Source organism: Thalassophryne amazonica, chromosome 4, assembly GCF_902500255.1.
Source record: "Thalassophryne amazonica chromosome 4, fThaAma1.1, whole genome shotgun sequence".
Lineage (NCBI taxonomy): Eukaryota > Metazoa > Chordata > Actinopteri > Batrachoidiformes > Batrachoididae > Thalassophryne > Thalassophryne amazonica.
Genome location: NC_047106.1, coordinates 30,873,388 through 30,945,476, shown reverse-complemented (window position 1 = coordinate 30,945,476; position 72,089 = coordinate 30,873,388). Strand labels below are relative to the sequence as shown.

The 72,089-nt window shown below is 43.9% G+C and overlaps 1 long non-coding RNA gene across 1 annotated transcript; it reads right to left on the bottom strand.

The window, feature by feature from the left end:
• Positions 1-24,904: 24,904 nt before the first annotated feature.
• LOC117509130 lies at positions 24,905-33,535 on the bottom strand. The gene is made up of 3 exons (XR_004560258.1): positions 33,466-33,535; positions 26,593-26,606; positions 24,905-24,914 (listed from the first exon to the last, which is right to left on the bottom strand). It is a non-coding gene; the product is annotated as an uncharacterized LOC117509130 (long non-coding RNA).
• Between the last annotated feature and the right edge of the window lie 38,554 nt (positions 33,536-72,089).

The window sequence follows — 72,089 nt, the reverse complement described above, 5'->3', positions numbered from 1 at the left end:
ACGGCACTAATGAAGGACACTGAAGCAAAAATTAAACAATAAATCTGGACTTACGTTGACTTTCAGAGACATCATTTAACCGTCGCCCAGCTTCGTACCTGTACAAATCCCGACGACAACTTCGTTATCTGTATTCTGTTTTACTTTCTGTCTTGATGGTTCCTCATCATTTGCTTAATTCCCGTACCGTCATTGTTCCATTTGACTGTGGTCCAACTTCATCCAACCTCCCAAGTTCGACGTCTTGCATGAATATTGTACACATACACAAATGGCTGTTCGCATGCCGTCTTTGGCTGGAGAGGCTGTGCGCCACACACGGCTGTGCACACGTGCGCACAGCCGTTTGTGTATGTGTACAATGTTCCTGCAAGGTGTTGGACTTGAGAGGTTGGACGAAGGTGGATGACAGTCAAACTGAATGCTGATGGTACGGGAATTACGCAAACGATAAGGAACCCTCAAGACAGAAAGCAAAACGGAATACAGATGACTTGAATTTGTTGTCGGGATTTGTACAGGAACGAAGCTGGATGACGGTTAAATGATGTCTCTGAAAGTCAACGTGAGTGCAGATTTATTGTTTCGTTTTGGCTTCAGTGTCCTTCGTTAGTGCTGTGTGACGGGGCTTTAGAACAATATTCACACCACTGTCGCACTCCTTCTCATTCCTTGTGTGTTAACAACAACGACAACAAAATTATTTTCCGATACGGCGTGGAATTCGCCTCCAGTGGCCATTTCACTCCCTGGAAATCTGACAGCTGAGCAGGTGTTTGTAATGACGCCAAATACGCGACCAAGAGGCTCACTAACCGGAAATCTTGGTTTCAAGAGGGCAGCACATCTTGAAAATTGTCCATTGAGCCAGATGCATGCTTTGACATATGGGGAGTGACATAGGGTATTGAGCACTGTAGTATTAGTAGTTAAGGGGAGAGACACTTTTGTGCTGCAGACTTGAGCTCAACTTTGCACACATACTTTGACATACAGGGGGTGAAATGGGCTTTTGAGCACTTTAGTAGTAGTAGTAGTAACTTCTTGAGGCAGTTTTAGTTATGCCCTAACAGTTGTCTGGAATAGGTGAGAGGTTATAGCTTTGTTGGTGAAGATGAACTTTTCATTTCAGCCTCTGAATCAAACCCACCCTGGACGGGTAATCAGCTAGTAAATAAATATTTCTGTGGACTGGCCAGGCAGTGGTTTGCATAATGGTTGCTTGGGTATGGGTATTAATTAAAATTTACGACGACATAGTGGTTCAGGAACAGTGGAGTAACAGTGGAAATAACCTCACCAAGATATTGATACCTGCTAAATAATACTGAAATTTTACTCAGTGGAAATGGCCACACTGTCTCAAATATTTGGAATAAAATGCTGAGAACACAGTTGAGCCCAGCTAGCAGTAGCTTCTGCTAGCTGGGCCCTGGACATGGCTAGCTGGCACACAGCTGTCAAATGGACCATGTCCAAAATGATTGAAAACTTTATTGCTTCAAACAGCTTAAACTGATAACTTATATAAAAAGTTACCCCATGCAGATGTCATGAAATGAGCGGTAGAGACCAGAACTTTTATTTATTTTTTATTTTTTTTGCACCAGGCTGTTCAAATGCTTCTTTCTGCTGTAAAGTTGGCGGTTTTAACGTGGGAGTGTATGGGAAGTGACTCCTTTTTGGAGCTAACCTCAGGCATCATTAAAGAAACTGCAGGTTCGGGCACTTCCGTGTTGGCTTTACTTTTTAGCACTGGGCGTGATGTTTTGTAAATACAAACACAACATACATTGACTGAGTACATTTGAATTAGAGGTTTGGACACTGTCGCTGATGTGTTGTTTCAAGCACAGGTTTTGTAATCATAATGTGCGTGCACTCTGGGGCTGGACCTGGTGCAACTGCAGCATTCTGGTGTTATACAGGAGATAACGGGAAGCTTCCGATCTGCTGGGTGAGCGATAGAAAAGCCCTCCAATTCAGGCAGGAAATTGTGGAGTAAGTGGTTTGGTAGCTGATAGTCAAATGAAGCCAGGGCCGTTGGATGTGTGCTCTCATTAACCAGCTGGCAGCTTTCAGTGATATCAGAAAACCTGCTGCGCAACATTACTTAAACACCTGTCCAAATGGGCAGGGGGTGGAGGGTTGTGTTTACTTAATTAACATGTCAATAAAGTACCAAATAATAAAGACACCAGGGGTGATGCATACCCTGTCTATGCACAAACTACTGCACTGTAAGTATAGTAGTAATTTCAAGATGTAATAGGAGGAATAGTATCGAGATCAACAAGCTAGACAGGAAATTTTCAAGACTATAATAATCCAATTCCATTATGTTTTAGTACTGTCATCATAACCCCACCATAGAATGAAAATGATTAACAGATCTATATGAGTTTTGGATCACTTGTTGGCTGTGGAAATGTCTTGGAAAATGTGATTTTAAACAATTATGACATCATTTCATGAAATCTTTGTGACATCTTCACATCATGCATCATGCATTTCAGTGATGGATATAAGCTCCACATCATCTCTTTTGTCCTTTTGATTGCGGAGATATTCTGTTAAATGTGTTTTTCAGACTATACTGTTGATGACCTTGCCCTTTACCATGACTTTTGACTCATCTGCTTCAAAAGTCAAGCGATATTTTCAGAAAGAGTGATGTGCGGCCAGGGGGCTGTGCCTTCTTGCAATAACTGTCATTCCAACAGTCATCTTGACGGATGTTAAAAGTTTTGCTAAATATTGGCATTTTCTTTACTTTTTCCAAATCCAATGTTGGTGTTAACATCTGTCTCTTATAAGGTTGTACAACCCCTGGCAATAATTATGGAATCACTGGCCTCAGAGGATGTTCATTCAGTTGTTTAATTTTGTAGAAAAACAGACATGACACAAAACTAAAGTCATTTCAAATGGCAACTTTCTGGCTTTAAGAAACACTATAAGAAATCAGGGGAAAAAAAATTGTGGCAGTCAGTAACGGTTACTTTTTTAGACCAAGCTGAGGGAAAAAAATATAGAATCACTCAATTCTGAGGAAAAAATTATGGAATCATGAAAAACAAAAGAACGCTCCAACACATCACTAGTATTTTGTTGCACCACCTCTGGCTTTTATAACAGCTTACAGTTTCTGAGGCATGGACTTAATGAGTGACAAACAGTACTCTTCATCAATCTGGCTCCAACTTTCTCTGATTGCTGTTGCCAGATCAGCTTTGCAGGTTGGAGCCTTGTCATGGACCATTTTCTTCAACTTCCACCAAAGATTTTCAATTGGATTAAGATCCGGACTATATGCAGGCCATGACATTGACCCTATGTGTCTTTTTGCAAGGAATGTTTTCACAGTTTTTGCTCTATGGCAAGATGCATTATTGTCCTGAAAAATGATTTCATCATCCCCAAACATCCTTTCAATTGATGGGATAAGAAAAGTGTCCAAAATATCAACGTAAACTTGTGCATTTATTGATGATGTAATGACAGCCATCTCCCCAGTGCCTTTACCTGACATGCAGCCCCATATCATCAATGACTGTGGAAATTGACATGTTCTCTTCAGGCAGTCATCTTTATAAATCTCATTGGAACGGCACCAAACAAAAGTTCCAGCATCATCACCTTGCCCAATGCAGATTCGAGATTCATCACTGAATATGACTTTCATCCAGTCATCCACAGTCCACGATTGCATTTCCTTAGCCCATTGTAACCTTGTTTTTTTCTGTTTAGGTGTTAATGATGGCTTTCATTTAGCTTTTCTGTATGTAAATCCCATTTCCTTTAGGCGGTTTCTTACAGTTCGGTCACAGACGTTGACTCCAGTTTCCTCCCATTCGTTCCTCATTTATTTTGTTGTGCATTTTCGATTTTTGAGACATATTGCTTTAAGTTTTCTGTCTTGACGCTTTGATGTCTTTCTTGGTCTACCAGTATGTTTGCCTTTAACAACCTTCCCTTATGTTTGTATTTGGTCCAGAGTTTAGACACAGCTGACTGTGAACAATCAACATCTTTTGCAACATTGCGTGATGATATACCCTCTTTTAAGAGTTTGATAATCCTCTCCTTTGTTTCAGTTGACATCTCTCATGTTGGAGCCATGATTCATGTCAGTCCACTTGGTGCAACAGCTCTCCAAGGTGTGATCACTCCTTTTTAGATGCAGACTAACGAGCAGATCTGATTTGATGCAGGTGTTAGTTTTGGGGATGAAAATTTACAGGGTGATTCCATAATTTATTCCTCAGAATTGAGTGAGTCCATATTTTTTTTTCCTTCTGCTTGGTCTAAAAAATAACCATTACTGACTGCCACAATTTTTTTTCCTGATTTCTTACAGTGTTTCTTAAAGCCAGAAAGTTGCCATTTGAAATGATTTTAGTTTTGTGTCATGTCTGTGATCTGATTTTTTTCTACAAAATTAAACAACTGAATGAACATCCTCCGAGGCCAGTGATTCCATAATTTTTGCCAGGGGTTGTAGAACAGCCCTTTTTTTTTCTCTCTCGATTTCTGCGGTCTTGTGTTTGCGGTGTTCTCAGTGTGCTCTTTATTAAGTCTAGTTAATTATGCCCCATTGTAAATATTCTCTGACACTTTGATGTTTGGTTCATGCTCATTTGGTGTAGGTTAATTTCCTGGTTCTGCCCTTCCAGTTTCACATGTTTCCATGCCTCTGGGTCTGATTATTTGCAAGTGTACGTAACCCCATTTAGACTGGTCCCTTTTTGCTAGATTGTATGAGGTGTGTCCTGCTGTCTAGCATTCTTGTTACAGTGATTATTTTGAGTGTTTTGACTTCTTGTTACACATCTTTGCTGCTTTCCAGGATTTCTAATTTTTGTATGCTGTTTTTGGAATGACGGCTTGGTGTGCAAACTTCTTGTTACTGAACTGTGCCCATTTTTGGATAACCTTCTACTAACTCCTTCAGAAAGAGTGCTACTAATTGGACAGATCAACGGTGTGCCTGACCTGATGCCTGTTTATGACCACCTCCATTTTTGTCTACTGTCTTTTTGGGTTACACTTGGGAACCATGACCCTTTTTTTTTTTGCGGGTCATTGAGTTCATATGTGGTGGGGTCCATAGTCCATCCTTTACACCGTCTCATGCATTTCAGTCATGCCATGTGACTCTTTCTGTCCATCATATAACCTATAACTGCAGAAACAGTTTCTATTGCAGTTTTGCAACATATGGCTTTTTCAAATGCCTGAAACACCACTGCACATGAGAGTAAAAACATATTTTCATTAAGTGTATTTTCAATTTGCTATTTGAAATTGCAGGTTTGAGGCTGTGTGTAAAGAGACTTTGATAAAGATCAGCGTCTCCAAATCTGAGACCATGGTTCGCTGACTGAAAAGGTTGGATTCTTCCCTTTGGGCCAGGACAGAGTTACTCCCTCAAGTGTAAGAGTTTAAGAATCTTGGGGTCTTGTTCACAAGTGGTGGTAAAATGGAGTGTGAGATCAACAGAAGGATTGGGGCTTTCACCTGAGGTCCTGTGGATGCTGTACCAGACAGTCATCATGAAGAAAAAGTTGAGACAGAAGACAAGACACTAGATTTACCAGTCAGTTTATGTGCCTATCCTCACTTATAGTAAAGACTGCGGACATTGGAGGGATTATACTTCCCAGCTGGTTTGTGAACGCCTTGGGATCTCCCAGGAAGGATTAGAGGACTTGGCAAAGGAAAGTGAAATGTGGGATGAGCAGCTTGGTCTACTGCCACTGACACTCCAACCCAGAAAAGCAGCAGAAAATGAATGAAAGAATGGATAAATTAATATTTGAGATTGTGCAATTTGTATCTTATGGACTTGTTCACGAGTGGGGCTAAGCTGGAGCGTGAGATCGATGGAGGGATTGGGGTGATGGCTGATGTTTTACTGATGCCATACCAGACCAGCATGGTAAAGAAGGAGATGAGCCAGATTCTCTTAATTTACCAGTCCAGTTATGAATAATAAGAACTTGATTAGTCCCAAAGGAAATTGTTTTGCCAGAGCGCCGAAACAGTAAACTGTAAACATTGCTTTTTTTTTTTTTTTTTTAACGCCCCTCTCCTCACCTACGATCATCAACTTGATCCAATGACCGAAAGAATAAAGTCGTGGATACAAGTGGTGGAAATTTCAATTTTTCAATTTATTTTCATTTATGTAGTGCCAAATCACAACAGAGTTGCCTCAAGGCACTTCACACAAGTAAGGTCTAACCTTACTAACCCCCAGAGCAATAGTAGTAAGGAAAAACTCCCTCTGAGGAAGAAACCTCAAGCAGACCAGACTCAAAGGGGTGACCCTCTGTTTGGGCCATGCTACAGACATAAATTACAGAACAATTCACAAAACGAATATACAGGAAATGCTGTTGGTGGACAGGAGGGTCGCCAGCACAAATACATGAGACTCCTCCATCGAGTATCTGGGCTTACATTGCTGGACAGGGTTACAAGCTCCACTATGTGGGAGGGACTTGCAGTAGACCCACTGCTTCTTTGAATCTAAAGGAGGTGGTTCAGGCATCTGGTGAGGGTGCCTCCTGGTCATCTCCCCCGAGAGGTCTTCCAAGCACATCCAACTGGGAGGATGCCCCGGGGAAGACCAAAGACACACTGGAGGAATTGTGTTCCCCAGCTGGTTTCGATAAGGACATGTGGGATGAGCTGCTTGGTCTGCTGTCACCACGACCCAGACCACAATAAGTGGTGGAAGGTGAATGTATGAAGGGTAATGGAAACCCGCCGAGTGTGAAACAGTGGCTGCTGCACTCTCAGAGTGTCCGTACCAGTTTATTCTTGAATTGAATTTTATTTTCATCAACTTTGGTTTGACCAGAGTTGCTTGAGCAATCAAAGTCTATTGCATTATTGTTAACTTTCCACCCCATGTTTCCAATTGCCCTTTAAATCCCGGCAGTCATGCTGCAGCTCTGCAGGTCCCTGATCTCGCACTGTTGCTGTGAAAAACGGGTAACCTTCAAGTCACAACCCCCTCTGGATACACACACTTTTCTGCACAGTAGCTGTCATACATCACTGTTTATTATCATCATAAATCACTTTCACGTGTCACCGCGCTGACCCAAACATTACAAGACATTTTCCTCCGTCGACGGTTCAAAGCGTGCACAAATGATGTGTATAAGAATAATAGAAGTTGCTGTGAGCTCAGGTAGGTGGATCATAATTACCAATCATCTGTGAGCGCTCGCTGCTGTTCACTCTGGCGCCGAGTTGACTCAATTATGATGCAAAAGGGTGTTTTTGAAAAGCCTGGCTCATTTCTAATTAAGCCACACACTCATAGCTATTTGTAGCTCATGTCCTGACATAATGCAAATGCTATGTAAATTAACTGCACTGATCTCCCTCTAGCGCTGCACCCGCAGCTCCTTGGAGACCAGCAGAGCATTTAGTCATACTTTACACTAGTTTAGTTTCTCATTGGCTGGAACATGGATAAAGTGATGGTTCCGTGTAGAAACAGGCAGCACAGTAGTTTGCAAATATATATTTTTATTTATTGTTCTCCATTTTAAGCATCCTGTCCTCTTTCTCGCTGCTTGTCTATATATTGATTAATGATGAGAGTTGCTTGATCTATCACAATCTGTCACTCTCCGGACGCCTTCACATGCCACACCTCCAATCTGAGAAGGCACCAGAAGGCCCTCAACCAACCTCCGTTTATTACGGCACCCAGCTGAGGCTCTTTAGGCATTTAATGCCGTCAGTCTGCTGTCACTAAACAACCACAGAATGACTGGTTAGGCAGCTAACTGACCGTATCTGAATGTCACGGGGAGGTTGAGGCCCAGACCTGTGACTCTGCTTTTGGCTGATGAGCCTCATTTTGTAGGCTATTGTGGTGCTGCCTACATATTTGCTATTCTGCCAGTTTCTCAGAGTGCGATCCACTGTGCAAGTGCCCCAGCGACTGGAGGAGGTCAAAAGGATGCGCAATACACACAATGCGAAAAAGGTGGAGAACATCTCTACTTGGCCTTCATTGACCTCACCAAGGCCTTTGACACTGTCAACAGCGACCTCCTGTGGAACATTCTGTGCAAGTTTGGCTGTCCTCCCACCTTTCAGGCTGTGCTAAAAGATGTCCACACAGGGATGTCTGCCAGTGTTACTTTCCGTAAGGCACAGTCCTCCAGCTTCACTGTCAATGTCGGTGTCAAGCAAGGCTACATCCTTGCCGCTGTGATCTTCAACCTGTTCTTTGTGTCGGTGACCCTTATTACTCGACACCATCTTCATCCTGCAGACGAGGTCAGTATCAAGTACCAACTGGATGGAAGCTTGTTCAACCTCTGTCGCCTTCAGGCAAAAAGGCTCACATCTTTGGAGCTGATTTTTGATCTACAGTACGCAGATGTTGCAGCCCTCCCAAGCCATTCAGTTGTTGGCTTGGAGAGGTCCCGTTATCACAGAAACTGTGCCTGTTGTGACCTCCAGGAAGACTGAGGTTCTACCGAGTGTCCCTGCAGTAACTGCACTGCACCAAGCTTCTGCATCAGTGATGCCCAGCTCAAGAGTGTTGAGAGCTTCACCTATCAAGGTTCCATCCTTACCTCCACCTGTGATCTCATGGATGAGATTCAGCATCATATTCACCTGGCCTCTTCAGCTTTTGGGTCAGCTTAAGGAGCGTGTTTTATCAAACAAAGCTCTTACTGTTCATACCAAGATCGCTGTGTATAATGCAGTCATCGTTTCCACCCTACTTTATGGCTGCGAGGCCTGGGTGCTGTACCGATGACATGTCAAGATGCTTGAGTCCTTCTACATTTGCTGCCTTCAGCAGATCGTTGGCCTCCGGTGGTGAGACATGGTGCCGCACTCTGTAATCAGGAAAAGGGCTGGTGTAAACCCCCCTCCCCGGAGTCTGTGCTTCTCCACCGGCAGTTAAGATGGGTCGGCCATGTCATCAGGATGTCTGCCAACTGATTGCCTCGGAAAGTTTTGTATGGCCAGCTGACCGAAGGCAGCCGCTCCATGGGTAGCCAGAAAAAGAGATTCAAGGACCATACTAAATCTACATTCAAAAAATCAGCTATTCCCCCTGAGAGTTTAGAGCACCTAGCAGCTGATGGAAACACCTGGCATTCTATATGCAATGCTGCAGCTACACACTTTGATGAGGCCTATGACTGGCGGTCCCATCAACTCCAGCCCCACCTGGTTCTGCTCTCCAGTGCCCTGTGTGTAGCCGGCACTGTCTGTCACACACTGGCACAGCCACATGCGGAGACACCGTCTCAACCTGCCTGACTGAGCCTGCACGGCATCATCGTCATCCACGACAGACTAGAGACACGCAGTGCGCAATCTATCTACAGCAGACAGATGGTTACTTTTCAAGACATGGGGATGGATAGGTTGTCTGCTTGAGGGGTTGCCATCCAGGACCCAAGGCAATTTTGTGGTGGTTTGGATGTGGCAGCACATGGCATAAGTGCGTGCACCCACACCTGACCTGTAAAGCTGCCTACAGATTTATTATCCTGCCAGTCTGGCTACACTGTAGTTATAGTGCTTGCAAACAGTACACCCTCCTGGTCAAGAATACAGCAGTACTGTATTTTCTGGAGTATAAGTTGCACCTGTTAAAAAAAAAATGCATTATGACGAAGGAAAAAAGTGTATAAGTTCCATCTTTTTTTCCATGTCTGGAACTCACTTTGTAGCACAGCCTTTCCCTGGTTGTGAGTTTAACACCAGGCAGGAACCCAGTGCAGCACATATGCACGCCACAGCCTGTACTGTTACTTAACAAAAGGACTTTTAAATTCCAAAAATAAGGAAGGTGGACAAGAAAATGTGTGATAGACAACATGCTGGATGTTATTTGATACAGTTTGGACAAAATAAATCATCAGTTGGACACAGATTTGGAAACACTACAATGTAATTGAGTCCATTTGATTTTTTTTTTTTTTTATCAGGTCTTTAATATGGGATTTTGTGCATTGTTGCAGTGTGCTTTTATTATTGGCATTTATTTTATTACTGGAGTTTATTTTGCTTAATTATTCTTGTTGTTACTATTATTATTTTACAGTCATTCATTTCCAATACCTGCTTATTCCAATTTAGGGTTACTGGGTTTATTATTATTAATAAATGTGATTCCTCCCCATTTATGAGTCATGCTAGAATATACATCATAGAGCCGTTCCTGATGCAAGTCCCTATTACACAAAGAATGAACACAAGTGGTTTTGAACCACGAACCTTCTGCTTTAGAAGCAAGAGCACTAACTAGTTGGCCACTAGGCCACCAGATTATCACATGTACAAAAATTAAACCAGCTGCTTCATAAACTGACTCACTGTTTCAAAATTAATGGTAAATGTAATGAATTATTTACTTCATGAAATGATTGTTAATGTTGATTCATAAGACACACTAAATGGGCAACATTCAAAATACTGAATGAGCCAACTGATTCAGAAAATGTTTGTCACTTTTGAAATGCCTGAAAAACTAAACATTTACGTCACAAAGTGACTCTATAATTAATTATTTTCTTCATAACATTATTCTTAACTGTGAATCATTAGAAACACTACATGGAACAACCGTTTCAGAAAACAGCTCAAATCACTGATTAACCCAAATGATTGAGAAAATGATTTTGTGTTTTGTAAAGCTCAAATAGATATGATGGTGACATCTTTTGGTGAGTTCCATTTGTTTTTGGAGGCCTTAATTTCCTGGTTACGTCCACCAGGAGCTCCTCAATCCAACTTCTTAGCTTACTCAAGCCCCACATACTCTGAATTCACAAACTAAGATGGCTGCTCCAAGCAGCAACAGTTGTAACATCTGTAGTTTTTAACGTTTTCTTTTTTGGGGGGGGGACTTACGTCTTTTCTGTGTCCGGTTTAATAAACCAAGTATGTCGTACTTTCCTGCTGCTGTCTGTGGACATGTTGCTGTAGTATTTTTATGCGTGAAATACCACAGAATGTCTTGTTTATCAACTGGTGCTTTGGCTAACCCTGTAGATGCCTACAAAGTGCTACAAACCGAACAGTAAAATAAAACACTAACGGAACTTCTGCACCATCTCTCCTCCTTTTCCGTAAGGTCTCTTTGGTGGTCCAAATATTTTTCACAGCACTCTCTTTTTCGCAGCCCTTCCTGACGTATCTCCACTTGACATGGTTAATTGGCAGGGGTGGCCTTGACAGGGAAACAAGAACACTTAACCACTTGGCCACCACCACCTACTTTTTTGTAGTACTCGATACTATAAAAAACATTGGCAGCATCCAGCTTATTTTCCAACTTGTAGTGCTGTGGGGACAATGAAACATATTTACCTCAGGTGTGATGTCATTCTCATGTGACTGCAGGATGTTTGTGGCCGGGACAGTGGTGGGATCAAACCCGGACAGCTCACACTAAAGACCATTCCTCTACCAGGTCAGCCAAAGGGGAATTCCCCATTAGCCAAGCTAGTGGGAACGTCTTTTCAATCAGGACCCGAGACCTTCATCCCGCTACATATCTCCCCACCATTTTTGACTTTGTCCCAAAGTCACAGGTGCATTTAAGCATGTTCTGTGACTACCCACATCCTGATCGTGACGCCAGATTGTGACCGCAGGGCCTTTGTGGCCGGTGACGGCGGTGGGATCGAGCCTGGATGGCTCACACGAAAGACCATTCCTCTACCAGGTCAGCCAAAGGGGAATTCCCCATTAGCCAAGCTAGTGGGAACGTCTTTTCAATCAGGACCCGGGACCTTCATCCCACTACACTCAGTTCCAATTTGCTACTGCTGAGGTAAATAGAAAATAGCATAAACCCAACTGTAGTTTGTGACTCTACTTGTAGTACACTGACGGTCTGTCTAATGAAGTATGCCAGTATCTTTCATGGTGGTTTTTCTGCTCTTCGTTTATGCCCCGTTTACACCGGACTGAGACCTACAGCTATGTGGAACAATCTCCCGGCACACATACGACAGTCGGCTACTGTGGAGACTTTTAAATCACGTTTAAAGACTCATTTGTTTTCCTTGTTTTATCATTCATTTTTATTATGTTATGATGTGTTTTTTTTTATTTTTGTGTTCTTTTATGGTTTTGTCTTTTTTTATTGTTTTTAAATTTTTATTCAGTTTTATCTGTTTTTATTATGCTGTGTGAAGCGCCTTGAGGTGATCTCATCGCAAATTGGCACTATTTAAATTTGAAGATCATGACATTTTGTCAACTCTCACAAGTCTTGGCTGGTTTCTGTTGTTTTCTGTTACATGCGTTTACAGCAAACTTGCACTGCGACTGAATTGTGTGTGGGGAAAAATACATTAATGTCCGCGTTCATTGATGCAACCCCACACAGAGTCAATTGAGCGTCTATTACGACCCACAGGATTAAGTTGAGAGTGAGTTGAGACATGTGAGAGCTTATCAAGACTGATTATGAGACCCATGTATCTGTTAACTGGTCGTACAACTTGTGCGAGTGTTTTAAACAGTTCAGCGACCAAAAGGGATCTTTTTTCCCCGACCATGGAGACCTCATTGTGACCAGCCTGCAACCCCAGTGGGAGTCAGTGAGAGCGACAGCGAGCAGATGCTGTTTTACGGTCGTGGACTCGGTGTAAACGGGGTTTAACATTTGCATCCTTGTAGCTCCTTTTGGGTTTCCACCAATATGTACAGTTTTTCAAATTTTCTGATTTTCATTTCAAACTAAAAAGCACAAAATTCACTCAGAGAAATCATTTTATTGAATCTGTCCAGGTTCATGCTTTTCTCTCTCTCTCTCAACTCATCTGTGCTATCAGTCATTTCTTGATATTTTTGTTCTCTGTGGCTACGCGTGGCCCATTAATTGTGCCCGAACAGTGCCACATGCCTCAATGAAAATAAATTGCTTTTAATTTAAGCTTTCCTTTTTGCCACGGCCGGCATCACTTAATTTCATTAGCTCTGAACCTGTAGAGCCCTTTTTCAAAAGCATCACGGACGCTCTTGAAAATGAAAAGCGCCCCCCCACCGCTGCCTTTCTCCTCTCTCTGTGCTCCTCAATTAACAGAATCGTTTCCTTTCAACTAAAATGAATGTTATTGAAACCAATTAGCATGGACTGGAAAATCTCTCGTTAATGAGGGGAGTGTGGGTGAGTAAACAGGAATGAAAAGATGAAATTAGAGAAGAGGGTCTTCTTGTTGGCCTGGAATAATGACATGCTTAGTCGCCTAATTGTCTGGTGAAAAGCACCACTGCGATAGTAACAGATTGCGGTGTTCATTAGGCAGCAATGGGCCACCTGCTGCTGGGGCGGTGAGCCCGCGGTCCCCGTACACGTGTTTATCCCAGGGGGCAATTTTTTTTGGACACAACACTCATTATGAAAAGCAAATGAGCTTGCCAATATGCTGCAATGTTGTGTCCTTATTGCCAAGGCACAGAAGCCTGATATGTCAAATCAAATGAAATGAATAAAACCAAATAATGTGAAGCTGGAGGGGCTTTTTTTTTTTTGTATTTTTTGAAGATGAGGTTGGGAACTGACCTATAAATATACAGGGGTTAGCAAAACTATGTAATTTCATAAATCCCAAAGATAAGCAGTCTATTCATCATTTCTGTTATCATATCTCATCACAGGGCTTTTTATTGCTGCTTTTGAGGCCCAGTTTGTAGCGAATGTGAGGGTTGAGAGAGGGATAATGGGACGCTAATTGCTGTGTGGATCAGGTTGGGAGGAGGCGGCATTCTCCAAGCATTTATCCCCCCTCTATGAAATATTTAACAGCTCGCCAGGAGAAACAAACTCTACACACATTCTCTAATTCATAACCTGGAGATAGTCTTACAGGAACATCCATAGCTCTATCCCTCCTCTGTCTCACATTTCTATTATTCCTGACTACACATATTAAAAAAGTAGTCGCTCCTGCGCGTAATGATAATTAATTCATCATTAATTCTTACATTAGGACTACAATGGAGAGTACATATTCTTAAGCTCAGTGGGGTCCGATCTTGCTTTGAGGCAGACTGTGGATTTTTAAAGAACTGTGACCTCTCGATGCAACAAAATAACAGTCAGCTTCTCTTCAACCATTTCCTGCACTCCTCCCAGGGCCTTTCCATGCAAATATTTCCACTTTGCTAAAAAACGTGTACACATTAGTGCCTTGGCAAGCTTTAGCCGCATGCATACATTTCAACATCATTTGTGTATGAAGCCCCCCCGAGTAATTCCGTCCTGTTGGAGGCTCTGCCAGCATGCTAATAAGTCCCATTGTTGCATGTTGCACCGACTACAGCTGTTGGCTATAATTATCTCGCCGATAACTTAAAGGGTGTCAATTAAAACACTGCTCTTTTTCAATGCCCTCATCTATTGCTTTTGTCCTCCCATACGTCCCTGTCTCCTCCGGTGGTTGTGGCGTAGGTTCAGGGTGAGGAGAGTGAGGGTGATGGGTACACCGCTCGAGGATGAACTGAGAAAGTTGAATTGGGAGGAATTCCTATTTCATATTGATTTGCAAACTCTGGATGGCTTATTTGGACCACGACTTGAAAATGCAAGCTTGCAGCCAGGCCTATCAAAAACGACAACATCAGAAATTTTTGACTACACGTCACTTGTTCATGCTGTTATGTTTCAGACGCGGTCGGAGCACCGACCCAGCGTTTCAAAGGACCCAGCATAACATAAGCAGAGCACGGTTCAAAAGATAACAGAATTTAATAAACATAACAGTGTGCAGTGCTAAACAACGAAAAAGTCCGCGGTCTGGTGAGGTGGAAACATGGCGCGCTCTCAACAGCGCAAACGGTCCGGAGCCACAGCAGTTCGGACCCAGGGACCCTGCCGACACCCCCCAGGTGGCCGCGACAAACCAAGTCTGTGAAGAAAGAAAACATGAGGTGAGTCCAACTCCACACAGAGAGACACAACTCAAAGGTGCACGCAATCAGCAAACACTTCCTGGCTTAAATCTATACATCAGCTTCTTACCCTGCAGGCACGGAACAACTCAGTTCAAATCTCCACTGCAGCAGAAGCTGATTAGACAATTAGCATAACGTGACAGCTCACTAACACAAGGTGTGAGGGACACCAAATCCACTGTCATTACTTCATAAAAGTCACCAAAAACCGAATTACCTCAGGAAGTGTCCTGAAGAGCGTGAGACCTCACCCAGTCCTCCTTCACAGACTGTGGTGTCAAACCTGGAGCGGTCTCTGTGTCCGTGATGGTGAGATTGTTCTCCTGACGTCGATCTCACATGTCTGCTCACAAGGTCGAGTCTCTGGCAATCACACACTGTGCATTCAAGGTTTAAATGCAGCAATCTCTGATTAAGACAAAATACACCACAGCTGTGAGTCCTGATGACCTGCATGTGAAAACAAGCCTCAGGTGTTCGGGGTGAGGTCCTAATGCTCAGCCACTCAGTCCTGAATGCATACCACCTGGTGGGAGAAACAGAAAACAAAACCCAAGCCAGCCAAACACCCCAGCCCACAACAGTACCCCACCCTCACGGGAAGCCTCCCGGCGACCACACGGACCTGGGCCAGAAAAAACAAAGCCCCCCTCCAGGGACCATGGCTGGAATGTTGGCTGGGAACAAAAAACACCTCCTGCAGCTTCAGTTTCGGCTCCTTGTGCTGACGATCCAGCTGGGAAAGGCCCGTCTCCAGGAGCTGTGCGTTACTGTGCTCTGACGACAGCTCCATCATCAGCTGCTCCACCTGCAATGTTAATTTCTTCATGCAGTCATTGATCATCTCAATGTTGAGCCTCTCCAGCTCTTCCCTCAGCTGGATAACGCACACTTCCAGCTGCCTCTTCTCTGTCAACAGGGAACTCCATGCCGAGACCATCACTCTCATCCTGGAGCTCATCCTTTCCCATCCTGAGCCTGTCTGCAGCAGACTGCTCCGCAGCTGACACTCCAGTGCAGAGACATCCTTTGTTGACTTTAATGGTCTTGCCCTCTGTTTCATTTAGCAAACCTGTTAGAGTCTCCACCTTTGCGTTCATTCCTGTCGACTCTTGCTTTAGTTGTTCACTTTGCATAATTTTGGCCAGGAGTTCTTGAACCTGTGCACTCAGCCTTCTTCCGACTGTGTGTTAAAGTCTGTTTAGTCATAAAACAAAAAAAAGACAAACACAAACAACCATACCAACCCCCCCTCCCCAGAGGACCGTCCCATCAAACCCCGCGAAGAGGAGAAAAGAAAAAACACAACCCAAACTTAAGCTTGCAAACAAAACAAAAAAACGCTAACATCCCCCCCCCCCCCCCCCCCCGGACGACATGTAGGGACCAACACCCCCCAGAGGACATCCCGCCAGCTCCAGGAGTAATAACCACAGCCGAGGTCCCTCTGGGATCCAAAACGGTCCTCTGGGACTCCCAGCGCCTCCCAGAGGACCGTTCCATCAAACCCCAGGAGACGCCCCCCCCCATGACTAACAGACCCAGCCCCGGCCGTCTATGGCTAGATGGACCCACAGCCCTTTCTCCCCCAGAGGACACCACAGTCACACCCTGAGGGCGGAAACTGGGGGGGGAAAAAAAAAGCATACAAATAAAACAACAACCCCAACCCCACCCCCTCAGCGCAGTGGAAACTGGAAGTACGTCCAGTGTCACCAACCACGACTATACCCCAAAAGTCAACCGGGAGGAGTGGAACAGCGGTAATGGCGTACGGCACAAGACGGCGCCACCCCTCCGACTTTTAAACCAGCCACCAGCTGCGGGTATATTCCACTGCCCCAAACCTCAGCTATGCCGATGGCGTACGGCTCAAAGGCGCGCTGAAGCCGGAGGTGGAACAGGGAATCAACAAAAAAAAACAACACCCCGAACCCCCCCCCTCCCGGATGCAGAGGTCACCTGGGAAACGCCCAGCACAACCAAACTGCACCACCCCAGCAACGCCGACAACCTACGGCTCACACGGCTGGGGCCAGAGGAGAAGACAGGGAAGTTAAAAAAAAAAAAATACCCCAAACCCCCCCCCCCCCCTCCCGGGTGCAGAGGTTACCTGGGAAATGCCCAGCATAACCAAACTGCACCACTCCAGCAACGCCGACAACGTACGGCTCACACGGCTGGAGCCAGAGGAGAAGAGAGGGCACAACAAAAACAAAAAAAAAAGAAAAGAAGAAACAACCCAATTACCCCCCCCCCCCATCACCCCCCAGAGGACCGTCCCATCAAACCCTGGGAGGTGAAACCAAAAGAAATAAAAAGAAAGACTAACAGACTAACATAAAGTCACCTGGGTCAAACTATGCTCCAGACAGCCTGCATTTTCAACTCCACCAGACCACAGACAGTGCTTTAAAACCCACAAAAACAACAAATTAACCCCTGATAAAAACACCTCATACTAAAACAAGAAACAGATAATAGACCAATAAAAAAAAAACTAACATTGGCCTACGTCGTCAAGTGCAAAGAATGGAAAAACATTGTTTTCCATCCTTTGAACCTGAACGGTAATGTGACTCTGTCACCAACAGAGGGAGCCAAAGTGCCAAATAAGAAAATCCCTGTGGCAACAGAGTAAAAACCAATTCACACTGCTGTAAATGACAGCAGGTTATACCAAACAGCTTAAAGTGCAAACTAAATACCACCGGGGCTGCTACAACAGGCGTCGGAGCCCGCTGCACGGGAGGAGACGGGGCTACAGCCGTAACAGCGGGGTGCGACACGACCCAAGCTGTAAACTCCGCCATGCGCGCACCAACGCGCACAACCCGGGCGGAGAGCACCCGCAACTGATCCTGGATCAACTCCAACATCTGCTGCAGCCTTCCCGGCAAAAATACCGTCTCTGCTTCCGCTGGTCCATTGTTAAATGGCCAGAGACTACTATTATGTTTCAGATGCGGTCGGAGCACCGACCCAGCGTTTCAAAGGACCCAGCATAAAATAAGCAGAGCACGGTTCAAAAGATAACAGAATTTAATAAACATAACAGTGTGCAGTGCTAAACAACGAAAAAGTCCGCGGTCTGGTGAGGTGGAAACACGGCGCGCTGTCAACAGCGCAAACGGTCCGGAGCCACAGCAGTTCGGACCCAGGGACCCCGCCGACACCCCCCAGGTGGCCGCGACAAACCAAGTCTGTGAAGAAAGAAAACATGAGGTGAGTCCAACTCCACACAGAGAGACACAACTCAAAGGTGCACGCAATCAGCAAACACTTCCTGGCAATCTATACATCAGCTTCTCACCCTGCAGGCACGGAACAACTCAGTTCAAATCTCCACTGCAGCAGAAGCTGATTAGACAATTAGCATAACGTGACAGCTCCCTAACACAAGGTGTGAGGGACACCTAATCCACTGTCATTACTTCATAAAAGTCACCAAAAACCGAATTACCTCAGGAAGTGTGCTGAAGAGCGTGAGACCTCACCCAATCCTCCTTCACAGACTGTGGCGTCAAACCTGGAGCGGTCTCTGCGTCCGTGATGGTGAGATTGTTCTCCTGACGTCGATCTCACACGTCTGCTCACAAGGTCGACTCTCTGGCAATCACACACTGTGCATTCAAGGTTTAAATGCAGCAATCTCTGATTAAGACAAAATACACCACAGCTGTGAGTCCTGATGACCTGCATGTGAAAACAAGCCTCAGGTGTTCAGGGTGAGGTGCTAATGCTCAGCCACTCAGTCCTGAATGCATACCACCTGGTGGGAGAAACAGAAAACAAAACCCAAGCCAGCCAAACACCCCAGCCCACAACACATGCAGGATAAAGCTATAGAGGGTTTGCAATAATTGCTAAAGCAGCACATTTTTTAACATTAGAATTTCTGTTAAAGCTTGATCATCATCTGTGTGCAATAGACCAAGCTAACCATGACACCATTATGGTGTGATGTCCCATATTACTTCCAGTTCCAAAAAACATGGTTGATATGTATGGCAGTGATTGCTAAGCACTCTTTGGTTTAAGAAAAACTAATCAAAATGGTGATAATGCACTGAAATGCAGTCACATATAAGTGTTTTTCATCCATCTCCATCATGTCTGACTCCGTTTGAATGGGCTACTTTTGGTTTATACACATACACAACGCCCTCATTAAGGAAATTTTATGAATTGCAGGGATTGGACATGGAGCTTCCCATTATTATTCTGTGCTTATGAATGAATCTGGTGATACATCCATCACTGTTTTGAAAAGTTTATGGGAGAAGAATCTGAATATTAAATTTGAAAAAAACAAAAAACAAATGGGATAAAATTGTCAGAACCGCTAAACAAGTCTCGAGGGACATAAAAATAAGGCTAATTCATTTTTAAATTCTTCATTGATTTTACTGGTGCCCAGGTAGGTTATTTGGGCTAACTGAAGGAAACACCAGACTATTTGGAGGTGCAAGAGGGAGCTGGGAATGCTAATGCATGCATTATGTTCATGTCCAAAGACCCAGACATGCACAAGAGTGAACTATCATTTTTGCCCTCGTCTCTACATATTAGGTACTCCTAAACCTATGGCCCATATTACAAAACCTACAGTGCATCCAGAAAGTATTGACAGTGCTTCACCTTTTCCACATTTTGTTATGTTGGAGTCTAATTTAAAAAATTGAGTAAATTCATTTTGTCTCTCAAAATTCTACTTACAACACCCCATAATGACAACATGAGAAAACATGTTTTGAAAATTTTGCAGATTTTATTAAAAATGAAAAAACTAAGAAATCACATGTACATAAGTATTCGCACTCTTTGCTCAATACTTTGTTGATGCACCTTTGGCAACAGTTACAGCCTCAAGTCTTCTTCAATATGATGCCACAAGCTTGACGCACCTATCTTTGGGCAGTTTTGTCCATTACTCTTTGCAGCACCTCTCAAGCTCCATCAGGTTGGCTGGAGAGCGTCAGTGCACAGCCATTATCAGATCTCTCCAGAGATGTTTAATCAGATTCAGGTCTGATCCCTGGCTGGGCCACTCAAGGACATTCAAAGAGTTGTCCTGAAGCCACTCCTTTGATATTTTGGCTGTGTGCTTAGCGGTCATTTTCCTGCTGAAAGATGAACTGTCATACCAGTCTGAGGTCAAGAGCATTCTGGAGCAGGTTTTCATCCAGGATGTCTCTGCATATTGCTGCATTCATCTTTTCCCCATCCTGACGAGTCTCTCAGTTCCTGCTGCTGAAAAACATCCACACAGCATGATGCTGTCACCACCATGGTTCACTGTAGGGATGGTGCCTGGTTTCCTCCAAACATCACACCAGGCATTCACACCAAAGAGTTCATTCTTTGTCTCATCAGATCAGAGAATTTTGTTTCTCATGGTCTGAGAGTCCTTCAGGTGCCTTTTGGCAAACTCCTTTTATTAAGGAGTAGCTTCCGTCTGGCCACTTTACCAAACAAGTTCTGATTGGTGGATTCCTGCAGAGATTGTTGTCCTTCTGGAAGGTTCTCCTCTCTCTACAGAGGAATGCTGGAGCTCTGACAGAGTGACCATCATGTTCTTGATCACCTCTCTGACTAAGGCCCTTCTTCCCCGCTCACTCACTTTAGCTCTAAGAAGAGTCCTGGTGGATCCGAACTTCTTTCATTTATGGATGATGGAGGAAACTGTGCTCACTGGAACCTTCAAAGCAGCAGAAATGTTTCTGTACCCTTCCCCAGATTTGTGCCTCAAGACGATCCTGTCTCAGAGGTCTGCAGTCCTTTGACTTCATGTTTGGTTTGTGCTCTGACATTCAGTCAACTGTGGGAGCTTATATGTAGACAGGTGTGTGCCTTTCGAAATCATGTCCAGTTAACTGAATTTACTCCAGGTGGACTCCAGTTAAGCTGTAGAAACATCTCAGTGGATGATCAGTGGAAATGGGAGACACCTTAGCTCAATTTTGAGCTTCATGGCAAATGCTGTAAATACTTATGTGCATGTGATTTCTTAGGTTTTTTTTTACATTTTTAATAAATTTGCAAATATCTAAAAAAAATACAAGTTTATTGACATTATGGGGTGCTATGTGTAGAATTTTGATGAAAAAAATACTTTCATTCATTTTGGAATAACTGTAACATAACAAAATGTGAAAAAAGTGAAGTGCTGTGAATACTTTATGGATGCAACGTATAACTCACTGGATTCAGACCAGTATAATGAGTGGCAAACAGATGGTAATGAGAAAGTGGAAGATCCAGAGGGCCCGGTGATTCAGGAATGGCTTACAGAACTGTGCAAAGGTGCAGAATTTGAGAGTATCTTGTAGTACAACAAATGAGACTGAAAAATATAATGAGAAACGGAGCATGATTATTGACTGCAGGGCAGTTGAATTGTATGTGTGTGCACTTGATTTGGTCTAAGTGTCTGGAATGCGACAAAGCCAAGGATGTAGGTGGTCCTGGTACAATATAAGGATCGTTAATTGAAATATTTTCTGTGGACATTGAATCTAACAAGGGATACTGAATGGGCAATCTAATGAGAAATAGTCTGCTGAATAGACTATTCATACACCTGTCCTACTGTCTTATGAGTCAAGGAGCAGTGTACCTTTTTGTTTTTAAAGTTCGATGTTCTGTTTGGGTGTGTGGTATTCATTTTGTCTTGAGAAAAATTTAAAAATCAATAAAGTCTGAGTCACAAAAATTATGTCACAAATTATTCATCTTTATTTTAGACATTTCCTGTTGCACCTCAGATTTGATCAGCAGAGGTTAGAACTGGAAATGTGCTTCCCCCCGCAGAGTGATTTGCATCAGTTCCCAATATTTACTGTGTTAAGCTCACATTGTTCATGAATTTCTAATACACAGAGAGGGGCGGGGACTGTCTCTGAAGACCTGACTCTTAAGGGCAGGATTTAGTTCTACCTCTTGGAGGGGCTAAACACCCCCTATAGATGCTTGCCCCACCCCATACACTCCCCGCCCTCACTCCTCAGGGACAGTTCAACCTTTGAGTCTGGGGTTTTCCATCACATTCTCTCTACAACACAGAAGTGCACCTGATCTCTTAAATAACTGCCTTGGTTACAGTAATTGATTATTAATCTTGGCTGTATAAACAAATAGGATAGTGCATATCCTACCTTCAGTCCCATCATGTAAGCATGCAGCACATCTCAAAGTCTCAAGTGTCTTTGTGCTTAATAACAACCAGATTTGATTAAAGATTTAGCTGATAAAACCACTATAATTGACAGAGAAACATATAATTAAAGCTGATTTTCTGTTTAAAGAGGAACTTGTTTCTTTCACACAACCCCAAATCAGAAAATGTTGGGGACAGTATAGAAAATACAAAAATAAAAATATATAATTTTAATATTTTTAAAAAGCTGTGATTCTTGCATTTACTTTGACTTCTATTTCACTGGAGGTAGTTTTATGTGATCAGCTTCCTTTTATTTGTTAATATACACCCATTCCTGCATTTCAGGCCTGCAACAATCCCGCCCCCCCCGCCAAAAAAAAAAAAAACATGGGATGAGTGCAATTTATGGCTAGTGTTGAGGGGGGGAAATTACGTTATTTCAAACAGGTGATGTTAACAGATAGTCGTAATCATGATTTGGTAGAAAAAAAGAAGCAGTATCCATGAATGGCCGAGTCTTTGAGGAACAACCAATGTGGGAGGAAATTATAGAAATGTTTAAAAATAATGTTTCTCAAAGGAAGGCTGGAAGGAATGTGTATATTTTTCCCTATTCTGTGCATATTATCAGTAAGTGATTCAAGGAATCTGGAAGAATTTCAGTGTGTAAAGGGCAAGGGTGCAAGTTGAAGCTGAACATCCAATCTCCAATCTCTCAGACAGTGCTGCATCATTCATCAATACCTGATATAACACATAGGCAAGGGATAATATTTGGAAGCCTGTGTCAAGCACGACAATATTGAGTTACATTACCAAATGAGATTTAAAACATTCCTGTGCAAGAAAGAAGCTTGTTGTTAACTTTTTCCAGAAGCGGCATTGACTTCTTTGGGCTCAGGGGCATCCAAGTTAGACCATCACACAGTGGAAACATGTATTGTGGTCAGAAAAAAACAGTGTTGCAGCTCTTTTTTGGGGGCAGATCTTAGTTTGCCTGTTCTCAGGGGCAAATACAGGTGCAGATACAGCTTCTTTGTTGTCATTGTAACCAGTACAACAAAAAGTCATACTTTTTATTACGGTTTATAAAACTTCTATGGTGGCCATTTGCATTGAATTGCCACCGATGGAACATACAGTGAGGAAAATAAGTATTTGAACACCCTGCGATTTTGCAAGTTCTCCCACTTAGAAATCATGGAGGGGTCTGAAATTTTCATCTTAGGTGCATGTCCACTGTGAGAGACATAATGTAAAATAAAAAAATCTGGAAATCACAATGTATGTTTTTTTTAATAATTTATTTGTATGTTACTGCTGCAAATAAGTATTTGAACACCTACCAACCAGCAAGAATTTTGGCTCACACAGACCTGTTAATTTTTCTTTAAGAAGCCTCTTATTCTGCACTCTTTACCTGTATTAATTGCACCTGTTTGAACTTGTTACCTGTATTAAAGACACCTGTTCACACACTCAATCAATCACACTCCAACCTGTCCACCATAGCCAAGACCAAAGAGCTGTCTAAGGACACCAGGGACAAAACTGTAGACCTGCACAAGGCTGGGATGGACTACAGGACAACAGGTAAGCAGCTTGGTAGAAGACAACAACTGTTATGATTATTTATTAGAAAGTGGAAGAAACACAAGATGACTGTCAATCTCCCTCGGTCTGGGATTCCATGCAAGATCTCACTTTGTGGGGTAAGGTTGATTCTGAGAACGCTCAGAACTACACAGGAGGACCTGGTCAATGACCTGAAGAGAGCTGGGACCACAGTCACAAAGATTACATTAGTAACACATGATGCTGTCATGGTTTAAAATCCTGCAGGGCAGCAAGGTCCCCCTGCTCAAGCCAGCACATGTCCAGGCCCGTTTGAAGTTCACCAGGGACCATCTGGATGATACAGAGGAGGCATGGGAGAAGGTCATGTGGTCAGATGAGACCAGAATAGAGCTTTTTGGAATCAACTCCACTTACCATGTTTAGAGGATGAGAACAACCCCAAGAAAATCATCCCAACCATGAAGCATGGGGGTGGAAACATCATACTCTGGGGGTGCTCTTCTGCAAAGGGGACAGGTCGACTGCACCGTATTGAAGGGAGGATGGATGGGGTCATGTATTGTGAAATTTTGGCAAACAACCTCCTTCCCTCAGTTAGAGCATTGAAGATGGGTCATGGCTGGGTCTTCCAGCATGACAATGACCCCAAACACACAGCCAGGGCAACTAAGGAGGGGCGCCATAAGAAGCATTTTAAGGTCCTGGAGTGGCCTGGCCAGTCTCCAGACCTGAACTCAATAGAAAATCTTTGGAGAGAGCCGAAACTCCAAACCTGAAAGATTTGGAGAAGATCTGTATGGAGGAGTGGACCAAAATCCCTGCTGCAGTGTGTGAAAACTTGGTGAAAAACTACAGGAAATGTTTGACCTCTGTAATTGCAAACAAAGGCTACTGTACCAAATATTAACATTGATTTTCACAGGTGTTCAAATACTTATTTACAGCAGTAACATACAAATAAATTATTAAAAAATCATTATGTCTCTCACAGTGGACATGCACCTAAGATGAAAATTTCACACCCCTCCTTGATTTCTAAGTGGGAGAACTTGCAAAATCGCAGGGTGTTCAAATACTTATTTTCCTCACTGTAAATGAGAAAAAATGAGCTTGTTAATAAAACATAGGGATGTTCCACTTGTGTTTTTGTTGTTTTGCTTTGTTTTATGCAATACCAATCAAAGAGGCCATAGAACTGTACAAATAGCTGGAACCACAAAAAGACCCTCAACCGCAACATAAAAAAGAAATAAAAAAATAATAATTCAAATCTTTCTAATATGCCCGAAAAACTTGAAACAGTTTGACAACAAAAAGCTGAATTCTTGCTTTTGCCAGGTAAGGTTTCATGTAAATCTGCCTCCTGGTGGATATAGTTTGTCACATGTCGGGTACACACAGGCTACCAGACAGTGATGAAAACAAACATGATCATGGACAGCAAGAAATCAATATATTTTTTCAGTGCTCGAAATTTTACTGATCTTTGTATCTTCACCTGTCCAACTGAGGTTTCATAGTTGAGCATGTGACTACTGTTGACAATTATGCAATGGCTGGGTTCATGAAGAGCAGACATGATGCTAGAGTATTATTACGGGCTTGGTAATGGAAACAGATTATATTGTGAATTATATATATGTGTGTTTTAAGGGTCTTCAGGGAGTTGATGAGAGAAACCAGCATATTGCTCTTTTTCTCCCCACAGATCACCGCTGCTTAAATGGTAAATGGACTACATTTATATAGCGCTTTTCCATCTGCTTAACTGATTTACTTTATGCACAATGACACACCCATTCACACATCCATCTGATTACCAAATGACAGTGGCACACACTTGAGTCTCTCTTTCTCTTAAATGCACGCAAACAGCAAATAAGTCATCGGTTGCCACGCTACTTTGTTTTCAACAGGAGAATTCAAACACACCACCTCTCATTGCCAGTATACAACCCCAATTCCAGTGAAGTTGGGACATTGTGTAAAATGTAAATAAAAACAGAATACAATGATTTGCAAATCCTCTTCAACCTGTATTCAATTGAATACACCACAAATACAAGATATTTAATGTTCACACTGATAAACATTATTGTTTTTGTGCAAATATTTGCTCATTTTGAAATGGATGCCTCCAACACGTTTCAAAAAAGCTGGGACAGTGGTATGTTTACCACTGTGTTACATCACCTTTCCTTCTAACAACACTCAAGAAGCGTTTGGGAACTGAGGACACTAATTGTTGAAGCTTTGTAGATGGAATTCTTTCCCATTCTTGCTTGATCTATGACTTCAGTTGTTCAACAGTTCGGGGTCTCTGTTGTCGTATTTTGCGGCCATAATGCACCACACATTTTCAATGGGTGACAGGTCTGGACTGCAGGCAGGCCAGTCTAGTACCCGCACTCTTTTACTATGAAGCCACACTGTTGTAACACGTGCAGAATGTGACTTGGCATTGTCTTGCTGAAATAAGCAGGGACGTCCCTGAAAAAGACGTTGCTTGGATGACAGTATGTGTTGCTCCAAAACCTGGATGTACCTTTCAGCATTGACGTGCCATCACAGATGTGTAAGTTGCCCATGCCATGGGCACTAACACACCCCCATACCATCACAGATGCTGGCTTTTGAACTTTGCGCTGGTAACAATGGTCTTTTTCCTCTTTTGTCCAGAGGGCACAAGTCCCTGATTTCCAAAACCAGTTTGAAATGTGGACTCATCAGACCACAGCACACTTTTCCACTGTGTTTGTCCATTTCTTAAAATGTTGGACTATTTCTTTCATGCAGTTGTTCACAAAGTGATTATCCTCGCCCCATCTTTGCTTGTGAATAGCTGAGACTTTTGGGGATGCTCCTTTTATACCCAATCATGACACTAACAATTAGTGTCCTCAGTTCCCAAACACTTACTGAGTGCTGTTAGAAGGAAAGGTGATGTAACACAGTGGTAAATATGCCATTGTCCCAGCTTTTTTGAAACATGTTTCAGGCATCCATTTCAAAATGAGCAAATATTTGCACAAAACAATAAAATGTATCAGTTTGAATCTTAAATATCTTGTCTTTGTGGTGTATTCAATTGAATATAGGTTGAAGAGGATTTGCAAATCATTGTATTCTGTTTTTATTTACATTTTACACAATGTCCCAACTTCTTTTGAATTGGGGTTGTAGAACCTCTATATGTGTAGACTTCAGGGTCTACATAGAAACTCTTAATACAACAAAATACAAAAATGATGCTCTAAAATCAGCCAAAAGTTGAAACTTGTACAATTATGTGACAAGTGGAACACACATGGACCAAGTGTCCCAAGTATTGATGAATGAATGAATGAATGAATGAATGAATGAATGAATGAATGAATGAATGAATAAGGACACATTGAGGAGCTCATTGACTGAAAGCCAATTCAGGATTAATGGATGCCAATAGGTTGACTTAGAATCCTTGAATAGTGGATTAGGGTCAGATCAGATGGGACACTCAAACAGTTCTCCACTTTTTCCACCACCTCCTCTTGCTCTGTCAATTCTTTCTGTTGTTACTACATTCATCTGTTTGCAGATGCTAAATGACTGAATAACAGTAGCTCTGTTGTGCATTACAATTTAAGCTTTGGGGCAGGAAAACTCCATTTTTTTGATTCTGCAGTGTGTTATCGTAATTCCTTCTTGTTTATTTGTCCTTCTGGGATGTTCCAGTGTAACTGCTCTGAAAGCAGGTGTTTTTCATTCATTCATCAACCACTTGATGGGAATAGCTCCATTAGGGGACCCCAGACTTCCCTTTACCGGGCCACATTTACCTCCTCTGACTGGGCATTCCCGAGCTGTTCCCAGGCCAGTGTGGAGATATAATCTCTCCACCTAGTCCTGGGTCTTCCCCAGAGTCTCCTCCCAGCTGGACACTCCTGGAACACCTCTCCAGGGAAGCACACAGGAGGCATCCTTACCAAATGCCTGAACCACCTCAGCTGGCTCTTTCAACGTGAAGAAGCAGTGGCTCTACTCTGAGCTCCTCACGTATGACTGAGCTTCTCACCTTAGTTCTGAGGAAGACCCCAGCCACCCTAATGAGGAAACCTATTTTGGCCACTTGTACCCACGGTCTAGTTGTTTCGGTTATGATCCAACCCTCATGACCACAGCTGAGGGTAGGAAAAAAGATCGACCATTAGATCGAGAGCATTGCTGTTTGGCTCAACTCCCTTTTCATCCCAACAGTACGGTAAAGCGAATGCAATTCCATCCCCACTGCGCAGATTTTCCAGCCAATCGCATGCTCCATTGTCCCTTCACTCATGAACAACACCCTGAGGTACTTGAACTCCTTCACTTGGGGCAAGACTTCATTCCCTGTCCAGAGTAGGCAATCCATCGTTTTCCTGCTGAGCACCATGGCCTCAGATTTAGAGGTGCTGATCCTCATCCCAACCGACTCACACTCGGCTGTGAAAATGACCCAGTGAGTGCTGAAGTTCACAGGACGATGATGCTAACAGGACCACATCATCTGCAAAAAGCAGTGATGAGACCCACAGCCCACCAAACTATAGACCCTCCTCCCCCCAACTACGCCTCGATATCCTGTCCGTGAATATCATATCACAAACAGGATTGGTGACAAGGCGCAGCCCTGGCGGAGGCCAATCTCCACCGGAAATGAGTCTGACTTACTGGCAAGGATGTGAACACAGCTCTCACTTTGTGTGTACAGAGATTGGATGGCCCTGAGAAGGGACCCCTTCACTCCATACTCCCACAGCACCTCCCACAGCATCTCCCAAGGTTCCCAATTATATGCCATCTCCAAGTCCACAAACTGCATGTAGACTGGATGGGCATACTCCCAGGCCCCCTCCAGGATCCTTGTGAGAGTGAAGAGCTGGTCAGTTGGCCAGCATGGCCAACAGGGAAGCCGTATTGTTCCTCTTCAATCCGAGGTTCGACTATCAGCCAAATCCTCCTTTCCAGCACCCTGGAGTAGACTTACCAGGAAGGCTGAGTCGTGTGATGGCCCTGTACTTGGCACACACTCTCTGGTCCCCTTTTTTTTTAAATACAGGGACCACCACCCCAGTTTGCCACTCCTTAGGCACTGAACCAGACCTCCATGCAATGTTAAAGAAATGTCTCATCCAAGGCAGTCCCTCCACACCCAGAGACATCAGCATTTCTGGATGGATCTCTTCAACCCCAGGGCTTTGCCACCGCAGAGTTGTTTGACTCAGTGGCTTCCACCAGGAAAATTGCTGACAATCCCCCATCAGCTTCCAGCTCTGCCTCTACTACAGAGGGTGCTTCAGTCTGATGCAGGAGTTCTTCAAGGTTCTCCATCCAGTGCCCAATTACCTCCTTAGTTGAGGTCACTAGAGTCCCATCCTTATTATATACAGCTTGGATGGTTCCCCGTTTTCCTCTCCTGAGGTGCCTCGTGGTCCTCCAGAAGCACCTTGGTGCTGACTGAAAGTCCTTCTCCATGGTTGCTTCGAACTCCTCCCACACCCAATGCTTTGCATCCCTCCCAATAGAGGCAACTGCCCTTCGGGCCTGTCGGTACCTTGCACCTGTCTCCGGAGTCCTCTGAGATAACATATCCCAGAAATACTCCTTCAATCGGATGGCTTCCCTGACCACTGGTGTCTACCATGGTGTTTAAGGATTACTGCCCCTTGAGCCACCTAAGACCTTTGGTCCACAGCTCCCTGCTTCAGCAATGTAAGCTTTGAACATTGCCCATTCTGGTTCAATGCCCCCAACCTCCACAAGGATGCCAGAAAAGCTCCACCGGAGGTGTGAGTTGAAGATCTGTCGGTTAGTGGGCTCCTCCAGACATTCCCAGTTCACCCGCACTATCAGTTTGGGCATTACCAGGTCTGTCCAAAGTCCTCCCAGCCTCTGATCCAACTCATCACAAGACGGTGATCAGTTGATAGCTCTGCCCCTCTCTTCACCCAAGTGTCCAGAACATGCGATCTCAGATCAGATGATACAATCACAAAATCGATCATCAACCTTCGGCCTAGGGTGGTCTGGTACCATGTACACTTATGAACATCCTTATGTGTGAACATGGTGTTTATTATGGACAGTCCATGGCCAGCAAAGAAGTCCAATAACAAACAACTGCTCTGGTTTAGATCCAGGAGGCTGTTCTTCCCAATCACGCCTCTCCAGGTGTTTCTGTCATTGCCCACGTGTGCGTTGAAGTCCCCCAGCAGAACAATGGGGGAGCTAGCTTTTTATTTTTAATTTGTAATTATTAAGAGAAAACATGTAATACACATGGTGATTAATCTGTGATGGACCTGTATCCTGCCTCTCACAAAATAAATGTTGGCTTAGGCCTAAAAAGATGGATGGAAGGAAGCCTGGGAGTATTTACAATAATCTTGTATACACAATAATCATGCTTTGTGGGTATTGTGAGTGCAGGACAAAAACTTTCACTTCCTCTATGACTTGATAATCTAACTCTCTTCCTGGTTTTATAATGTGACATTTCCTGTTTAGATGTGTTTTTCCTCCTTCTGGAGTAAACAGGGCAGAGGGGAGGAAGTTGAACACTGTTGTATTGAACGAGAGTAGAAGGGAATGTGTCTCTGTCTCTGTACACACTGTTGTTGGCCACAGGAAAACAATTATTGTTTCCCTTCAGCCTTCGGCCGCCTGTCACTTTCCTCACCCTCCTCCAACCCCATGTGGAGTTTAGTCAATGTAACAGCTGTTCCAAACTTATTACAGTGTTATCACTTCTTACTGTGCATAGTGTCAATTTAAATGCAAGTTCATTTAAATTTTTTCTTTAACTTTGCTTACTGGCTTAGATGTTAATTTGCCTCGACAAATTACAGCACACTTCCTAGTCGTTGCATTCATAATTGCCTCTGCAGATAACCTTGAAATTTGAGAGCATTTCTGAGGAGTAGAGAAGTGCAGTGGTTCATATTTTTAAGAACAAAGGTGATGTGTAGAGCTGTCGTCATTACAGAAGCATTGGGTTGATCAGCCACAGCATGAAGCTATGGGGAAGAGTAGTGGAAGAAAGTCTTATCTTTGAGCAGTAATATGGTTCTATGCTGAGAAAGAGCACCACAGAAGCAATGTTTGCTCTCAGAGTGCTGATGGAGAAGTACAGAGAAGGCTAGAAGGAGTTTCATTGTGTGTTTGTGGCTTCAGAGAAAGCTTATGACAGGGTGCCAAGAGAAGAATTGTGGTATTGCATGAAGAAGTCTGGAGTGGAAGAGAAGTATGTGAAGGTGGTGCAGTATATCTACAAGGAGAGTGTGACAGCAGTGAGATGCTCAGTAGGAATCACAGTTGCATTCAAAGTGGAGGTGGGATGACATGCATCCCTTTCATTTTCATAATGGTGATGGATGAGATCAGCTAGGAGTCTCCATGGACTACTCGTGCAAACTCATGTTTATGGATGACATTGTGATCTGTAGTGAACGTAAAGAGCAGGTTGAGAGTAGCTTGGAGAGGCAGAGATATGCTCTGGAGAGAAGTGGAATAAAAAAACAGTAGGAGCAAGACAAAGTACAACAGATTACAAGTGTGAACGAGGGGGAGCCTGGCGGAATAGTACACGTACAAGAAGAGCAGGTGGTGACATAGAAGAGTTTAAATACTTGGGGTCAACTGTCCAGAGTATAATGGAGAGTGTGGTAAAGAGGTGAAGAAGAGAGTGCAGGCAGAGTTGAGTGGGTGGAGAAAGGTGGCAAAGTGATGTTTGGCAGAAGTTCCAACTTTACACCTTCAAACTCTTGGTCTTGGCTTTTAGATGGACTTTGCACCATTATGCAGTTTTTTAAATAACTGCTTATAAGTTTGTAACTGTAAGAATGACCTACGTAAGTAGTGGGTCACTCCTCTGAGTCTGGTCTGCTTGAGGTTTCTTCTTCTAAATCACTTTCTCCTACTATTGTCGCCTGTGTGCTTGCTCGGGGGGTGGGGGTGGGGGGCAGTTGGTTAGGTTAGACCTTACCCATGTGAAGCACCTTGGGGCAGCTTTGTTATGATTTGGTGCTACATAAATAAATTGAATTGAATTGAGAGAAGGGTATATGCAGGAATGAAAGGGGAAAGCTTGGCTTAGGACGGCTTAGAGACAAAGTCAGAGAGGTGAGACTGAGATGGTGTGGATGTGTAAAGGAGGGATCAAGAGTATATAGGGAGAAGGATGCTGAGAATGGAGCCACCAGACAGGAGGAGGTGAGAGATGAAGAGGTTCAGGGATCCGTTGATGGAGGACATGTAGATGGTTGGTGTGACAGCTGAAGAAGTAAACAACAGGGTTAGATGGAGGCAGAAGATCTGCTGTGAAGACCGCTAATGAGAGCAACTGGAAGAACAAGGAGAGGATATAATTTCCTTCAGGATAAATAAGGTTGATCTTATCTTACTGGTTGGCTGGTTTGCTGGGTTGCTGTATGTTTGTCTGGCTGGTTGGTTGGATGGTGGTTGTTGGTGGTGGTTTTGTTTTTTACTGAATGATTGATTAGTATAAACTAAATGGAATTAGTTTGGCTGGGCTTGTTTGTTGCACTGGCTGTTTGTTCTGTTGAATGGCTGGTTGGGGTAGTTGGCTGCGTTGGTTGGTTGGTTGCTTGCTTGCTGGCTTGGACTTGTTGGCTTAGCTGGATGGATGGTTGGTTTAGTTTAGTTTTAGTGATTTTCATGAAGCTTATAATAGATTTAGGTGATGTCCTATTGTTAAATTTTGCTGCAGATCTGAATCAAGGGTTGGACCCAGAATTGTTTTTCAGTTTTATCAACACTGAGATCAGACACTTAAGCATATTTATCCTTTTCTCATGAAATAATGCAAACACATCTAAACGAATAAATAAATGTGTTCAAAGGGTTGGAATATCAATTGGTGTTAATATTATTAAATGTATTGTTGCACCTTAGTGGAGGTAGCTACTCTACACTTGTGCTCCATATTAAAACTGTACCAATATGGATCAATTTCCAGTATTATTGAATTGCTGTTCTGTAAGATGTTTTGCCCCTAACACACCTCCCTAATGTATCACAGCACATGACAGTTTATTTGAGACGCTTAAAATCCAGTAGCTGAGCCGTAACCCACTCCAAATACACTTTGATATTCTTTTAACTACAAATAGGATTTAGAAAAATAACATTGTGATTAATGCATGCTAACTACATAAAAGAACTTGGAAATGTAATTAACAGTAACTTCGTACACCTAATTGCTGTGGCTCTGTTATTCATTATCTTCCACTGAGGACAAAATATGGGATATTAGATGCATATTAGAGGCATTACTTTTTGATGTTAGGAACACAGCTTAAAGAGGACCATTTATTATTTATTGTCTCTTTTGTTTTCACTTGGCACTGTTGCAGTGAACACAGTTTTAGCTCAACCATAAGCTGCTGAAAAAAGATGAAACCTTCACATACATGAGAATTAGCACTCTAGTGGGGCGGCATAGCAAAACAATTGTTAATTTTGTGATAAAAGCATGGAATTTGGCACACATATTGTAAATTAACTGTTTATTTTCAGATATGGAGCCATCCTGGAGCTGATCTCCAATGAGCTACTGGGGTCAATAAAGAATTACACAGGGGCCAAAATTTAAAAATCCTCCAATCATGTTGAAAACTACACCACATTATTTGTCTGATCATAACGATTCCAAAAAGGTACCGTATAGTTTGGACGATCTATGACTGAATGTTCTGGAGTTATGGGGTAAAAACGGTGACAAAGATCAGTTTCAGTTTGTACAGGGGTCAAAAGTTGAACTTGCTCCGATTTTGGTCAAAAGTGATGCAATGCATGTAACCATGTATTGCTGCTACCTGCCCACCTAAAACAGGTGAGTGCACTGACTGGCTCATCTGCCTGCCTGAAGAGGGGAACTAATTACAGTCAGTTGGTTAAGTGGAGGATGAAACAAATATGTGGTAGGACTTTTATTTGCTGAAGCTGGGGTTTTGCACCTCTGCAAAGGACATTGTGACATGAAATTGTCAATAAATACATGAATAAAACCTTTTCTGCAGTAACTTCAAAGAAAAGCGAGCTAGAAAGATGATCTCACATGCATATAAAGCGTACGACATTATTACAGTTTGTAGTGACCAATAAGCCTCGTCTGTACGATCACTCTCTTGATTGTGATTTACTGAGATCAACTCAGTGATAATATTCCATCGCTGCTCACACATGTATAAGGAGATGGCTCAGTGTGAGAATTCTCTGATTGATTGTTTATTTGTTTGTATTTGACAGGAATTGAAGCTCTTATGCACAGTCCTCACAACACAGCTCCTGTCTGCGAGTCTGTGTTGAATTACAGTTAAAAGATTAAACACCAAAGATGCTCCTGTTTTTTTAATAAAACATTTACTTGGCCCCACAAATCTTAGAAACATGGTGTCTAACCAGATCCTTACTCTGGATGGCATTACCCTGACCTCTAGTAATACTGTGAGAAATCTTGGAGTCATTTTTGATCAGGATATGTCATTCAAAGCGCATATTAAACAAATATGTAGGACTGCTTTTTTGCATTTACGCAATATCTCTAAAATCAGAAAGGTCTTGTCTCAGAGTGATGCTGAAAAACTAATTCATGCATTTATTTCCTCTAGGCTGGACTATTGTAATTCATTATTATCAGGTTGTCCTAAAAGTTCCCTAAAAAGCCTTCAGTTAATTCAAAATGCTGCAGCTAGAGTACTGACGGGGACTAGAAGGAGAGAGCATATCTCACCCATATTGGCCTCTCTTCATTGGCTTCCTGTTAATTCTAGAATAGAATTTAAAATTCTTCTTCTTACTTATAAGGTTTTGAATAATCAGGTCCCATCTTATCTTAGGGACCTCGTAGTACCATATCACCCCAATAGAGCGCTTCGCTCTCAGACTGCAGGCTTACTTGTAGTTCCTAGGGTTTGTAAGAGTAGAATGGGAGGCAGAGCCTTCAGCTTTCAGGCTCCTCTCCTGTGGAACCAGCTCCCAATTCAGATCAGGGAGACAGACACCCTCTCTACTTTTAAGATTAGGCTTAAAACTTTCCTTTTTGCTAAAGCTTATAGTTAGGGCTGGATCAGGTGACCCTGAACCATCCCTTAGTTATGCTGCTATAGACATAGACTGCTGGGGGGTTCCCATGATGCACTGTTTCTTTCTCTTTTTGCTCTGTATGCACCACTCTGCATTTAATCATTAGTGATCGATCTCTGCTCCCCTCCTTTTTCCTGGTTCTCTCCCTCAGCCCCAACCAGTCCCAGCAGAAGACTGCCCCTCCCTGAGCCTGGTTCTGCTGGAGGTTTCTTCCTGTTAAAAGGGAGTTTTTCCTTCCCACTGTAGCCAAGTGCTTGCTCACAGAGGGTCGTTTTGACCGTTGGGGTTTTACATAATTATTGTATGGCCTTGCCTTACAATATAAAGCGCCTTGGGGCAACTGTTTGTTGTGATTTGGCGCTATATAAAAAAATTGATTGATTGATTGATTGATTGATTAAATTTCCTCATAGGGCCCATTTTCATTGACCTGATGAGATTTAATATTGTGCATTCTACTTTTGTTTGAATGAGCATATATATATATATATTTATACGTGTGTGTGTGTGTGTGTGTCAGACATTCTCATTTGTGCTCATTAGTTTTCAGTCGCTACTCTTTCTTCATAAACTATCTGACATGTAAGCAGCTCAGTGACTGGAGAGGCTTAGCAGAGGAGGCGGTAGGTCTCGCGGTATAGCGTCTGTTTTAGGGTCACGAAGACAGATTGACCACACACTGGGGGAAGAAACAAGAACAACAAGAAGAAAAACCTAAACATAGGTGACAGAAGGACTGCAGCTTGCAGGTCAGTGCGGTCAGCAGAAACTCTGCTCACCAAGTGCTTCTTCTATTGTTTAATTCAGTCACCACCTACTAATACTGCAGTACAAATTCACTCTATGTTTGCCCTATGGAGAGGAAAATATCTGACCACCTGTTCTCTCCATTGTGTATATTACTTTAAAAGTAGTCAATGGGAAGCCAACTGATATGTGCACAATACACTAACTTTCCCTTGTTTAAGAAACTTGCATGGACATAATTGGGCAGTGCAGTCTCGTTTGAGGTCGGGCGCTAAAGGGGTAAAATATGACGTGTATGACGTCATTTCTCTACTTCCGGAGACAGAAATACGGCACTTTCTTTAAGTTTTTGGGCAAATTAGATGCAAACAAAGTGAAAATGCAAAGAAAAGGTGACGATGTGGTGGAAAGGAACATGTGTTGCGGTTTGTTTACGATCCGGAGCTCAAACGTGTCGAGGTGGTTGTGCAGGCGAGAGAACACAGCTACTCTGGTTAGCACTTACCAACAGGACCGCTCCCTTTTGCCTCATCTTTGCTTCTGCACTGGGAACTGAAAAAAAAAACTGCAGTTTTCAAGACTACTTCGTGATTGCAGCCAAAAACAACACAATACACCATTTTCCCGTGTGAGGTTATGCTGTATATGTTACACAACGGGAGCAGCTGTCCCCATAAGTGGTCAAATCCCGCAATATCACACAGGGTTCAAACGAGACTGCCCTGCCCTATTAGTTAATTAATCAGCACCTCTCAAAAGTAACTATATATTTGCTGCAACCATGTGAAGTGTGGGGGAGGCCTTGGTCTTCTCCAACCACTGGGGTCCTCAAGAATGAGGCATTTGCATGCTAGATCATGCCTGGAGAAACATGACACATGGCCAAAATGCTGTAGCTGACGTTTCCTACAAATGCAAGTAATACTCCTTATCAGAATCAGAATCAAATTTATTACCAAGTTCTCACATACAAGAAATTTGACCTGGTGTTAATGGTGCATAAATAACAATAAAAAGAAAAGGAAAAAATATTGCAAGATGTAATTGGTGCATAAATAATGTTAGATAATATCTGTGCTAATTCCTTATTTTATGTTAGTGATCAAGTATTGCTTTTGTAATTTGTTTAGAAATGCTTGAAATCTGGTTTAAAGTTTGAACATAAGAGTTAAGTTTCACTTCCATCACACATGTGCACACATGTGCAAGTTGTAGATGAGCCAGTAAAATTGTGAGACTAAAGCACACCCACTATAATGACCACATTGTATAAAAGTGTTGTGTGAGCCATCTTTGTGGTCTTTTTCACAAGATGGAGTCCGTCTGCGGAGACCGAGGCCTGATTTTCAACGTGATGTTCAATAATAATACAATAACATGCTTTTGGAGGGCAGTATGCATTTTCTGAGTCCCTCCATTCATGCGCAGTCGCCCAAAATGACCGATATTCGCCCGAGTTAGACGAGGACAGCATGTTATTTGCATTATTATCACTTTACTGAGATACACAACATGTAACACGTACATAACAAGTTGGCTCACTTTAACTTTTGTTGTGTCGGTTGGCGCGCGCTGCTCTCCGAATTCGGCAGTGCATCCTCATCAAGCTGGCTGTTTTGGCTGCGCTGTTCATTGTCGTACTATCCATGAGAAAATCATCCGGAATATCCATATTGGGACCAACACACACACTTCTCACCTTTTTATGTTTTCCTCTGCGGACAGATCTTGGGCTGCGCGCTATGACGTTATTTGTTTACGCACACCGGGCGGGTATAGCCAGGTAGCATCGACGTAAATCTACGATACTGGCCCAGCAATGCCTCGGTAAAGTGATAATAATGAAGAATATAACAGTTTGGTTCTTGGTAAGGGGCAGTATATTACATAAAGAACTGGGAGAAATTACAATAACAATATAAAGATAAGGAAAAAATACTTCTGTAAGAAGTAAAGAAGTCAAATAGACAAATAAGCAAATAGGCAAAACTATGTTCACTGTCAAATAAATACGAGTATAACAGTGGAATGGGGCTGGGCAAAGGCATGTAGATGTACAGTACCTTTCAGTGCAGGGTTAATCAATCTGTACTTTGTGTTAGTGCGGGGGGAAGGCAGGGGGTCTCTGGCATTATTTATTATTATTATTTATAAGTCTAGCTGCAGATGGAAAGAAGCTGTTTTTGTGTCTTGAGGTTTTAGTCCTGATGGACATCAGCCGTCTGCCAGAGGGGAGGGTCACAAAAAGTTTGTGTCCTGGGTGAGATGGTTCAGCCACTATCTTCCTTGCTCACCCCAGGGCCCTGGAGGTGTGCAGGTCCTGTAGGGATGGCAGATTGTAGTCGATCACCTTCTCTGCTGTGTGGATGATACGGTGGAGTCAGTTCTCTTGATGAGAGCACAACACTTGAGGTCCTGGGTGATGGTGATCCCCATGTAACAGAAGGACTCTACAATGGTGACTGTGGAGTAACACAGGGTGATGGGGTTGGCCAGGACTGGGTTCTTTCAACAACCATCTCCACTGTCTTGAGGGCATTGCACTCCAGATTGATCCATTTGCACCAGAACACCAGGTGATCAATCTCCCCGACTCAGAGATGAGTCTGATGAGGGTTGTATCATCCACAAACTTCAGGAGCTTTACAGACTGGTGACTGGAGGTACAGCTATTGGTGTACAGGGAGAAGAGTAGAGGAGAAAGAATGCAGCCTTGGGGGGGATCCGGTACGGATGGACCATGTGTTAGAGATGTGCCCTCCAGGCTTCACATGCTGCCTCTTGTTGGACCAGAGGTCAGTGATCCACCTGCAGGTGGACTCAGCACACCAAGCTGAGAGAGCTTGTCCTGCAGCAGGGCCGAGATAATCGTACTGAAACCAGAGCTGAAGTCTACAAACAGGATCCTGGCATAGGTTCCTGGGACACCCAGATGCTGGAGGATGAGGTGGAGGGCGGTATTGACAGCATCGTCTACCGACCTGTTGTCTTTGTGGGTGACTGCAGGGGATTCAGGTGGGGGTCAGAGATGGCCTTGAGGTGTGTGAGGACAAGGCTCTCGAAGGTCTTCATCACCACAGAGGTCAGGGTGATAGGCCTGTAGTCATTAACTTCTGAAGTTTTGTTTTGTTTTTTTTTTGGAGGGGGGGTGATGGTGGAGGGCTTAGGGAGAATTTCAATTCAATTCAGTTCAATTTATTTCCTTTATATAGTTCCAAATCACAACAAAGCTGCCTCAAGGAACTTCACACAAGTAAGGTCTAAACTTGCCAACCCCTACAGCAAGCACACAGTGGTAAGGAAAAACTCCCTCTGATGATTTAAGAAAGAAAGCTCCAGCAGACCAGACTCAAAGGGGTGACCCTCTGCTTGGGCCATGCTACCGACACAGCTGACAATAAAAATATGCAAGAAATTTTTGGGAGACTTCCAGAAGAAGACACCCACTCCATTTCTGTATGGACCCACACCTCAAACGGAGAGAAAAAAAACAGAATCAGGTGACAGAAAGACAACAAATAAGGTATAATCTGTCAGCATTAAGCAACAAGAAAAACACAAGAAATACTAAGGTGATCGCCGGCCACTAGCCCTAAGCTTCACTAAAAGCTCCAGACTTTAGATAAAGTAGAGGTTGCGGCCTGCTCCGTTTACAAATAAAATGAATTTAAAATGGTCGGAAGGTTAGTACTATACTATGTATACCATAATATACTAGTACCTTAGGCTTGGAGCAAGCCTGAGTCTCCCTAAGTAACCATTTCAGCTATACCCAAGGATCCTCCAAACAGACTTGGCACCAAATACATCCAGTTGTCACCTTAGGTTAATGTTTACTGTCCAAGTCTCACAATCAGAAAGACAGGAAGCACCAGGGCCCTGTCTTGGGCTAAGTCATAATCCAATACTCACTAGATTAGTGGTTAAAAATTAGTGTTAGACTATAAAGTAACCATGGAATGAGATGTTTAAAAATTAAGAGTCTTTGACTAAGGAATGTCTTAGACTAAAGTTGTGTACACAGTACTTGCTATGCAAATAGCCAGAATTTTCTAGTCCTTTGCGCATGCTCAGTAGCTCAGAAATGCATTATCATTCGGTTTTGTTTTCTCATTCATCAGCACACATTGTGTGGAAATCAAATCTCCAAATGTAATGAGTAGAAAAAGTGGAAAAAGGTGACGAAGCAAAAATGTTCGCCACACCGAAACACACAGTGTCCTTCAGGATGTGATGCTCAAAAGAAAAATGCTGCTGACAAATTTAAACATGACCAAAAAAAAAAGAGAGGTAAAATAGGTTGGTTGTATATTTTTGGGTTAAAATTTTAGTCGTGAGAAAAATAAATACTTTTGAAAGTCTTGGTTGTGGTAAAAAAAAAAAAAGACCTATTTCTTTCAAATATTATTCACAAATCTGTCTAAATATGTGTTAGTGAGCACTTCTTTGCATAAATAATCCATCCCACCTCACAGGTGTGGCATATCAAGATGCTGATTAGACAGCATGATTATTGCAAAGGTGTGCCTTAAGCTGGTCACAATAAAAGGCCATTATTTTGTGTGTGTGTGTGTGTGTGTGTGTGTGTGTGTGTGTGTGTGTGTGTGTGTGTGTGTGTGTGTGTGTGTGTGTGTGTGTGTGTGTGTGTGTGTGTGTGTGTGTGTGTGTGTGTGTGTGTGTGTGTATGGGTGATTCTTTAACTACGGGCACTATTGGCCTTGTAAATGTAATTTCCACCACACCATTGCCTTACAATATAATGCGCCTTGGGGCAACTGTTTGTTGTGATTTGGCGCTATATACATGTGCTCTGATGTCACTGTTTATCTCCATAGAAACTACCCCAACAATCTTTCATACAAACTGTTTAGGGACATTACAGTGTTGTGGTGGAAATTACGGCAATAGTGTGGGACAACTACATTTTGTTTAAAAAAAATCACAACAGTTGTATGACACTGAATACCCCAATTATGTTTTGATTATTTTACTGATATTTTATTCAGAAATATTTTAAAACATTAGAAAAACGTTTCTTTACCATTCATTTTTATCATTGAAGATCAAAAGTCTGGGTGTGGGACAAGCACAAAACGGCAATATTTGCATATAATGATGCTGAAAAAAGGTGAAAAAGTCATTATAGACTACTAGAACAAATTTCTTAACACACTTTCATTGTAAAGATAACTATAAAAGTGTGAAATTTCCGCTTTTTTCAGTTTTTCATACAATATGATCAAAGGACATAATAAGTGCCCATAGTCTAAGAATCACCTATATATATATCCCGGGTCTTCCACCATTCAGAAGATTCAGATGGCTTTCGGTGGCTTTTTAGTCTAGTGAGTATCCGAGAAATTGTGGAGAGCTGGGCATGTCACAACATGTCCCGTGAGAGTTCCAACACAGTCTTGCTTTTGTTCTCGGCTTCATCCCGCAATATATATATATATATATATATATATATACACACACATGTAATGAATTGGCTGATGGTCTTGAGGCATGTATAGAATAGCAGTGGTGACAGTGTATCACCGTGGTATATTCTGCACTTGGTGACTTGTGCGATTGCCTTGGACTTGGCCTCCAGTGATGTTTTACACTGATGTGGAAGATGTGCCTCCAGTGGCCACCACAATCGTTCTTCACAAGCAAATTCAGTCGGTAACTTGACAGGCTTGACTGATTTTATTTCATTTTGCATGTTAAACATGTCACAGACTTGACTCAAAATACGGGCTTCACTGGTACTCAAATGTTACTATCAGACCCCAAAATTTCAGAGCTGAAAATGCAGAACTTTTAACAGTTACTGATGGAAATTTTGTGCACCCACTCACTGCATTAATCCTATGTATAAACTGCTCATCATAGGGAATGTAAATGTGCTAACCAGGACACTTGATTATGTGGCAGTATTATCTATCATCATATTATACTTTTGTCCATGTTTGGGGCTGTTTTGTCCAAACATCAGCGGGCAGCTTATATGGACACGACTCAAGTCCTGTAGCCTGTAATTTAGCTAAATGTCAGTGTTTTACATCATTGTCCAGGCCATGAAAGTAATAGTGACTCATGTTGAAGTTGCTTTTTGTGAACGTTTGATGACTAACATCTTCTTGTGTATATCATAGTGGTCCAAGATGCATCCTGCTTGTTTAAACAGTCAGACTGTGTTGTTTCACTGAGACTATTCTGCAGCAGATTCTCACAAACAGGAAGTCATGTTGTTCTCTCCTGACCAATACAGCTACATGGTGGTGAGTGGAAGAAAGCCAGTGCTCGTTTTGTTTAGGGGACGGTGTGGAGAAGGAGGAAATCACTCCATAATTTATTTGGGTGAATCTCTTTGGATTCAAATAAAGTTGATAAATTGTTTCTACCATGTGGCATGTTCAACTGCTTGCAAACTAAAACTTACAGAGAAATATAAAGACCCAAAACAAATTCCTAACTTTCTCAAAAGTTCATAAAATGTGCTGCTGCTTCGGGCTTTGGTTGTCTGTTCTGCAAAATAAGTGTGCAGCATGTTCAAATTAAAATGAATCAAAACTGTCTGTGAAATTTGAATGTGTTATAACGGTGCCACATCAGAACACACGGTGCACACACGCTGTCTCGCTTTTGTGTCACCTGCTGAAAGAAATGTCATATGCGGGACAAGGGCAGAACTGTGGCCTGATGGGAAACTAGGAAACAGGCTATCATCACGCTAACAAGGCAACACAAATCCACTAATCAAATCAGGAAGCTGTGTGTGTGTGTGTGTGTGTGTGTGTGTGTGTGTGTGTGTGTGTGTGTGTGTGTGTGTGTGTGTGTGTGTGTGTGTGTGTGTGTGTGTGTGTGTGTGTGTGTGTGTGTGTGTGTGTGTGTGTGTGTGCGCGCATTAACAGACGCCAGCTAAGTTAGTAATGCACTAATGGCGTTAAGTTTTAGGAGACTGCAGAGTTTTGAGCAACACGTAGTTTCGACGAGGGCCCTTTCCGGATCCCTCTGCATGAATGTCTGGGTGCGAGTTGTAAAAAAACGGTAAATATTTAGGTCCAGGAAAGGAAATGTGTAGCTGTAGAACAATAATTCCCTCCTTCCCCGGCTCCCTGTGTCTGCTTCTTAGAATAGCCGTAATTATCACACTTCCCTGCATTCATTTCAGGATCTCATTGTCCCGAGCAGCTTGCCAGCAGATGCACTGCTGCTTTAAAAAAAAAAAAAGTGATGTCATTACTTTCATCATTCAATGACTTGAAGCTGATTGCATGCATAAAATCTGTACCTTATAAACTTATGTTTATATGTTATTGTTATAATGGATGCATTATAACAATAACATTATACCAGACTGATATACGTATTCACAGGAAAAAAAGGTTTCTGCTGTGTATGGACACTGGAATTGTTGAATTCACTTCTTATTCTGTATTTTCTTTTTTTCTGTTGTTTTTTAGGCTTTGACAGGTGAGGTCAGGGAACATCCGCTGGTGCAACATAGCACCCACCACACAATGAAACTGACTCAGTTCTGGTTACCAACTACCCAGTCAGATGACCAGTTCAAGGCAGCAATTTATCTACTGTTGGTAGGTGATATGTGAACATCCTCTGCCTTTTTTTTTTGTTGTTGTTGCTGGGGGTCCTCAGACTCATCTCGCCATTAAGTCACCAGGGCTCAATCCAGTTAAGAAAGACTCTTGCAGAAGCAGGTAACTTGGTGAAATAGGAGTTGGACAACCCGGATCATATATATATATATATATATATATATATATATATATATATATATATATATATATATATATATATATATATATATATATATATATATATATATATATGAAGAGTTCAGATGCAAAACCCTTTATCTCCACCAGACCATTCTTGTTTTAACCCCTTAATGCCTGAATTTATATAGCTGTATATAAAAAAATGTTTTGTGTGTGTTTTTGCCTTTAAGTAGATGGTAAATAATGTTGAGATTATTAATTTCACTTTTGCACAAAAAATGAATAGTAATTTTGGTATTTTGGTAATAATAATTTATGTTATAATGTTATAATAATAATACTGGTATGTTGCAAATTTGCGACAACAGGCATACTGGTCAATTTGGTATGTTGCATATTTGAGTCAAATGTAGCATATATGCGACAATAGGCGTTAAGGGGTTAAATAAGGATATTTACCTGATGGAAGTTGTACATCTCCATGAATCATTCTTTCTTGTTATGAAATGGTTATGGTGCACTGAACAAAATAGCAGAATCTCAAAAATCAACCTTTATTCAGACATGTGTTAATTAGCAGCCTTTAATAGATTTGGCTGCAAAACCTGGTATCTCCAGTTTGTTTGCAAAACTCAGTAAGTCCATCACTTTAATGTACGCTAATGCTGCGTTTACTCATAGGCAGTACGCGTTATGAATGTCATGTTTGCATCATTCTTGGCACATTCCTGACATTCTTAACGTGACTTAACGCATCTGAATAGGTTTCTTAATAGTGCATGTTGGTGCGTGATATTCATGTTTTTCATGGAGCATGTTTTTGGCTGTCAAAAATTCTTCCATGAATGTCACGCACTACCATCATGTCGCCTCATGTCGTGGAGGTCGCAGCTGAGCGTGTTGATCCATCTTGATTAGTGATGACAGCGTTCTTCTCTGACGTGCGCATAATTAAACCCTGCTGCACCGCATTCAGTTTCATTACTGCAGAATGCTGAAGGAGTACAGTGATGCCAAGTCAGCTAAAAGTTTCATTCCAATGCTCCTCAGCGTGCTCCTGCAGGTGTTCCACCTGCTGCATGTGCCTGAGGTTTGGGAAAACGAACGAGATGAGAGCCGCGTGAAATCACACATATGGCTCTCGCCGTCTCCTCCTCCTCTCTGCGCCTACGCGCAATAGCGTGCAACAGCGCAGAACATTATTCTTGACCGTGCGTAATGGTTCCTGATAATGCTCCACCAACACGTTACATTAATCATAACGCATGGTAACAGGTTGTAGCAGTTCCTTATTACACCTGACGCCTCTGCCTCAAATCATCATGTTCGTGATCAGCAGCCAAGAATGTATACTTCGTGGCATTCTTGACGTGCCGTCGTTATGAGTGGTGCGCTGTTTGTTATGTGGTTTTGCACACAAACTGGGATGGCACTTACAAGGTTCTGCATACAAACCACATCTTGACTTGCATTTACCGCAGGATTTATGGGGTGTTGCAGCAAAATTGATTTTGTTATCGGATACGAGCCTCGGTAACTTGCAATGATTATCTCATTTTCAGTGAGCATGGCTTTTACAGGGTTTTGCGCCTGAACTCTTCATATATGTATGTATGTGTGTGTGTGTGTGTGTGTGTGTGTGTGTGTGTGTGTGTGTGTGTGTGTGTGTGTGTGTGTGTGTGTGTGTGTCAATACATCAATTTATTCTTGTACAAGAGTGTTGCCATAGAGATATGTCATTAAAAAAAACTTTCATTGACACTACTACAATATGTAAGCATTAGCCTACAAAGAAGGGATTCATAACATGACATGCCCCACCAGCAAAACATGTTGCCTACTTGTAGAAAATTAATATTCAATATCTCAAAAGAGAACATTTCCAAATAAAAAAACAGTCTTGAACAGTGTTGGCAAAGTAACTTTGAAAAGTTACTTCATTAGTTACTTTATACAGTTATATTTTACTTTATACAGTTACTTCATTAGTAGCTGTGGACAACTTGTCGGAAGCTGCTGAATGTAATTAATAAAGTAACTCATAATTTAACTTGGTTATTTTTAAGATTTAGTACTCAGAAAAGTAACTATTCGTTACTTTGCTGATTAGTTACTTTGCCTATTGCTCAATCTTAAGAGTAACCAAGTTAGATTACTAGTTACCTTATTAGTTACATTACTTATTACTTGCAAGTTTTCGGCAGCTTCTAATAAAGCAATTGCATAAAGCTGCTAATGAAGTAACTGCATAAAGTAACTGTATAAAGCAACTAAAAAAGTAGCTTTTCAAATTTACTTTGACAACACTTGAACCATGTTTTGGAGCAATCTGTGCAGTCTACAATAACATCAGCAGATCACATAGGCTTCCCTCGACTTGCAAAAGCGATACCGAGAAGTATGCAGACGGCCAATCAGTACAGAAAGCCATGACGATTTTACAAGGTAGTGCACTTAAAACAGAGTTAAACTGTAGTAGAATAACATGATATAATTCTATAAGACGACTCAGGCTTGAAACAAAATCAGAGATGGCAGAAACGCTCCAAGACAGCCTATCACAAGTGGAAAAGTTAGTGTAAAAACACTGCTAAATCCAAAAACTGTTTTAGAAACCAAACACCTCTGAAGTGTATTACAAGATATCATCGGTTGCATGCTCACACTACCTGCTGCAGACAACAAAAGAAAAATCACATACAAGATACGGAACTATGACCTACCGTTAAAACTGTAGTATTATTTCAGGTAGCAGGTTAAGTTGTCTGAGACTGGGGCATCGAGGTTTGAGTAACTATCGTATTCCATAAGCAAGCATTTAGACTGGTCGTGATAACAGAATTGCTGTCTCTAGAATAAGGAATAAAAACCTCCTACCACAAGACGATATGGGAACAGGTGAGGTGGCGACAAAAGGTGAAGCCAGAACGATGATCCAGGAGAACGGCACAATGAGCCTGTAGAAATGGAGCCAGGAGTGCAGCTGACAGGATAGAACACAGGGTCAAAACCTGCAGCGGACAGAGCCTGGATGGCCTACAGGAGTAGCCGAGAACTGGACACCACGGCACGTAATGCCGGCGGAAAGGAGGCGTCGTGCGAAGCCCGATGCGCCGCGGCCAGAGGAGAAAGCAATCGTCTGGTCGGAACCGGTGAAACTGGAATCTCGGCGGCAGCCAAGACGGCTGTAGTGGAATCAGAAAGAGACCTCCATCAGGAGATGTGCAAAGGGTGAGAACACCGGCGAAGATTGGATCGAATGCGATGGGACACGAAAGAGCTTTGGGCAGCAACTGCAAACAGAAGGAAGTGAGTAAGACAATGAGCTTTTAATGGTGAAGCTTGCACGTTATTGGTTCCAGTGATGTTAATTAGAAGTAGCTGCTTCGAATTAAAGTGCGCAGCTGGATTCAAATAGCTGATTGAGTAAGGAGCTGATTCATGAGTCATCTGCCAGAACAAATGTTACACATCATTTCTCTATACATGATCCAGCGCATAGGTGCCTGAGTACTGAGGACTCCAGTGGCTGGAAAAGGCTAAGAGGATGCTCATCCTTCACACAGATGTGGCAGACAGAACTTTACTTTTGAGAAGTGGGCATGGACCGGTTGTCTGCCTGGGTGGTTGCCATTCAGGTGGTTCCATGGTGTCATGGACCTGGTGAGGCACGGCATCAGCACCTGCTCCCAGACTGGACTTGACTTTCCCAAGATTAGTGTATATGTAACCAATGTTACACAGTTTATACAGAGCAAAGTCAGTTCTGGAGACAGCCAAGCTAGCACCTATTGGCAGGGGTAATTCACAGAACGCTCAGTGATGCGTGGCTGCCTAAGTTCAAAGCATCTACCGTTTTATTATCACAGTTCCTGCAAGCCCATAACTCTGCACCATATGAGAAAAAACATAGGTCCAAAGACAAATTGGAACTTTACTCTTCCACATGTTTCCTGATGTGCTTGTATCCTCTTGAGCACATCAGAAGAGTTACCTTTCAAACTGTAGCTACAGAAAACATCCCCAGATCCCGTTGCATGTTGATGTTGAAGGAGAAGTGAACCAAAGTGAGATTCCTTATATAAACATTTCAGGTCAGCTTTAGACCAAAATCTGGTTGATGTTCAAGGAGATCCTCCCATCCCCAGGGACAGGGTGAGGATACTCACACGGCTGCAGAATAGAGAGCTCACCATGAACATTATCACTTTTACTCAAACAGCCGATTATTTGTGAAAGAAGAAACTTAATAGCCGCTTGTGTGGAATACAAAATCAATACCATGTGCTGTCAAAGGAAGTTGTAAAGACAGCAAAAGCATTCCGTTTTGAATAAATGGCTCCCTCATAACAACCACCGCATTGATTGGAAAGTCAATACCACTCAGTTGGCCAACTAACCGGAGTGATGAGCGACCAGCCAAAAAATGATCAGAATTAAGGCTTGTTTGATGTGGCCGAACCAATCAACAGATGCTGATGAGAAGCCGTGACAGACTGTGGGACTTTGACAGGATCAGAGCAAGTGGCCAAGATGTGAGTATGAGGCGCTGTCACTCACACCAACACGCACACGCAGGCACATACGTATTAGTGTCTAAAAGATACTTGATTCTGACAAGCTCCCCTGGAAAAATATAATCTTATTTACAATAACCTGACACTTCACTGTGGGTAAAACGCTATTAGATTCTTGATGACAAATAAAGAGAGTGAGGAGAAGAGGGAGCGAGATAAACAACTGGAATGTTGGAATGGGGGTTTTCTTGGGAAGATGCATTTTTTAGTATGCATGTTGATCCTGTTAGGTTGAAATGCAATAACGCATACATCGGTCCGCTCCACAGGAAAGATGACCCTCCCAACTCTCTGCGACTACCTTCTATTTATCATCTGCACATAGACTGTCGCTGGAAAGAATATATTGCTTTAAAAAGTCGCTACCGTAATAGCACTGATCTAATTTCCATAAATTTTCATCGGGAATTTGATCTTTTCTTCATCGGTGAACAACATAAACTATTTAAAGATGATGCTGGTGTGGCAAACTTTTCTCCCGTCCTTAAATTTGCTTTTGGGTATTCCCTCATGATGGATACCACAGGAGTCAGAGCAGGAGGGAGTCATATATTGGGCAGCATGCACTCTGGCATATGTGTATGCTAGTTGGCCCGCTGTGGTACCCATTACCATTGCCTGAATTGGTGAGGCTAGATGATGATGTCACATTCTGCAGTTGCTACGTCTTAAACATTGGCAAAATGGTATAGCATGCCCCCTCACCCACCCTCTTGAACTTGCCCCAGCACCCTCCCCAGATGTACATTTCTAAAACATCAAGTTGCCAGTTGTTTCAGTTTAGCTTGCGCCAAAGATTGCTCCATGCTACACACAAACTTTACCACACCGGGGTTATGCTGGTTGCAGGGTAAGGTTATAGCACAGTTGCTCCGCCATTAGGGAGTTCATGTCAGAGCTATATTATGTACTTGTATGTACAGTATATTCTCCTTCATACACACTTGTGTCATCAAAATGTCCCAAGAATTGCAGCTATACATGAGAAAAACACACACACAGTGGTGGGCACAGTTCAGCTAATCCCCAACCGCTAATTGTCAAAGCTAATGTTTTTGTTAGTGGATTAGCTTTTCAGATAACTTTTAAAACCATCAGTGGACCAATTATCTACCGATAAATTTAGTTCCGATAACTTTCAGTCTGCTAACATTTTTTTTGCTGGTAAAGTGAGCAAAGTGTAATGTTCAAAAACGTTTGTTAACCCTAAAATCAAACATTTTAGTCTCTGTCATGTGTTTGTGGCAGACTGAACTCAACTATGACTGAACTCGAAGCCAGGCTGCCTGAAATTTTGGCTTCAGGTTTGGAGAATGTTCAATCAGTGGATAGTCTTGCGGATGGCTTGAATTCAGTGCTCAAGGCTACACTGGATAAGGTTGTGCCTCCTCTTTTAAGGCCACACCTTTCCAGGGCGCGGTCGCCTTGGTTCAGTGGTTACTTGTGTGACCTTTGGCAGAAGGCTCGAGGTTTGGAACGGAAATGGCATAGTTCTAAATTAGAGGTGTTCCACCTTGCATGGTGTGATGCTGTCTTAGATTATAAGCATGCATTACTGGCTACAAAGTGTGCCTATTATTCTGATTTGATCAGTAAAAACAAGCATAATTCAAAGTTTTTGTTTGAAACTGTAGCATTTCTCATTCATGGACAGCCACTTGTTATTCACTCTCCCTTTTCAGCACAGGACTTCTTGGACTATTTCGAAAAGAAAATTGAGGATATTAGGTTGAGCATATCTCAGCAGGCTTTGGTCCAGCCACTGCAAACTGCTATGGAGGAGATGTGCCCACTGAGGTATTACCCAGATTTACAGATTTTGATGGTATCTCGCTAGGCGCGCTGACAAAGCTCATGACGTCTACTAAAAGCACAACCTGTTTATTTGATCCTATACCAACAAAACTGTTTAAGGACCTGTGGTCCACTCTTGGACCGACTGTGCTGGAAATTATAAATCTCTCATTAACTTCTGGATCTGTTCCTAAATGTTTCAAGTCTGCAGTGATTAAACCATTACTTAAGAAATCCAATCTCGACCATAGTGTATTGAAAAATTATAGACCGATATCAAATCTACTATCATTTTGTTCTAAAATCCTGGAAAAAGTGGTTTCGCGACAGCTCGTGGACTACCTCACTGAGAATAATCTTTTTGAGCCACTGCAGTCTGCTTTTAGAAAATATCACTCCACAGAGACAGCACTTACTAAAGTAGTGAATGACCTTTTGCGAGCAATGGACTCAGATACTACCACAGTCTTGGTGCTGTTGGATCTTAGTGCTGCGTTTGATACTGTGGATCATCATATTTTACTCAGTGGGCTGGAGAATCACTTTGGGATTACTGGAACTGCTCTTGCATGGTTGACGTCATACCTGTCCAGTCGGTCTTACTGTGTATTGTGTAATGGCACTTCCTCTGATCGTAGGGACATGAAGTTTGGGGTTCCGCAGGGATCCATTTTAGGCCCCCTGCTTTTTTCCCTTTATGTAGCACCCCTTGGGAATATACTGCGGCGCTTTGGGATTCCCTTTCATTGCTATGCTGATGACACTCAATTGTACATGCCAATAACTGCTGGTAATCTCATTCACATAAAATCTTTGGAAGATTGCCTTGTATCAGTAAGAAGTTGGGTGTCTAGTAACTTCCTACATTTAAATTCTGATAAGACTGAAGTTATGGTTCTTGGTCCAGCGAGGTATCGGCATCAGTTTGATCAGCTAGCACTTAGCTTAGGTTCGTGTGTTATACATCATACGGATAAAGTGAGGAACCTTGGAGTAATTTTTGATCCTACGTTGTCCTTTGATCTCCACATGAGAGACATTACGAGGACTGCTTTCTTCCATTTGCGAAATATAGCGAAGATTTGTCCCATCCTGTCTATGGCTGATGCTGAGTGTTGTGTGGGCCGCCAGAAGAGGAGGTACTGCTGGCCCACCACCAGAGGGTGCCCTGCCTGAAGTGTGGGCTTCAGGCACGAGAGGGCGCTGCCGCCACGGACACAGCCGGGGGTGACAGCTGTCACTCATTATCTCATGACAGCTGTCACCCATCTACGCTTCATCATACTACTCCATAAAACCCGGACGTCATCTCCACCTCATTGCCGAGATATCATCTACCTGTGAAGGTAATTTCTCTGCTGACTTAAAACTAAATAATAGTCTGAACTCTTTTGCAGCCATTTTCCTGTGGTGTGCTTTATCTGCTGGATTGGCGTTTGGTGTGAACAGCGACGGCTTCGCTTCACACCCAAACCAGATAAGTGGTTTAACAGGAGCTGCACGAGTGTGTGATTAGAGGTGGAGGTGACTTTCCACCTTCTGACTGTTTTTGTTACTGGGTGTGCACACACCCACATCTCACTGTTTGTGCTCCTCACCAGCAGTACCATATCCGACAGTCGGGGATGGTGATCACCTGGGAATTCGAGACTTGGCGGCTCCAGTATTCACCAGGTTCGGTGGCGGCAGAAATCGTGTGGTTCCGGCTCTTCTCAGGACAGACATCTTCTATCCTCGAGCCTGCCCACACGTCACCTTTGTGTATTGACTGCTATCATATTGTGAGATTGTCTGTATAGTCGTTGTGCACATTCACAACATTAAATTGTTACCTTTTGGCTCATCTATTGACCGTTCATTTGCGGCCTCTGTTGTGGGTCCGTGTCACTACACTTTCCCCAACAGGATATCTCGGCCTATGTCATGGATCCCGAGGGGCGTCAACCATCTGTTGGACAGCCAATGGAAGAGCAGGGTGCACAGGCATCGGCTGGAGGCGTGATTGGTGAGTTGCAGCATATCCTCACCGCCTTTACCGCTCGGATGGACCTGATGACCGAGCAAAACGTCATCCTTAATCACAGGATGGAGGTTCTCACCGCGCAGGTGGAAGTGCGCGCTCAGGGCGCTGCTGCAGCTCCTCCTCCTGCCGACCCGGTGCCGAATACAGACATTCCACTGGTCATTCAACGACCCCCCCACCATCCCCTGAAGCATACATAAGCCCCCCAGAGCCGTACGGAGGTTGTGTGGAGACGTGCGCGGACTTTCTTATGCAGTGTTCGCTCGTCTTTGCACAACGTCCCGTGATGTACGCGTCTGACTCCAGCAAGGTGGCTTACGTGATTAATTTGCTTTGGGGTGAGGCACGCGCTTGGGCTACAGCGCTTTGGGAGCAAGGTTCACAGCTCCTTGCCTCTTATACTGGGTTTGTGAGGGAGCTCAGGACGTTTTTGATCACCCTAACAGAGGCGAAACCGCATCTACCGTGCTGCTGTCAATGAGACAGGGGTGTCAGAGCACAGCCGAATATGCAGTCGACTTCCGCATCACGGCTGCGAGGTCCGGCTGGAATATGACTGCGCTCCGCGCCGCCTTCATAAATGGACTGTCGTCGGTCCTGAAGGAGCACCTGGTGGCTAAGGAGGAACCGCGGGATTTGGCTGAGCTTATCGATTTGGTTATACGGTTGGACAACCGGTTAGAAGAACGCCGACGGGAGCGAGGCGAAGGGCGTGGTCAGGCACAAGCCATCCCTCTTCCTCCCGGGTCCGAAAGGGAGCCGGCTTCCCCACGCTCCACAGCCACAGCGCTCCATGTGGCTACAGCTCCCCCTGCTGACGGTGCTAGGGACACAAGCAGGGCCACATTCAGACAGAGGAGGCTGGTCTGTGGGGAGTGCTTTGTCTGCGGCTCGAGTGAGCATCAGCAGAGAGACTGCCCCAAACGGTCAAAACACAAACGCCCGCCCTTAGAGACTGGGCTGAGGGGGGGTCAAATCATTCACGTGGGTCATACACATCTGTCTACATGACTCCCAGTTAAAATCCTTAGCGGGGATTTAACCCTTCAAGCCCCAGCACTGGTGGACACGGGGTCAGAAGGGAATCTGCTGGATAGCAGATGGGCAAGGGAGGTAGGGCTCCCTCTGGTGGCGCTTTCTTTGCCAGTGAAGGTGCGAGCACTAGATGGCACTCTTCTCCCTTTTATCACACACAAGACACTACCTGTAACCCTGGTAGTGTCTGGGAATCACCGGGAGAAGATTGAGATTTTTGTAACTCCTTCTACCTCCCGCGTGATTTTGGGCTTCCCATGGATGATTAAACACAATCCCCGGATTGATTGGCCGTCTGGGGTTGTGACTCAGTGGAGCGAAACCTGCCACCGGAATTGTTTAGGATCCTCGGTTCCTCCCGGTCTAAATGCTAATGAGGAGGTTAAAGTCCCTCCCAATCTGACGGCGGTGCCGGTTGAGTACCACGACCTTGCTGACGTCTTCAGCAAGGATCTGGCGCTCACCCTTCCCCCGCACCGTCCGTACGATTGTGCCATTGATTTGGTCCCGGGCGCTGAGTACCCGTCCAGCAGGCTGTACAACCTCTCACGTCCTGAGCGCGAATCAATGGAGACCTACATCCGGGACTCATTAGCTGCCGGGCTGATCCGGAATTCCACCTCCCCGATGGGTGCAGGTTTCTTTTTTGTGGGCAAGAAAGACGGCGGACTCCGGCCATGCATTGATTACAGGGGGCTGAACGACATAACGGTTCGCAATCGATACCCTTTACCCCTGTTGGATTCAGTGTTCACGCCCCTGCATGGAGCCCAAATTTTCACCAAACTGGACCTTAGGAATGCGTATCACCTAGTTCGGATCCGAAAGGGAGACGAATGGAAGACGGCATTTAACACCCCATTAGGTCATTTTGAGTACCTGGTCATGCCGTTCGGCCTCACCAACGCCCCCGCGACGTTCCAAGCTTTGGTAAATGACGTCTTGCGGGACTTCCTGCACCGATTCGTCTTCGTATATCTGGATGACATACTCATCTTTTCCCTGGATCCTGTGACTCATGTCCAGCATGTACGTCAGGTCCTGCAGCGGTTGTTGGAGAACCGGCTGTTTGTGAAGGGTGAGAAGTGTGAGTTTCACCGCACCTCTTTGTCCTTCCTGGGGTTCATCATCTCCTCCAACTCCGTCGCCCCTGATCCGGCCAAGGTTGCGGCAGTGAGAGATTGGCCCCAACCAACAAGCCGTAGGAAGCTGCAACAGTTCCTCGGCTTTGCAAATTTCTACAGGAGGTTCATTAAGGGCTACAGTCAGGTAGTTAGCCCCCTGACAGCCCTGACCTCTCCAAAAGTCCCCTTCACCTGGTCGGATCGGTGCGAAGCCGCGTTCAAGGAGTTGAAACGCCGGTTCTCGTCTGCACCAGTTCTGGTGCAGCCCAACCCTAGCCGCCAGTTTGTGGTTGAAGTGGACGCCTCTGACTCAGGGATAGGAGCCGTGCTATCCCAGAGCGGGGAGACCGATAAGGTTCTTCACCCGTGTGCCTACTTTTCTCGCAGGTTGACCCCCGCTGAATGGAACTATGACGTCGGCAATCGAGAACTCCTTGCAGTGAAAGAGGCTCTTGAGGAGTGGAGACACCTGTTGGAGGGAGCATCTGTGCCGTTCACGGTTTTCACTGACCATCGGAACCTGGAGTATATCAGGACCGCCACGCGGCTGAACCCCAGGCAAGCCCGCTGGTCACTGTTCTTCGGACGTTTTCACTTCCACATCACCTATCGCCCCGGGACCAAGAACCAGAGATCGGATGCCTTGTCCCGGGTACACGAAGACGAAGTCAAAACTGTGCTGTCGGATCCACCGGAGCCCATCATTCCGGAGTCCACTATCATGGCCACCCTCACCTGGGACGTGGAGAAGACCGTCCGGGAGGCCCTGGCACGGAGCCCGGACCCCGGAACTGGTCTGAAGAATCGTATGTACATCCCACCAGAAGCCAGAGCTGCAGTCTTGGATTTCAGTCACGGTTCCAAGCTCTCCTGTCATCCAGGGGTGCGAAGGACCGTGGCAGTTGTCCGGCAGCGCTTCTGGTGGGCGTCTATGGAGGCCGACGTCCGGGAGTATATCCAGGCCTGCACCACCTGTGCCAGGGGCAAGGCAGACCACAAAAGGTCCCAAGGACTTCTCCAGCCGCTTCCTGTGCCTCATCGCCCCTGGTCCCATATCGGCCTGGATTTCGTCACGGGCCTCCCGCCGTCCCAGGGCAACACCACCATCCTCACGATAGTGGACCGATTCTCCAAGGCGGCCCACTTCGTGGCCCTCCCAAAGCTCCCAACGGCCCAGGAGACAGCAGACCTCCTGGTCCACCACGTCATCCGTCTGCATGGGATACCAACTGACGTAGTCTCGGATCGTGGTCCCCAGTTTTCCTCTCAAGTCTGGAGGAGTTTCTGCAGAGAACTGGGGGCCACCGTGAGCCTCTCGTCCGGGTACCACCCACAGACGAACAGACAGGCAGAACGGGCCAACCAAGAGTTGGAACAGACCCTCCGTTGTGTGACATCCGCGCACCCGACGGCCCACATAACAGCCAGGTGTCTTCTGCCACTGGCCTCTCCCCATTTGAGGTGTGTCTGGAGTACCAGCCCCCATTGTTTCCCGTGGTGGAGGGAGAGGTCGGTGTGCCCTCGGTCCAGGCCCACCTGTGGAGGTGCTGTCGGGTGTGGCGCACCGCCCGTTCTGCCTTGTTAAAGGCCCGGACGAGGGCTAAGGCCCATGCAGACCACCAGCGGTCCCCGGCCCCTGCATACCAGCCCGGGCAGGAGGTGTGGTTATCAACCAAGGACATTCCCCTGCAGGTGGACTCCCGCAAACTGATGGACAGGTTCATTGGACCATTCAAGATCGTCAAAATCCTCAGTGCTGCTGCAGTAAAGCTCCAGCTCCCGGCTTCACTGCGGATCCACCCTGTTTTTCATGTCTCCCGGATTAAACCACACCTCACCTCACCCCTCTGTGCTCTGTGCTTGGACAGTGCGCCGGCTCCTGGATGTCCGTCGGATGGGCCGGGGGTTCCAGTATTTGGTGGACTGGGAGGGGTATGGACCCGAAGAACGCTCCTGGGTGAAGAGGAGCTTCATCCTGGACCGGCCCTCCTGGCCGATTTCTACCGCCGACACCCGGATAAACCTGGTCGGACGCCAGGAGGCGCCCGTTGAGGGGGGGGGTCCTGTTGTGTGGGCCGCCAGAAGAGGAGGTACTGCTGGCCCACCACCAGAGGGCACCCTGCCTGAAGTGCGGGCTTCAAGCACGAGAGGGCGCTGCGGCCACGGACACAGCCGGGGGTGACAGCTGTCATTCATTATCTCATGACAGCTGTCACCCATCTACGCTTCATCATACTGCTCCATAAAACCCGGACGTCATCTCCACCTCATTGCCGAGATATCATCTACCTGTGAAGGTAATTTCTCTGCTGACTTAAAACTAAATAATAGTCTGAACTCTTTTGCAGCCGTTTTCCTGTGGTGTGCCTTATCTGCTGGATTGGCGTTTGGTGTGAACAGCGACGGCTTCGCTTCACACCCAAACCAGATAAGTGGTTTAACAGGAGCTGCACGAGTGTGTGATTAGAGGTGGAGGTGACTTTCCACCTTCTGACTGTTTTTGTTACTGGGTGTGCACACACCCACATCTCACTGTTTGTGCTCCTCACCAGCAGTACCAGATCCGACAGTCGGGGACGGTAATCACCTGGGAATTCGGGACTTGACGGCTCCAGTATTCACCAGGTTCGGTGGCAGCGGAAATCGTGTGGTTCCGGCTCTTCTCAGGACAGACGTCTTCTATCCTCGAGCCTGCCCACACGTCACCTTTGTGTATTGACTGCTATCATATTCTGAGATTGTCTGTATAGTCGTTGTGCACATTCACAACATTAAATTGTTACCTTTTGGCTCATCTATTGACCGTTCATTTGCACCCCCTGTTGTGGGTCTGTGTCACTACACTTTCCCCAACACTGAGACTTTGATTCATGCATTTGTCTCTTCTAGATTGGACTATTGTAATGCTCTATTTTCTGGCTTACCGCAGTCCAGGATTAGGGGTCTTCAACTGGCTCAAAATGCTGCTGCCAGACTTTTGACACAAAGCAGAAAGTTTGACCACATTACGCCCGTTTTGGCGTCCCTGCACTGGCTTCCAGTTGCTGCAAGATCGGATTTTAAAGTACTGTTATTAGTTTATAAAATTGTTCATGGACTTGCACCTCCCTAACTGGCTGACCTGGTAAGCCCCTATGTACCGGCTCGGGCCCTGCGTTCTCAGGGTGTAGGACTTCTGTGTGTTCCCAGGGTGAATAAAAAGTCTGCCGGTCACAGAGCTTTCTCCTACCATGCCCCAGCTCTGTGGAACGATCTCCGGGCACACATTCGGCAGTCGGATACTGTGGAGACTTTTAATTCACATTTAAAGACTCATTTGTTTTCCCTGTTTTATCATTAGTGTTATGATGTGTTTTTATTCTTGTATTCTTTTATGGTCATCTTTTTATTGTGTTTTAAATTTTTAATTCAGTTTTTTTGTTGTTGTTTTATGTTGTGTGAAGCGCCTTGACACGAGTTTGTCGTGAATTGACGCTATATAAATTAATACATTTGAATTTGAATTTTGACTGGCTGACGCTTGCTGATGACATCATCATTAAGCGCAAGACGTGTTTGGCCGGTCGACGCAGGGAGCATTGTGGGTAGTGTAGTTCAGCTTCACTTTGGATGTTACAGTGTTACATCCGCTCAACACAGAAACAAAACAGACTAATTTTAACATTATTTTCTTATATTTCTTTGTGGCTGATGGGATAATTTAATTGCCAAACTTATGTGGGAGAGAGGAGCTCTCACGGCGCAGCTGTGTTACAGAGCAAAGTTTCTTCACCGTTCAGACACAGTTTTGGAGAATCAGGACGCTTTATGTTAATTATTTTTCTTCAGAATTTAATGATTCCCACTGAAACTAACAGCTAAAAACTTATATTTACTACATGTCTTTTACTCTGCCAATCAATACGTTAATGGACGTATTTCTGTTGTTTAAGCCGCAGGGTTCAAAATGTGTGGAAAAGGCAGCAGCTTTTAGTTTGTAAATGATGGTGTATATAATACCAAGATAAACTATGACTTCTAATACTGTGTTTTACTGCTTTTGAAAGATGATGACAGTGTTTGGGGTTTTATTTTTTTATTCATTTATTTTTTTGTGCATTCTCTTTGTTTGTAATCCTGCCTGGGAATGACTTGATCTTTGAATTTACCCAGCAGCCCCTGCAGCAGTTAAAGTGAAATTGGTTTATCAGAAGCCAACAGTGAAATCTGATGTGGCTGTGTCCAAATCAATACTAAAAGTTATCGGTTATCTTTAACTTCCGATAATTTTTTTTAGCAGTTTATTGGTTTAGAACAATATAAATATAAAACAATATAAAAGATAACTTTTCGGTTAGCGGGTTAATGGTTATCGAGGCTAACTTTTTGGTTAGCTGTGCCCACCACTATATATATATATATATATATATATATATATATATATATATATATATATATATATATATATCTCACAGATGGAGTACGTGTTTCCATAATTTCAAACTTTAAATAGTCATGAATGTTCTGCTTATAAATAAGTTAGCTAAAAATAATGTATGAATCTAATGGTACAAATACTTACCATAACTATCTGCTGTAGGTTACACTGCCCATCTGTGTCATTTGACGGGACATATACAGTAGGATTCTCTACCTAAACACACCACATTACAATAGCAGAGCATAACATAAGCGTAAACGTAACTGCCCATATTTAGCAAATAAGATTTTGGCTAATGTAGTCACACTTAAGACCAGTTGTTTCTCAAACTTTTCCAGACCAAGGACCACTTCACGAAAGCAAAAAAAATCTTCCCTCATCTCCCCAAATATCCAAAAACAGTAAGTCTGTTTACCACTTCAAGAGTAGATTACAACTTACAACCTAATATTGGCAGCTTTATGCTACTATCTATTAGACTTGGAGTTGCTTTTAAAACACTTTTAAGTTAGAATATGATCACCCGAGGCCATCAAATATGGCCATCGGTTATTGTGAAGCCGTTTTGTCCGTCTGTCAATCTGTCTCTGCTCAGCATAAGTTCAGTCCTATTACTGCCAGTCTTCAAATTCACAGGAAACGTAGGACATAGACCTTGTACAAGTTCCAAGATGTCTAACCTTGATGTATTTTAAGAGGTTAAAAAGTCACATGTAGCGGCTGCACTCTGCATTGTGTTGTTATGACTCCGCCCATTCGCTCCCCTCGGGAAGCGAACTCACGATCCTCGGCATGGGAGTCAGACTCTCTAACCAGAAGACTAAAACCCAGGGCTCTGGCCTTGTGACCAGAGAATCCTTTTGAGCTGTTGGGAGTGAGGTTTACTAACTACATCTGCACAGCGACACCTGCTGGCCTCCGTTACACTCACCACCCTAAACTCCCATCCGAGTCACGGCACCATTGTAGCGGCTGCACTCTGCGTTGTGTTGTTATGACTCCACCCATTCGCTCCCCTCGGGACACGAACTCACGATCCTTGGCATGGGAGTCGGACTCTCTAACCAGAAGGCTAAAACCCAGGGCTCTGTCCTTGTGACCAGAGAATCCTTTTGAGCTGTTGGGAGTGAGGTTTACTAGCTACATCTGCACAGCGACACCTGCTGGCCTCCATTACACACATTCTGTTCCTATTTTTATGGTATGATTTCACGGACGTTAGCGTGGCGACATCACTATCTGGTGTCGCTAGATTCTAACTTTGCTTAGTTTGTGGCTAAATATACCACCTTTGTCATGTATTATGTAAAAGCTAGTGAGAAATACTTCTAAAACTGAAAACGCTGGTTTTGTAACCTGATAACATCCCTGGAAGGATTTACAAGACATTTTGCGGACATCAGCGTGTATTTCATGTTCCCATACATGCACGCCCTCCTGCAGTTGTTAAAATTTACGTAAATATTGTTTATGATTGATGTAGCCCGATAACATCTCTGGAAGGATTTACAAGACATTTTGCAGACGTCAGCGTGCACGCTGACTTCCGCTAACTCAAAGTTTACTTGCACTCTTGTCAAAAGCTCATGTACACATACACACACGCCCTCCTGCAGATGCCATTAAAACATAAATATTGTTTATGATTGATTGACTGATTGATAGAGGGGCTTTATTGAACATGTACAAATTGTACGTAAGACAATAGGATATTTTTAATTAAACAACTGCAAATTATAAGGAATACAATGCTCCTACAGCTGAGGGTATTTTAGCTTTGTGTTATTTTTTAAATTTAAAGTATGATTTTTTTTTTTACCAATATACTCAAAGACCACTAGGGGTCGCACACAGACCGGCAATGATCCACGGGCCAATCTTTGAGAAAGGCTGCTGTAGACTGATGTTCTTAAATGCTCACATTAAGGTGGATTGGTTAGATGTCCAGAGATCATCCCAGAGATTGTCATTATTGCTTTACAAGCATCGAAGTCCAGATGTTCCCCTATCTTACTGCTGTCACCAGCAACGTTCCTGCACTGTACATACAGACATTTTTATGGCCTACAGTTATATGTTGCTGTCTTATTGAATTCTCTCTCAGTGATCCAAAGAGGTCCATTTTCAATCCTACAGAAAGATTTTGACCAGGACTGTATTTACTTTGCATGTGTTAATCACATTCATTAATGTCTGCAAAATGAATGGTTATTAAAGTCTTCTGATTTAAAATTGCTTTTAATAAATGCAATTTCCTGGAGTCAAATTTGATATAAATCTTAATTTTAATTCCATACAGCCAGTGGTTGACAAAGTTCAGCTAATCCGCTAACCGCTAATTAGCAAAGATAAGTTCATCATCAGATTTGCTTTTCATCTAACTTTGAAACCTATTAATGGACCAATTAACTTCCACTAAATTTAGTTCTGCTAACTTTAAGTCTGGTTGTTGTTGGAGCCTCTACATGAAGTCATCAATTGAAATTTACACATCGCGCAAAATCATCAATTTGTGGAGATGGTGTTGTGAAAGTGTAGTGACACGGACCCACAACAGGGGGCGCAAATGAACGGTCAATAGATGAGCCAAAAAGGAACAATTTAATGTTGTGAAATGTGCACAACGAATATACAGACAATCTCAGAATATGATTACAGTCAAATTACAAAGGTGACGTGTGGGCAGGCTCGAGGATAGAAGACGTCTGTCCTGAGAAGGGCCGGAACCACACGATTTCCGCCGCCACCGAGCCTGGTGAATACTGGAGCCGCCAAGTCCCGAATTCCCAGGTGATCACCGTCTCCGACTGTCGGATCTGGTACTGCTGGCGAGAACAAAGACAGTCAAGTGTGGGTGTGTGTACACCCAGTAACAACAACGGTGGGAATGCCACCTCCACCTCTCACTCAATATGTGATGAGTACCGCAGTGATTCCTCAGGGGAAAAGAGTGCCGTCCTGCACTCACTCAGCTTCCACAGAAAGAGGAACCGGTACTCCTGCAAACACTCACAATATACAGATATATTGTAACACAAAACGGCTGAGGATATTACCTTCAGTAAAGTACAATATCTCGGCGATGAGGTGGAGATGACGTCTGAGTTTTATGGAGTGAGGTGATGAAGAATGAGTGACAGCTGTCAGGAAGTAATGAGTAACAGCTGTCACTCCCGGCTGTGTCCGTGGCGGCAGCGCCCTCTCGTGCCTGAAGCCCGCACTTCAGGCAGGGCGCCCTCTGGTGGTGCGCCAGCAGTACCTCCTCTTCTGGCGGCCCACACAACAAATGGAAGAGCTGGAGGTCAAGTCCACTTTCTGTACTGTGAATAAATGAATTATATGTTAAATAGAAACTAATGTTTCCTTTCATTTTTTAATTTAATTATGTATGTGCATCTTAATTACCATCTGATGTTGACATGCCAAATTTAATATGCTATAACATACACTCAACAAAAATATAAACGCAACACTTTTGGTTTTGCTCCCATTTTGTATGAGATGAACTCAAAGATCTAAAACTTTTTCCACATACACAATATCACCATTTCCCTCAAATGTTGTTCACAAACCAGTCTAGATCTGTGATAGTGAGCACTTCTCCTTTGCTGAGATAATCCATCCCACCTCACAGGTGTGCCATATCAAGATGCTGATTAGACACCATGATTAGTGCACAGGTGTGCCTTAGACTGCTCACAATAAAAGGCCACTCTGAAAGGTGCAGTTTTGTTTTATTGGGGGGGGATACCAGTCAGTATCTGGTGTGACCACCATTTGCCTCATGCAGTGCAACACATCTCCTTCACATAGCGTTGATCAGGTTGTCAATTGTGGCCTGTGGAATGTTAGTCCACTCCTTTTCAATGGCTGTGCGAAGTTGCTGGATATTGGCAGGAACTGGTACACGCTGTCGTATACGCCGGTCCAGAGCATCCCAAACATGCTCAATGGGTGACATGTGCGGTGAGTATGCCGGCCATGCAAGAACTGGGACATTTTCAGCTTCCAAGAATTGTGTACAGATCCTTGCAACATGGGGCCGTGCATTATCCTGCTGCAACATGAGGTGATGTTCTTGGATGTATGGCACAACAATGGGCATCAGGATCTCATCACAGTATCTCTGTGCATTCAAAATGCCATCAATAAAATGCACCTGTGTTCTTCATCCATAACAGATGCCTGCCCATACCATAACCCCACCGCCAGCATGGGCCACTCGAGCCACAACATTGACATCAGAAAACCGCTCACCCACACGACGCCACCCACGCTGTCTGCCATCTGCCCTGAACAGTGTGAACTGGGATTCATCTGTGAAGAGAACACCTCTCCATCGTGCCAAACGCCAGCGAATGTGAGCATTTGCCCACTCAAGTCAGTTACGACAACGAACTGGAGTCAGGTCGAGACCCTGATGAGGATGACGAGCATGCAGATGAGCTTACCTGAAACGGTTTCTGACAGTTTGTGCAGAAATTCTTTGGTTATGCAAACCGATTGTTTCAGCAGCTGTCCAAGTGGCTGGTCTCAGACGATCTTGGAGGTGAACATGCTGGATGTGGAGGTCCTGGGCTGGTGTGGTTACACGTGGTCTGCGGTTGTGAGGCTGGTTGGATGTACTGCCAACTTCTCTGAAATGCCTTTGGAGACGGCTTATGGTAGAGAAATGAACATTCAATACACGAGCAACAGCTCTGGTTGACATTCCTGCTGTCAGCATGCCAATTGCACGCTCCCTCAAATCTTGCGACATCTGTGGCATTGTGCTGTGTGATAAAACTGCACCTTTCAGAGTGGCCTTTTATTGTGGGCAGTCTAAGGCACACCTGTGCACTAATAATGGTGTTTAATCAGCATCTTGATATGGCACACCTGTGAGGTGGGATGGATTATCTCAGCAAAGGAGAAGTGCTCACTATCACAGATTTAGACTGGTTTGTGAACAATATTTGAGGGATATGGTGATATTGTGTATGTGGAAAAAGTTTTAGATCTTTGAGTTCATCTCATACAAAATGGGAGCAAAACCAAAAGTGTTGCGTTTATATTTTTGTTGAGTGTATTAAAATTTTATTCTCCTTCGCTCCAGAGCATATCTCCACATCTCCAGGCTTATCTCAACCTGCTCTCTACTCTCACAAGAGATCACATTCTCATCTGCAAACCTCATAGTCCATGGAGACTCCTGTCGCATCTCATCTGTCAATCTGTCCATCACCATTGCGGACAAGAAAAGCAACCCTTTAGAGTAACCCTTTAGGTCTGTTTTTCAGGGTTTTAGAGCCAATACCCAAGCTAAATTCATATCAATAAATTTAGAGGCTAGCAGTATCAAGTACAGAGACATCCTGGATGTAAACCTGCTCCAGAGCACACTTGACCTCAGACTGGTGTGACAGATCATCTTTCAGCAGGGCAATGTCCCTACGCACACACAAACCTGAATCCTGTTGAACATCTCTGGAGAGATGCGAAATGGCTGTGCACCGCTGCTCCCCATCCAACCTGATGGACCTTGAGAGGTGCTGCAAAGAGGAATGGGCAAAACTGCCCAAAGATAGGTGCACCAAGCTTGTGGCATCATATTCAAGAAGACTTGAGGCTGTAATTACTGCCAAAGGTGCATCAACAAAGTATTGAGCAAAGGTGTGTGAATACTTATGTACACATGATTTCTTAGTTGTTTACTGTTAATAAATTTGGAAAAAATTTAAAAAAAAGTTTTCATGTTGTCATTATGGGGTGCTGTGAGTAGAATTTTGAGGGAATTAATTTATTTACTCCATTTCCGAATAAGGCTGTAACAACAAAATGTGGAAAATTTGAAGCGCTGTGAATACCCACCCGCTGTAAATTATCCCACCCACTGTATGTGGGTGGGATAATGAGACTTGACAAATTTAAAGCAGTTTGTGCTGTCGTCCAAAGTATGTAGTAATCTTTAAATTGACTTTGCATTTTAACTTTTCCCAGTGTAAGTTTGTTTTTGTGGTTTGCAGGGTGGAACACTTGACATTACACCTATACTGCCATTTTGACACTAGTTTTTCAAGCTGGACATTGATTTTAGAATGCTAAAGCAAACTTTTCCGGGTCGCTGAGGTCCTGCTCCAGGCTACCTCACTGACATTTTAACCCCTCATGAACCACAACTCAGCTATCCTCAGGCAGGGTTCTCATGGTTGAGGTAAGCTGAGATTCACAGTCATTTCTTCCAAACTTGGAAAAGTTTGCTGACATGAGTTTGGCTAATGCACCATTTCATATTGCATCTCTTTTCAAAGCATAAATATTCATTACAACTTTCCCGGTTGATGAACAGACACAGTGTACAGTGACAGGAATGAAAGACAGAGAAAAGGAGTTATTCCCTACAGTATGCAAATCTGAAATATTCCCAGAATAGACCTGGGCAGTATTATAATTCTACTACAGGGCAATACTTCCTGAAGTGCGCAAAGCTGTGGTTCCGAAGCAGAAGTATTGTTCAGTTTTCCAAACTTATGTATTTAAAAAAAATTTAATTGCAATCCTAACTCTAAACCATTTACAGGAGAACGCCATCATTTTTCAAGCTGGGTTCTATTTTTAGATACTTCTTGGTCCAAATATTGGCTACAAGGACTGAAGATGGAATGCCTCTGATTGGTCCACCATCAACCCCCATGCAGTCTGACTGTTTAACCCTAACACTAAGGATAGTGCTAACCCTGACCCACAGGACTTGAAATTCTTCCCACCATCCTGTGCCACTACTACGAGTGGCACACGATGGTGTATTTCTAAGACTACACATTGCAGAATTCAGGTACTTTACTGCCAGTGTCACCACCTATTGGTATGGAGTGGCCTACAAAAAACAAAACATAAAGACCCACTTCACTTGGAAATGTGTTTTCTCTCATGGTGATAGGGCTTGGGAATTTTTTTTGTGTACATTATGAAATCCTGAGAATTCACTGGATTCACAGTCCTATTACTGCCAGTCTGGACTGGATTGCTGGACATCTTCGGTGGAGTTTGAGCAGTGTGAGTAACGTGTGTGCTGTCTTTGAATTCTTCACATGTGAATCCTGGAGTTTGTCACAGGTGTACTCTGTCGCAATACTTGCATCCTGGGTTAAGTGGTGAAGTCCAGTAACTTGGGTGCCTTTGTTGGTGTCAAAAGGTTCACTTTGTTGGTGTTGACTTTGTGGATGATGCTGTGATTTTTGTGGAATCAATGCATGCCCTGATTGGAGCACTTTGGAAGCTGAGTAAGGAATTTGGAGTGTCTGGAGTGTTGCCATCCAGGACCCAAGGCAGTTCTGTGGTGTTGTGGATGCAGCAAAGCACAGCATCAGCACATGGTCCCAAACCTGATTTGGTTTGATTATTCTTGATCAAGATGTAGATCCAGGATTTCAGTGACCTCCTGGACTGAACCATCAGAGGTGTATCTGTTTGTAGTCAAAGTGGTAAACTTGCTGAATGACTCTTTATCTCAGCAGTGAGACGTTCATGTAAGTGTGACCACCACCTTTGAGACAGAAAGACATCTGGGAAAAGCTTATGGAGTCTGAAGAGGTGTTTGTTGATGCTGTTTTGTTGATGGGCAGGTGATGGTCTAGTGGTTAAGCGTTGGGCTTCAGACCAGAGGATCCTCAGTTCAAACCCCAGCCTGACCGGAAATTCACTAAGGGCCCTTGGGCAAGGTCCTTAATCCCCTAGTTGTGCCTGGTGTGTAGTGAGCGCCTTGTATGGCAGCACCCTGACATCAGTGTGAATGGGTGAATGTGAGGCATAATTATAAAGCACTTTGAGCTTCCGATGCAGATGGAACAGCACTTTATAAATGCAGTCCATTTACCATGCTGATGTCTTTGTACTCATAGGGTTGGAATGACTAATGGAAATCATTAACAGTGAAAGTCCATAATTACTTTAGTTAAAAAAAAATCAAACTACAAGTTGTAACCTTACAAGGAACTACATCAGAACAATATTTGTGTTACTGCTGGATGCAAGACATTTATTGAAAGCCCTTCAGTGAAGTGCGTGATGGCTGCTGGTGGATGTTGGCCTATGATGATTCCTCCCTGATATGTATGAAACAACCTCTGCAAGGGTATCATGTATCTGCATTTGATATCAACAAGAAGAAAATTACTCAACTAGCTAAGTACTACAGTTGGACTGGTCATCTAGCCCTAGACATTGTAACTGTTACCTAGAGTGACTCACATGACATGTGCTACAATGCATCGTGAGGAAACATCAGCTTTTACGTTATGGTCATGTGGTCCACTACTCTGTCCATGATACAGCATGCAGGCCGCTCAGTGCTGTGGACCCCACCAACTGAAAAAAGGAGGTACCCCTGTATCACCTGGCTGTCACAAATAGATGGTACTCTATCTGTCAGGAGGTGGGGATTGCCTGATGGTCTGTCTGGGCGGTTGCCATCCAGGGCCTTTAGAGTCCAATCAAAGTGTCCGGGGCAGGATTAAGAACTGTTTTCCTTACTTTTCAACATCTGTTCCTCTACCCAGTACGTCTAGTCAAAGAATTACCACAGCAGTGCAGTTTTATATAGCAGAATTTAATAATTTCCCTGACTTTATCCCACTCTCCTCCACTGCACCCGTTCTCCAAACAGAAACAGAGCGGTAGACCAGCAGAGGAAAAAGAGCTGAGTCATTCAGTGATGCAGGCCAAAGATGTGGTGTATCATTGTAGAATGCGGAGGAAGAGAAATCTAGATGAGGCATGACTGTGACAGTAGGAAACAGGCTGTAAGACATCAGTAAAATAGGTGTATGAGGCGGCACATGAGGCAGAGCAGATGACGTGATGCATGAGGTGTCAGGTGACACTGGGGGTGACTTTAGAAATTTCCAAGCAATATTTCATTCAGGCATTCTCATGAACTGAATGGACCAGTTGCCAGGTCCAGAGGCAGTTCTATAGTGTCATTGTCATGACAGTCCCTCTGTGGCAAGGAAGATGGGGATGCCTGTGTGTGGGTTTGCTTAACATGGGAATATCACTGCATCACTGCATGGGAATACCACAGATCCTTCAAGATTTGAAGACCGTTTGTGTGGAAGAAAGGACTAAAATCACACCTGAGCAATGCGTGGGACTAGTTTCTCCACACAGGAGGCGTCTTGAAGCTTTTGTACAAAGTATTAAATAAATTTCAGTTAAGTGTGTTCAAGATGTCTTCCCTGTGTCATTCCATTTTGTTACACATAACTTACAACTCCAATTCCAATAAAGTTGGGACGTTGTGTAACATGTAAATAAAAACAGAATACAATGATCTGAAAATCCTCTTCAACCTATATTCAATTAATACGTACACCACAAAGGCAAGATATGTAATGTTCAAACTGATAGACTGTTGTTTTTGTGCAAATATTTGCTCATTTTGAAATGGATGTCTGCAACACATTTCAAAAAAGTTGGGACAGGGCAACAAAAGACTGGGAAAGTTGATAGATGCTCAAAGAACACCTAATTGGAAACAGGTGAGTGTCATGACTGGGTATAAAAGGAGCATCCCCAAAAGGCTCAGCCATTCACAAGCAAAGATGGGGTGAGGATCACCACTTTGTGAACAACTGCATGAAAAAATAGTCCAACAGTTTTAGAACAATGTTTCTCAACATTCAATTGCAAGGAATTTAGGGATTCCATCATCTACAGTCCATAATATAATCAGAAGATTCAGAGAATCTGGAGAACTTTCTACATGTAAGCGGCAAGGCCAAAAACCAGCATTGAATGCCTGTGACCTTCAATCCCTCAGGCGGCACTGTATTAAAAACCAACATCATTGTGTAAAGGATATTACCGCATGGGCTCAGGAACACTTCAGAAAACCATTGTCAATTAACACAGTTCGTCGCTACATCTACAAGTGTAAGTTAAAACTCTACCATGCAAAGTGAAAGCCATACATCAACAACATCCAGAAACACCGCCGCCTTCTCTGGGCCCGAACTCATTTGAAATGGACAGATGCAAAGTGGAGAACTGTGCTGTGATCTGATGAGTCCACGTTTCAAATTGTTTTTGGAAGTCATGGACGTCGTGTCCTCTGGACAAAAGAGGAAAACGACCATCCAGATTGTTACCAGCACAAACTTCAAAAGCCAGCATCTGTGATGGTATGGGGGTGTGTTAGTGCCCATGGCATGGGCAGCTTACACATCTGTGATGGCACCATCAATGCTGAAAGGTACATCCAGGTTTTTGGAGCAACACATGCTGCCATCCAATCAACGTCTTTTTCAGGGACATCCCTGCTTATTTCAGGAAGACAATGCCAAGCCACATTCTGCACGTGTTACAACAGCATGGCTTCGTAGTAAGAGTGCGGGTACTAGACTGGCCTGCCTGCAGTCCAGACCTGTCACCCACTGAAGATGTGTGGCACATTATGAAGAGCAAAATACGACAACGGAGACCCCAGACTGTTGAACAACTGAAGCTGTACATCAAGCAAGAATGGGAAATAATTCCACCTACAAAGCTTCAACAATTAGTGTCCTCAGTTCCCAAACGCTTATTGAGTGTTGTTAGAAGGAAAGGTGATGTAACACAGTGATAAACATACCACTGTTGTTGTGTGGGCCGCTGAAGAGGAGGTACTGCTGGCCCACCACCACCAGAGGGCGCCCTGCCTGGAGTGCGGGCTCCAGGCACCAGAGAGCGCCGCCGCCTCATGTGAGCAGCTACGGTGACAGCTGTCACCCATCACCTGAGACAGCTGACGGCAATCATCTGTGGGGTATATCAGCAGGACGGCACCTCCACCTCATTGCCGAGATATCGTTTCTACCTACGAGGTAACGTATCAAAGCTGACGGAGTGTATCCTTTTGGATTAGTGTATAGCTTGTGGAGTACTGTTCCAACGAGAGGTGGAGGTAACTTCCCTGCTGTTCGGAGTCTTGGGTGCAAACGCGCCCCCATCTAACTGTTCTTTGTTCCTCGCCAGCAGTACCAGGTCCGACACGCGGAGGCAGTGGCCACCTGGGAGTTCGGGACTTGGCGGCTCCAGTATTTCCGGGGTCCTGTGGCGGAGGAAGCCGTGTGGTTCGGGTCTTACCTTGGAGAGGCGTCTCCTATCTTCGAGCCTGCCCACACGACACTTTTGTGAATTGACTGTTGTCCATTTCGTGATTGGTTGTATTCGTTGTGCACGTTCACAACAGTAAAGCCTTGTTATTTGACTTTCTCCATTGTCCGTTCATTTGCGCCCCCTGTTGTGGGTCCGTGTACTGACACTTTCCCAACAACTGTCCCAGCATTTTTGAAACATGTTGCAGGCATCCATTTCAAAATGAGCAAATATTTGCACAAAATAAAGTTTATCAGTTTGAACATTAAATATCTTGTATTTGTGGTGTATTCAATTGAATATAGGTTGAAGAGGATTTGCAAATCATTGTATTCTGTTTTTATTTACATTTTACACAACATCCCAACTTCATTGGAATTGGGGTTGTAATTTCTGTACTGTTTGCATGTGTGGATTACTTGAGTTGTTACTGACACCTGATGAAAATTTCAAGTCAGTAGCACCTTTAGAAATGTATTTATTGAGAAAAATGATGGCGCGTTCAAAACTTATTTTACCTGCTGTGCCCATATGATGTAACTACCTGGTCTGTACAGTGGATAGGCTAATATGTTACTTGTCTGAGTGTGATGGACAGGAAGACAAAAAATGGTGAACCTCTTTGATGTGTGACTGATATGAGAGTTGGAAAAAGTGCTTTTTGCACTACAGCACCACTGATAGTTCTGATGTTGAATTGCAAGGCTTGTGTGCATCAAGAAAGAATGCAATGACTCCCAAACAGGTGGACAGTTTGCCACAGACACAACCAAAGCCCCATGCACCTGAGGTCAAAACCAGCCCTTGTGCATATAAGATAAAATGCGAGGAGAAGTAAAGGAGACTTTGGCATATCATGTAATGAAAGGCTTGACTGAAACAGGAAGGGAGGGGGGTGTGACCCAGGCAGCAGGTAAGCGTTTGCCACGAGGGGTATTCATCTGTCCTGTGCTCAGACACGGCCTCATTAGTGAGCAGTGAATTACACTCCAGACACGTCTTTATGTAGACTAATCATATTACAGCTACCACGCTCAGCTTCAACTCAGGAAAGACAAGGGATGGCAGGGAGGTTCGGGGGGGTGTCAACGTTGGAGCGGGACGGAGAAGAACACAATGTAATATAGCCCCTCTGACTGACACCATTTTATCTACGTGTCCATCTCTCCGGCATTGTGCATCACAAAAATCCTTGCCAGCTTGCTGTGGCTCCACAAACTCCTTCTCATCCCGTCTCCTCTCTCGTTCTCTGTACCCCACCTCTCTCGCTCGCCCACACTCTCCCGCCAAGCCAGTGCATCCCTGCCCCCACGCTGTCAGTTCTGACAAGCTGCTTTAATGGGCGATGTGGCGCGTGCCTCTGACCACTGAGCACAGTCATTAACCTTCACTGGCATAATTGAATTCAAGGTTGATTGCTCGTGACCCCCCCACCCCCCCTTCCCGCGCCGAGGTCCCTCTCAATGTACATATTCATTACAGGGCCCCGGCTCTAAATGGATTGCACAGAGAAAGCTGTAGCAATCATCCAGGCCGCTTGGTGGGGGCAATGGCACGATGCTCGGGGCCACGAAGGGACCCAGGACGAAGGGGCGGGAGGAGGGAAAAGGGGAGGGGCACTAATTGCATGCTAGAGGAAGAGGATCAGATTATGAAAAGAGTGAGAGAATGAAGATGGATCTCCGTGACACTGTCAAATTAAGGGCAAGCCTTGTTCCGCGGCAAGACACCGAAATGTACAGTGGCACCCGCTACACCAAAGGAAGGGGAGATTGGGGGGTCGGAGATGGAGGGAGGGAAGAACAGAAAGAAAGAGAGAGAGAGATGGAAGGGGGAAAGAGATGAGAGAGAGGCCATTGAGGCTAAGAGAGAATTGAATGTAGAAGAATGAAGTAATATAGACACGCACACACATGTACGTGAGGACACACTCAGGTTGGTTTCAGTGTGAAGGGGAGCATATATCACATCACCCCAACACCACCATTACGCCGCCGCCGCCGCCCCTACCAGAAGCCAGCAGGTCTCCCCTCTCTAATAGCTGTCAGATTACTATCAGCCAAACAAGACATCCACCCCTCCCATCCTCCGCTTCTCGCACTCCCTCCCCTTCTTTTCCCCTCGCCCACTCTGATAGTGTATTCCACATTACCCTCCAGTCCTTTGCTTGATCCACTGTTATCTACAGCGTCTCTTTTCCCATCCATACCCCCTTTTGAGAAACTGGACTTTTACAGGAACCAACTTGCTGTCAAAACATTTTTACTTGAAAACAGAGCTCCTCCTTTACAGCAAAGAGCCCTCACTCTGAAGAAACATGGCCGGCACCTCACTGATGGAGAACAAAGTTACGTTTAGCGTAATGCGGTTAAATTGTATGCATACATATCGCCTGCGTGTGTTCTTGGACAAGACACTTCACTGTCATTGTCTCAGTCGACCAGACTGCTCAACCTGCCCCACCCGCCAATCATCTGCTTCATGCTACAGAATCCAGGGAAAAGCAGCGGCAGCAATGGACCTACAGTATGTGCCTACACAGGACTAACTTCTCACAAACCTAAAAAAGTTGGTGTGATTTAGTTGTGGTGGATGTAAAGGGGGTGGGCCTACCTGTTACTCTACAATGACTGAATTAATAGCACCCCTGCTGAAAAAGTACTTGAACTTTTTATCCAGATCCACTCTATATC